This window comes from Phodopus roborovskii, unplaced genomic scaffold (assembly GCF_943737965.1).
Source record: "Phodopus roborovskii unplaced genomic scaffold, PHOROB, whole genome shotgun sequence".
Lineage (NCBI taxonomy): Eukaryota > Metazoa > Chordata > Mammalia > Rodentia > Cricetidae > Phodopus > Phodopus roborovskii.
This window is the reverse complement of record NW_026126416.1, coordinates 16,902,169-16,974,257: the sequence shown is the minus strand read 5'-3', so window position 1 is coordinate 16,974,257 and position 72,089 is coordinate 16,902,169.

Genomic DNA, 72,089 nt, shown 5'->3' with positions numbered 1-72,089 from the left:
GATGTTCCTCCATGTTTCCCATAGATATGTTATCTTTGTACATTGTCTTCTTCCTACGTTATTCATCTCTGCTTATCATGCATATGTTCACCTTTCAGCCACCAGCTCATGGTGCTCCTTTCTTATGATTAGGAAAACATTTATGCTCTGATTTTGGTAACATCAGTCTCCTTTGCCTCTTACTGTGTCAATCCCCCCTCCCTGCAACCCCAGACATTGACTAGGTTCAACCCTTCTCCATCCCAGTTAGCCCAACCTAGAATAGACTAAATACATTACAAATATTTTTCAAATCATTAGAAAGAGGATGGAATAAGAGAGAGAAAATACTTAGTTTTGTCGAGATTGTATGGATGTAAAATTATTGATTCATTTATTGAACAAATATGTATGGAGTGCTTCTAGTCTTGGTAAAGTTCCAGATGCTTCAGCTGTGGTTGAAATGAAAAGAGTTTGTTTCATAAAGTATACATTCTTAGTAACAACCCATTAATAAAGAAGGAAGGCCATCTCATATTGTCCAGAAAGCATTAAAAAAGTAAAAAAAAAAAAAAAAAATAGGGTATAAAGAGATCAGAGTTATATTTGTTTGGAAGTTTCTGTCCCACCAAATTCACATTCTGAAACATAATCCTTATTGTGGCACTAAAAAGTTGAGTCTTTTGGAGAGGTAATCATGGATTATTGTTTAACAGATCTGCAGGGAACTTGCCTAGGCATTTGCTATGAGCTCTTCTACCCCTTCCAGCTTGTGCATTCACTGTCCACACTGAGTTCCCCTTCTGGATGGTAAAGATTAGGAGCTCTGTTGGAAGCAGAGCCCTGTAGGTGGAAGTTTCTGTCCTGTCCCATCCTGCAGCTGTTCAGTCCCAAATAAACACACAGAGACATATAGTAATTATAAACAGTTTAGCATATTACTCAGGCTTATTACTCACAAATTCTTACAACTTAAATTAACCCATAATTCTTATCTACATTTAGCCATATTACTTGGTACAATTTCTCAGTATGCCATTCTCATCTTGCTTCACTGGTGACTGTCTCTGTCTTCCTTTTCCCAGAATTCTCCTAGTTTGCTAGCTTCACCTATACTTCCTGTCTGGCTCAACTGGCCAATCAGTGTCTTATTAAAGTGTCTTATTAAACCAATATGAATGACAAATATTTACAATATACAAGAGCATTATCCTACATCAAAGCCCTCACCAGAGACTCAACATGATGACACATTGATCTTAGGACTCTCCCCATCCCCACCCCCCTACTCTCTAGAAGTGAGATGAAGCACATCTCAGATCAGCACAAACGGCCTAATACAGCACACGAGTAGTTTCTCCTGGGTGAAGTTTGTGATGAAGCAGAATAAAATGGCTGGAAGAGTAAAGAAAAATTTCCCAAGAACACCAGGTAGAAGGAAATCTTGTGCTGGATATGTTATCTAGAAAGGCTTATGTTGTTGGGGAATAGACCAGAAAATGTAGTGGAGGCTCCTTCCTATAGGTCTTTTAAGTGATGGCAAGACATTTGTATTTATGGAACATGTAACATACTTCTGACTTTTAAAGATCCAGGGAGTTCCTTTTATGTTGTTTGTCCTTTCTTTCCCAAAGACTACTCTTTTGGATCTAGTGAAAGTAGACTAAAGAAAGATAAAGCTAAAGGTTGGGGACAATGACACCATCCAGGCAAGTGCTGCACACAGAGGGAAGAGATGTGTTCTAGCAATGTTTCTCAGACTTTAACAGGCAGGCGGGTCACAGGAAGTTTACTGCAAAGCAACTCTAATGCTTCAGTCTGAATTTCAAATAAGTTTTTCAGTGACACTACCATTGCTGCCCTGAAAACTACAACAGAGAAAAACAACAACAACAAAATAAAACAAAAGTGCTGATAGTTGGCTGTTGTTTTATTGAAAGAATTGTTGATTCTTCTCTGTATTTAGAAAAGTACATAGCGCAATGATTGAAATAGAAGTTTCATTTCTCCCCCTGCTTTATAAACCATCTTACTCCCTTCTGGTGGGACGAGAAACCTTTTCAGGATGAATGAACATTGATACACTCTGTGAAAATGATGAAACATGATGGCATGCATTATGATAACACAGCACATTCATGGTCCAAAAGGAGTAAGATACACACAAGCTATGGTGATTTCTAGCTCTTGCTCTTAGTGGTCATTTTCTGGTAGCTATCTATACATTGCTCATTTCATTGTTTTAAAATTTATATTTTATGATTTGTAGATTATTCTTTCCCAGAGATATCAAGTGCCCTTACAGAGTGGTGAAAGTATGATGGCTTGGGGAAAGGGAACAAATGAGAGCGAAGTGAAGTAGCTATATGTATGATGATTTTGTAGGGAAACCCACCTTTTTATATACTAAGCTGAAAAAAAAAATCAAAATACAACGTTTGTTAAAATTTCAAGACAATAAAGGTGGGAGGACTAAGGAGATAGTTCAGTCAGTGAAATGTTTGTCTCACACATATAAAGGCCTGATTTCACACCCCTAGTACCCAAATTAAAAGGTGGGTAGGGCAGCAAAAGCCTATAATTCCAGTGTCAGGAAGATGGAGACAGGATGATCCCTCAGCCTTACTGGCCAGCCAGTCTACCTTACTTGGTGAGCGCTTGGCCAATGAGAAATTCTGCCCCCACAAAACACACATACATATACATACACAGAGACACATAGGGGCACACAAATACCCACCCCTCATACACACACACACACACACACACACACACAGAGAGAGAGAGAGAGAGAGAGAGAGAGAGAGAGAGAGAGAGAGAGAGAGAGAGAGAGAGAGCCATAGAGGGAAATAATCAATGTCAACCACTGGCCTCCATAAACATATGCATTCAAGCATACATTCGCCCGAACATACCTAGGATAAATGTGTCTCAGCATATATGGGACAAAGATTACTATTCTTATATTTTGACAGATATTGCAGCACAGTTGTCCACTTGTCCCTAACAAGCCCCAAATCCATCTTTTGCATAACTCCAAAACTGGCAGTTCTTTTGCTTTCCAGAAACTGAAGCTCAGCAACTGAGCTGTGAAGTTGCTCATAAATGAAGACTTTTTCTTTTTAGGAATCTGAAAGCTTTCCTGGAAGTCCCTGCTTTGCTCAAAGGTGGATAATGCCAGCTAGAAACCATCTGGCCCAGCTGCACATCATAAAGTGAATCTGACTTTATAGACCAGATAGGGAGGGCTTCAGTGATTGCTCCTAGAAATGGAAAAACATGGCAAGGCCAAGCCTTCCTGTAGCGTCATCTCTTTTTTGCCCCTCTATGGATCAACAGCTATTCATCTGATATCTTAGCACAGTTCATACCTGGTGCTAAGAGTGCAAACAAATCTGCCCTCTCAAGATTTTCTGATTTTGGATGCCATTATAAGCTGGAAAATATGATTTTCTGACTAAAACACATTCCCATAAGACTCTTTGGACAACAACAAGCTCTTACCCAAGAACACCACACGGATGAATCTGAAACCTGTGAGTTAATTTCTTCCTCAGTTAACTATGGGCTTTCACAGTGGGCAAGGGCAAGAGTGGATACAGGCAACAGTGTGTTGAAATGGTTTGGAAATTTGTTAAATCAAAACCATATGAAAAATCCATTTTTAGAAAGAATTTTAACACTACTTAGATTTCAGTGTATTCTCATTTGAAATGTTAAATTTATTATAGTTTAGACAGTTGTTCTCCAGTCTTGATTTTTGACAGTGACCTAATACACCAGACAGAAAATCCAATTTTTCTGCATTTTTCAAAACTGATCCGTTGGATTCCATTCACCAATTTGTGGGAGGAGCAGTGATCTGTAGGCATTATCTCTTCTGAGAATGAAGGGAAGAAAACATTGTTGATGCTAAGCAAGGCATTTTCTCCAGTGCCATATTAAGAAGAAGCAGGAAAGTCACCATTTGGGTAACAGTTGGGGAAGCGATTGACATCAAAGACCTATGCTCAGGACCCAGGACAGGATGCAGTTCAAGAAAATCATTTACTTCTTGACTCACTTTAATACCAATTACAGTAAAACAAACTAACAAAAATGTGACCTTGATAACTCTCCCTTAGGCAGAGTGAAGGTCTATTCCAACTTGCATTCTTTTCTAAAAATGCTGTTTTATCACATTGCCAAGGACAAAGGAAGGTTGAGTCCAACTGTGTATCTTTTAAAACCTTGGTAACATTTTAACAAAAGTTTAACAAAGCAAGGAGAATTTCTCATAATTACCATAAGAGATGTCTTAGTTTAAATACCTGATTGCTTCTGGAGTTTGAAAAGCTGGGCTGTCTTTTAATCTCAAAAATTCCCTTGCTTTTTCCATGTTTCATCCAATGGACAGTGTTAGACAAACCCAAGGCAATGCCTGACAGTTTGCCATTGTACCCACAGATTAGGGAATTTCTTCCACAACTGCATTGTAAATGTTCCAAATCTTTTATAAGGTGGGATCCCTATGTACCACACCTCACTTTCTACCCATTGCTTTTAACTCTTAAGTTGACTACAAGTACTTGGATGTTGTTCTTACATTCTTGGGCAGCCTGCTCCTTCATGACATCTTAGTCTCTGTTTAAGTGCCTGTCTCTGACAACCACTGAGCCCACCCTCGCCTCATTCTACAACCTAGTTTTTTCTCTATAAATTGTCAGTCTCACAAGTTATTTTGTTGCTACAGTTAACTATTATTTCGTTTTTGTCTTTACCTAATATAGGTAAAACCTTATCTGGTTTGTTCATTGCCCCTTTTGAAGAACTTACAAAGACTGAAACCTCAATAAATATGTTTTAAATGGACGGTCAGTTGAATTAGTGCATGATGCCATGTGATTATTGCTTGCTGCCAGATCTATCCACCATCCCTGTTCATCTCTAGCAACTGTGTAGTTCATGCAGCAGTCTCAGAAAAATCTTCTTAGACAAGCAACCCATGAAACTAAAGGGATGTCGACTTTGATTGACAAGTGATATAATCATCATTTAAATTGGAGAGTGGGATTCATCTTAATCCCTAGATATACATACAAATAGGTACTAGAAAAATCACCCTTATGCCTAGGATAAAAAGTTGAAATATTTCAATGAATTATGTGGTATTGAAATAAAACCTTTTATTTAATCTTAAAGATACATTTTTTCCCTTGATACAAAAAGCCTCCAAATTTTTGTTAGTAAGAAACAATACCAATAAATAATTATAGTGTTAATATTGTGCAAAATAAACTCTTTGAAGATGTTCCATCTTTGTACATGGCTGCCCATCCTTACTACGATAGATGTGCTAAGTGTTCCATGTAGTTCTGTTTCATTGTTCTGGGCTATTCAAGCAGAGGCTGCTAACAGCACTTAGCCATATCTTCCTTTAATAAGGGGGACTTACACATTCTCCAGAGATACCTGGGGTCAGGATGAAAACACACCTCCACCTGATTCTCTCCTGTTCCATCTTATTGCCCTTGATTCTTTGCGGGTATCTCCACTGAGCTGTCCCTCAGCATAACACTTGTATCGGAATCCCCATCTGGGTTCTGCTTCCCAAGAACTGACCTCATACAACCACAGACACATTTCTGTGAAGTTCAAGGGCATTCAGCCATTCTTGTTTAAGATCTTTGAGAAGTTTGGGGAGTGCCAATTGCTTTCGAGGAATGGAAGCTGAAAGGAAGGATGGGAAGGCAAAGATGGATTTAAACAGCCCCACTGCTCTGCTGTGGGCTTGCCCTGTTTGTTTTCTCTGAAGTCCTAACTGCCTGCTTGAAATTCCATGGCTTATGCTTTGCTGAAAACAAATATCCATTGCTATATTATATTTTGGAACTGTCTTGGGAAAATCAAGGCCTTTTATTTGCAGTTTTTGTAACTCATGTAACCCTGCCCCCTGGAGCCTTGGGACACAGAGGAGGAAAAGAACATGCCTTTTCTTTACAGTTTCCCTTAAATTGAAAAAAAAAGTATCTTAAAATCAGACAATCTTAATATGGTGCATGTGGTTATGTTTTAGCTCAAACCAAAACCAGCCATGCAAATGCCAATGATATTCAGATTCTACATTTTATTTCAAAATATATTTCTATTGCAGAAATTAATTGGTTGTACTCATTTATCTGGTTTGCAAGTAATTGTGAGTTTTGTAATGGTTGCTTTTGGAGTCTCTCTGAATGACAGGTTTTAAATCACAGTACAGCTGGACAAGTTATTATATTAAGTAGCAAATGATAAACAGCAAGACCTTGCTATGTTTCCCAAAGCTCATGAGCTAAGGACTTGTTTTTACAGGCACTGTTTGCATTTAGACTCTTCTGATTTGGCCTCAGAATTCTCTCTTTCCCTATATAAGGGGCATGATGGAGAGGAAGTTGAATGAAGAGGGTTGTCCATGCTACTTCTGACCTTTGTCTGGAACCTCAGGGAAGTTTTACCGTCTGGCACTCTGTTTCCTTATCAAAATAATTACCAAAATGGAGTTTAGTCTGCTTTAATTTCCACTGCAGGGCAGGGATTTGGAACTGGGAAATATCTGGAACTGGAAATAGCTTCCAGCAAAGTTATGTTCACCGCAGAATGCTTGTGAATCCAGAAAACCCCCCAAAGACATGCTTCTTAGCCAGGTACTGGGGTGATTATGAAGAAGGGTGTGAATCATGGGAGGAATTCCTTGAGTCTTATGTAACAATGAGATCTATGTATCATCAAATCTGCTAATAAAGGCTTTGCTGTATTTCTGGGCCACACCTAACTTTGTCCATCTGCCATTTGTGGTTACACCCTCATGCAATTTTCCTAGTGCCCTTTCCCTTGGAGTACCACATTTTAAAAATTCTTTTGAAAGTTTTTTTTTTTAATCTTTGAAATTTTATTTTTTCTACCCATGCCAAAGTTGGACTTCGGATGTCCTAGGAGTTTATGCTGATTCCAATTTGAAACACCATGCTTGTTTCTTCCTTTTGCAGTACTCATCTTTCATGGAGACTTTTCCAGAAGCACAAAGGGAACTGAAGCAAATGTGCAGCCATGTTGTTTTGACAGAGAACTTGAAGGTAGATTGATACCTACACACACACACACACACACACACACACACACACACACACACGAGAGAGAGAGAGAGAGAGAGAGAGAGAGAGAGAGAGAGAGAGAGAGAGAGAAAGAGTGGGGACATCTATAGATTTTAATGTTGTGCTAATTTCCTGAGTTTGGCATGCAAACAATCCAGTTATCCAGTTTATCTTCTTCCCTGAGTGGAAGTGATGATGGTAAGAGGTGGGCAAGTAGAGCATATGCTTTTACAACAATAACCCAAGAATTATTTTAAAGACTTGGAAGATAAATTGCACAGAGGAAAAAAAATGTAATGAAGAATTTAGCTTAGCAAAGAAAAGAATGGTTTTCCACTTATTAGGATGAGGACTCTAAAAATAGAGTATATGTGGTAGAAAAATACAATAATAGAGAATGTGAAAAAAAATTGAATTTAGCAAGATTGCCCTGTTGGCTTTTTATTGCTGTCATAAACATCATGACCAAAAGCAACTTGGGAAGGGAAAAGGTTTATTTGGCTTACATATTTACATCCCAGTTCATTACTGAGGGAAGCCAAGGCAGGATCTCATGGCAGGAGCTTGAAGCAGAAACCAATGATGGGATGCTACCTACTTGCTTGCTTTCAGGCTCACTTTCAGCTACTTGTCATATACTCCCAACATCATTTGCTGGGGAGTGGTGCTACCCATGGCAGACTGCACCCTCCCATACCAATCTCATGTGACTCTAATTCGTTTCAAATTGACAAAAACTAGCCATCATATAAGGTTTACCTAGAGATGAACACAAAGTGGAGAAAGTTTATGCAAAAATGAATGCAACATTAGAACTGCATATGAGTATGCTAATAGGTGGCCCTACTTTATAGATCTATGTAGCATCAGAACAAGGAACTTGTCAGTCTTCACACCCAGCCTTGTGCGACTGCCGTCATTGTGACATGCAATCCTATTTCTTAATAACTTCAGGAAAGTGCTCCCCCTATTCTTACTTTATTTTTTTTTTCAATTAGGACAGTGCCAGTCAAATAACTATTTTGAATTCCTTGTTAAAAATGCATCTCTGAACTGAGATACATTTATATTTTAGAGGTACATAAAATTTTAGGTTTTCTTTTACTTTAAGGTTCTGTTTGACATTGAAATAGAATTCTCCGAAGATATTGAAAAGCTGGTGAATGATGTCATCTTGACCACTCTCACAGACAACTTCTTTTGGCTCATGCTGAGCACTAAGTCCAACTAAATGAATAGCCACATATTACCTAGGAATATGAGTATGGAAGTGCATGGCCAGATATCCTCCCAAGGTACTCGGCACATTTTATTGATAGTGTTAGTGGACTAAGCCAAGGAAACATTCTGGAGACTTTACATAGGGGTTCACTTAGCTATCACAGGGAGAGAAAGGAGACTGGAAAGTGGGAAGTGATGCACAGATGCATTGCAGGGACCTGAACTGTGGGGCAAGTCATTTAGCAAACCCAACACTTTTCCTGTTTCTATGTTTACCTACATTCATGTTCCCCAACAAGTGATTTTATTAATTAGTTTAAAGTTGGAATACAAAGTAACCAGTTTCATTGTGGCATTTCTTGTATACATGTGATTATGCTTTGTCCAAAATTCATCCTTTACTCTTGCTATTCAGGTCATACCTATTACCCACCTGGTAGGTCCCTAAACCCAGATTGTCCCTTTTCCTTTCTTGGTTCCCCCCTCCTTTAAGAACTTTCTATCTGTTTAAGACATCCTAGAAAGTGTTACATACATATATATTATATACATATACTCATAATATGTCACACATATATATGGTTTTAAAATTAGTGCCACACATAGGAAAAAACATGCACTGTTTGTCTTCCTGAGTCTGGCTCATTTTGGCTTGGTAATTATCCATTTCTATTAGTTTTCCTACAATGCCATGACTTCACTCTTTCTTTATGGTCAGGTAGTAGTTCATTGTTGTATGCATATAACACCTTTATCCATTTATCTGTTAATAGATATCTAGGCTGATTTCATTTTCCAGCTATTGTGAATACGCAGGAAAAAACATAATGTCTCAGTATGTCTGTGTATGTTAACTTAGAGTCTTTTAGTGTATACTGAAGAATAATATACCTATGTCGTATGGCAGTTTTTGTTTTAGCCTTTTGTGGAAACTCTATACTGATTACAATAGTGGCTGACCAATTAAGATTTCCACCAGCAGTGTGCAAGGGTTCTTTTCCCCTACATATCCACCAGCATTGATTGTTCTGTTTTCTTGATGATGGCCTTTTAGACCAGGATGGGGTGGAATCTCAAAATAGTTTTAATGCACATTTTCCTGTGGCTAAAGATATTGAACATTTTTCTAAGTATTTATGGCCCATTTGCATTTCTTCTAATACATCACCAAAATCCATAAAATAGAAAGTGACAAAACTATTGTAGAATGTATTTTATAAACTTAAAAATTGCTTAGAGTTAGGTGTTGAGTTGCTAAGTGAATGAGAGGAAGAAAGCAGGGAAAGGAGAGAAATAGATGAAAAACAAAGTTGAATAAAAAAGAGAGGAAAGGAAGAAGAATAGAAAAGAATATGATGGAGGAGAAAGAAATAAGCAAGAAATTAAAAAATATATGAAATGCACAAAACAAAATTGGATAAATATAAGAAGGAAAATTTTAAGAAAGACAATAGATCAAATCAAAATACTACTAACAGTATAGGAGGAAGGAATAAAATGTGTAGATTTGGGGTATGGGTGATCACGGGGTGAAAAGAAAAAGAAAATAAGGCAAGGAATAAAGATTGATAGATAGCAGGAAACAAATATACAATATTAGATAAGTGTCTATAAGGAAAAAAACAAAAACATTAAAAAGTAGATTAAAAAGTTACAGAGAGATGGCTAAATGGTTAAGGCATTTGTTGTTCTTATAGAGTACATTGGTTTGGTACCCAGAATCCATATGGCAGCTCACAATTGCCCGTAACTCCAGTTCCAGAGGATCTGACACCCTTTTTTGGCCTCTGGGAGCATTTCACACATGTGTTGCATAGACATATATTCAGGCAAACCAGCCATATGCATACAATAAAATAAAATTTATATATAAATACAAAAATTTAAAAATATACTGTCAGAATGATAAGAAAGTAGTACAGGGGTCAAAAAACAAAAGGATGACATGATGGAGTGGCCACCTTTTGAGTGACAGAGAATTGAGACTGAAGCTAGATTTACAGGTGGGAGGCAGTTGAACATGTGGACTCCTATTTCCCTTTGGTTTATGCTATTACTAAGGCTGTTAGACAAGTCTGATACAGACCATATCCCTCTTCCTGTTGGTGGAATCCCTTCTTCACATACCAAGGGGTCCTGTGTTTTAACTTAACTTTGCTGGGCTAAGTCTCCCATGCTCTGCAGATTTCCCTAGGTCTTGCTCTTTGGGATAAGTAGTATTTGAGGCAGGTGAGCACTTCTCTCAAGTTCTTTGACTGTGTCAGAGCAATAACAGCACTGATGTCTATCCTGTAGAGATCCTTCAAGACCTTCTAGTTGTCATTCAACCTTGTGGAAGCATGCAGCTATTGTTGTCCCTTGGCTTGCTAGATCTTTAGTGTTCTCAGTATCTGTACTAGTGAAGGGCAGATAGGAGGCTCTAGAATTAATTCATTCACTGACCTCAAGCTCAGAGCTATCAAACTCGAGGGTTAGTTTCAGTTGATAAGCTTTACTCCCAGACACCATGGCCAGGCCAATCATCCCTGTTCACTTCCCAGCCTGATCCAAGCTTTTTGCTGCTTACCACTTGTGGGTTGCCAACAGCTTCCCTTCTGACATCCAAACCTGACTCCCTGGTTCATCCCTCACTCTTGGACTGTGGTAGGTCATACCAGATTTCCTGGCCTGTTGTGATGTCCTGCTCTTAGTCCCCTGGAGGATATGTCAGTTTTGACTCTCCAGATTGTGCCCAGCTGATTTCTCACACTCATAAAGCTTGAACAAATGAGACTTCTCTGCATTGCCGATCATTTTGGGGAAGAAATTACTGTCTCAGCAAGTCCCACAACTGGATTCGAGGTTCGTGGGCTTGTGCTATAAGTTGTCTTTTGCTTGCGTGCTTTTGGGATGAGGTGCTTCTCTTCTCCTCATCAGGAAGAAGCTGGAGCTGTTATGGCCTGTCTTTTCCTGGATCCCTTCATGATTCTTATAACTCTCCTTTACTTTCTCCCAATAGAATAAAGTCAATATTTTTCTTTTTCTCATCTGGGCTCCTGTCTCCAGGTTCTGGCCCTGTTTGAGTTCCTGTCCTGAATTCCTTCAATGATAAACAATGATGTGTAAATGTAATCCAAATAAGTAATTTCTTCCTCAAGTTGATTTGGTCATGGTGTTTCATCATAGGAATAGTAACCATAATTAAAACAAGACCCTGTGACAAGCCATCCTTGCCTCATCTCCTAAGATGCTACTTAGAAAATGCAAGTGCCTACTAAAATTCTCATGTATCTTGCAGTTTTCAGAAGGCAAAATGAACATATATTTACATGAAGTTTACAAGTATCTCAATTTCTGACTCATAATATTAGTTATCTTTCCTCCCTTATAGACTAGTCTGGCCTGCTTTATGACTATCCTAATTCTGGACAAATACGTAGAACATAAGAAAGAAAATGAGGATGATAGATAATTAATATTCAGTTAGATACTGCTTTTGTGACTAATTTACACAATGTGGCTCAAGATTTAGAGGGGTTAATGGCTTTGCCATGTTAAATTTGATTCCTCTCCCCACCCTTTCTTTTGTGCTAGACATTGAATCCAGAGCCTTAGACATGTTGGGGAAGTTCTCTACATTTGTGCTATATCCTTAACCCTAAACTTCTCTGTTCTTTAACATTGTCCACAAAATGAGCATGATTTAGCTTGCCTTTTCTACCTGACCTCTGACTACTCTGAATATGGAGAAGGACATACATGTTCATGGAGACTGTTTGGAAGTTTTGTCTGAGAGGAGCATAAGCTCATCAGATCACTGAGGCTCACATGGTAAAAAGAAATTCACACAAAGGTAGCATTTATAGAGTAAGTTGCTTCTGCAATTGCGATGCTTTGATTTGTTGAGGTACTAGGTTATTTGCTAAAAAGCTCTATAACAAGCATTTTTGTTTTGTTTGTTTGTTTTTTGCTTTTTTCCCCCAAGTGTATATTGGATAACATAGCACCAACAACTTCAATTGGAAATTAAAGTAACAGGAGCAACAGACATAGTTGAGAGTTGGAGACTAACTGGGAACTTCTTATGTAAACTGGAATATGTTTAAAAGTGAAAGCAGGTGTTACTAATGATCAAGAAACCTTAGCAAGTTTAAACCTGAGTACCTGATAGCTCTGAGTAATAGGAAAAGATAATGGATACTTCTGTATTCCAATGGCCCATATCAGTTAGGATAGGACTAATGTGTTCACGTACACATGCACGCACTCTCTCTCTCTCTCTCTCTCTCACACACACACACACACACACACACACACACACACACACACACACACTTTAGTATTCAAGAAGTAACCGGGTATTTACAATAGTTAAGGTAGAGAATCAGCCTGAGTATCTGTGGGCAGATGAACGGGTAAAGAAAATGCACCACAGTGGGAATAATATGAGCAGTGTACAATGTTATACATGTAGGAAAACAACAAATTACGTTGTTGGAATATTATTTAACATATATACATATATGTATATGAGATTATAATATTTTAATTACATTTTTCTTCCATTTCTTCTTTCTCAATATATCCCTACCTGATGTTTTTTTAAAAAGATGGTTTCTTTCATTTATTGTTATTGCATGCATATATATATATATATATATATACATATATATATGTATATATATATTTCTTGCTATATCTAGCTCAGTCTATATAATGTTACACGTACATATATTTTCAGGGCTGACCATTTGGCACTGAGTAGTCAGTGGGTGTATTCTGTGGAAGTTACTGTTCCTGTTCCCAACTTTCTTCAGTTGCCTATAGTTCTTTGTATAGGGTTAGGCCTCATGGGCTTTTCCTGTCTACTTTGGCATGTCCGTTAGTGTCATCCTCATTCAGTTCGTGTTTTGGCAATTATATTGGTTCAACTTTATGAGTGTAGCTTTTAGTATTACTAGGAGACACTGTAAGGAGTAAGGTTTTCGCCCACCGCTAGTCTTGTCCTGCTGCCGCGCCAGCCCCAAATAAAGCACTGAGACTCTGTATTTGATATAATGCTGTTGGCCAGGTACTAGTTTCCCATTGGCTAGCTCTGTCTTACTTATTAACCCATTTCTATGTATTTCCACGTGGTCTTATCTTACCAGGGAGAGGCGGCTGGTGGTTCTGCTCTCTCCAGACTCTCCATGTTCACTCCTCCTTACTACTTTCTCTTTCCCCCTTGTTTCCTAGTCCCTCCTACCTTCCTTTCCTATTGGCCAACAGTACTTTATTCATTAGCCAGTATGAGAAACATATTTACAGAATGACATCTCCCATCAAGACACAATTAATTTTAAGAATAAAGAAGTTGGTCATTTATGACAACATACATTGTCTAGGAAGGCATCATGCTATGTGATAGGAAGTCAATTTCAGAAAGAAAAATACTACACTATCTTCCTTATACGTGGAATCCAAATAAGTTCACCTTATGGAAGCAGAGAGGAGAGGGTTAGTTACCATGCTTTGGGATTAGGGGAAGAGGGAGAAGTTGACCAAATAATCAGCTATGTAGGAAACATGAATTCTATAATATGGTGACCCTAGTTAATAACCCTGCATTTTACAGAAGAAATTTGATAAGATAATAGATGGTAAATGTTCTCTTCATACATATAAAACCATATAACTGTGTGAAATAGTAGATATGATAATTAGCTTGAAGGTGGAAACCATTTCACACGTAAATACATAAAACATGATATTATACTCCATAAACATATACAAATTTTGTCAATTATCCTTCAATAAAACTAAAATCAGAAATAGGCTCTTTATTTACATTTCTTAAGTACTGTGAAGAATATGAACATATATCCTAAGAACATAAGTTCAAATTTCCTTTTAACAATTTTAACATGTTCCCTGGCATACCAAAAGTACCTTTCTTCTCAGGGGCCATTATTTAAAGGTTCTGAACTTGGATAGACTTGGATTTTCTTCCCTCCCACCATGTCAATTCTGTAGCATGTAAGCCCCAAATATTTTTTTGGTAAGCCCATATTCTTCTGGGAGAAAGGGGAGAAGCAGAACTCAACCTGATCCAGGCTAATACTTATTACTAGTCAGGGAGTATGCAGGGAGGTTACTATTCATCTGGTAATTGTCCTGGTCCTGTACCAATACCTTGCTGAAATCAGAGTTTCTCCATGCACCTGGTGCTATGATGAAGACTTCAGACCTCATTTGTATTTTATGATGACCTTGGGTATAAATGCTTTTGATATACCAGTCTTTCAGGAAAAAATACTGAGCTGGTCAAGGCTTAGAACTTGTTGAATTGTAGACTGCAGATCTTTACCTGGTAGACAAAGAGTAGATGTTCCGCCATGCATATGAAACAACTTCAACTTAGTTATTGGAATTGCTTAGCAGTCATAAACCCCCTCTTTAGATGTGTGTTTAGCTGTAAGTTCATAATCATGTTAGCAAATGTCCTTCCCTCCTTTGCAAATCACTAGTATGAATGGGCTGTCTATAAATCCCTCTGAAAAATGAAGCCAATCCAAAAATAAGTACATATGAGTATAGGCTCTTTGGCATCTGCACAACAGTGAGCAGAACACACAGCAAGATTGGGCTGTTTCTCATCCAGTTGGAAAGGCCTGTCATTGGCTGAGCATAGGTGCTATTGCCAGAAAGACATCAACCATTTCTAATACACAGACTACATTTTTATGGCTGCCTGAGAGATATCAGATGAACTGTCTGTTGTAAATCAATAATGATTTGCTTTAGAATAACGAGGAACTAAAACGGTTTCTAATTACTCTCCAAATGCTTAGCATACTTCGAAAACCAATTATTTAAAAAATTTAGGTTTCTTCTCTGTCTTTAGAAAAACTGGGGGTGGAGGATGGAAGAAAAGTAGTGAAATATTTTGGAATAACAAAGACACGTGAAAGCAGGCAAAGAGTATAGGCATTCCAGGCTTTGTTTTGTAATTTGAGAAGCAGTGGTTCTGAATACCTCACCTTATAGCCAGGAGGATGCTTGTTTTCTCTCAGGGTCCTTTCAGCCTATTGGCTGCATAGTGTTTGGCTAGTCTTCATTATTAACTAAGGATTATGACTGAAATATATTGAAAATCTCTGCTTTTGAGTCCAAAGCATGGTCTTTGCATGCTGGCAATGCTTTGTAGTGATTGGGTAACTGGAGCGTGTCTTGGAATGTGGATGGATGGGTCCTGCTTTCTGTCTAGTCTTTTTTCAGTATTTAGACTGCATCATGGGAAAAGAAAAATGTAGGCTCAATTCATCCATTAATTTGATACTGTTATAATGTCTTTTTTTCCCGAGGACTTTCTTATGAAATTGGAAGGGAAAAAAAGTACTGGGGTGGAGAGAAATAAAGAATGTTTCCCCCCTTAAATGTATCTGAATAAATCCGAAGTTAAGCCAGCACTTTAAGAGTAAACTAGTGGTTAATAAGCTATTATAGTTTCTATCTGTTAAAAGAAAGAAAGAACGAAAAAGTAAGTAAGCAAGAAAGAATGAAGCTGGTTTTACTCTCTGTCCTCTAATGCCAGGCTTATTTCAGGCAGGAATGAAAATCCTGCAGAATATTACAGCAAAACAATAGTGCATTCTGAGCTGGGTTTTCTGCCCTAAGAGAACTTTTCTTTAGTAAGTTGCCATGAATGTGGGAATTTCAGCTTCTGGGTGTTCTAATGTGTGCATAGCATTTTTAATTATCTTTTATTCAGTAATGAATGCAATATGGGTGTATTCTTGTGTTGGTCACTTTTTGAAATGCAGTGGGATTTTTTTCCCCCCAGAAAGTGCTTAATCCCCACAATTTGATTCTGTAAAAAAATCTGATGAGAGTCTGTGGCTAAGATTTCTTCCTATTTCTGCTATGGGGGTATAGTTATATGGTCTCCCCTTTAGAGCTTGATGTGGTTATGTTCCTATGCTCTGTTCAATGGGATGTAGGCAAATATGATAGCTGTGCTCCTAGGCCTGGCTCATAAAACCCTTTTGTTCACATCTCTTTCTGCTTCCTCCTTGTCTGTGTGTAGGCTGAATGATGAGGGCTCCTAGGACCTAGAAAAGAGTACATTCATGACTTGGAAGGAGCCAGAGTTACCGAATAGCCACTTTGAAGACCACTCCACTAGAACAACAACAACAAAAAACCCAAAAAACAAACACCGCCCCCCCCCATGCTGGCTAGTGAGCAGCATGAGAATAAAAACTCTAGTGTTAGCCACTGCTATGTGGAAGAGGCTTTTTTACAAGCACCTGGCTTCCCTTCCTTTGCTAATGCTGGGGTGCTTTCTGTAATGACTATGGTGATGACATCATACATTGAGATGATTCTCTTCTCTACCAGTCTGTTCAGATTCCTCTCTTTGCCTCTGCCTCTTAGTATGAGGCAACTCTAAGAGATAACGAGCGTTCCTATCTGGCTGCATGTTTTCATTAGAAAATGTAATTTGGACCAAAGTCTTCACGACAACTTACAGTTACACAGTAAGTCAGAACAACTTATGTCAAAAAAAAAAAAAAAAAAACAAACCCCAAAACTGATGGGAGATGCCAATAGATGATGGAATATTTTCTTCAAATCTTGCTAAATGTTAATGGACTAAATAGTGTTAACTGTGATTCTTATTTGATAACTGTTGTGTGATATATTTTGCTATGCTAAGGTTAAAACCCTTCTTTATACTTAGACAGAAAAGAGGAGATGATGGGAGATGTCATTCTGTATATGTTTCTCATACTGGTTAATGAATAAAGCACTGTTGGCCAATAGGAAAGGAAGTTAGGAGGGACTAGGAGACAAGGAGGAAAGAGGAAGTAGTAAGGAGGAGTCAGCATGGAGAGACCGGGAGACCAGATGCCTGCTGCACTCCCTGGTAAGGAGACCACGTGGAAATACATAGAAATGGGTTAATAATTAAGACAGAGCTAGCCGATAAGAAACAAGTAACTGGCCAACAAAATATCTAATACAGAGTCTCGGTGTGTTAATTGGGGCTGGCGCTGCGGCAGGACAAGACCAGTAGCCAGAGGAAAACCGTACTTGTTACAAAAAACTTTTTATGAGAATGTACATGGCTAGTAGCATCAAAGGTACTGTTCGGGAGCCATGCTCAGAGAGGGCAAGAATCAGTCAGCTCCAGGGATCCGGGCATCAAAAATATTGTCATAGGTACCAAGTATCAGTTAGACCAGAAGAATAATTTTTAGTAAGCTATTCCCTGTCATGGTAATCACAGTTCATGATAATATATTTTATGTTACAAAATAGCTAAAATAATAGAGTTTTAATACATTCATCACAAAATATGGTAATTGTTGAGCTAGTAGACATATAGAATAAAGTCAGCTTTCTTCAATATCTTTTTAGATCAAAATATAACTATTAGTTTATTAAAAATAAATTAAATCCTGTAATGGGCCTTCTCAGAGTTTTATCATGTTTGTTTCATCTGTATCTACATGTTGGAGTTTTTAAAACTGATACAAAATTTTAATAACTTTGATGTCAAATATTTTAATTTCAAAACATTTAAAATTTATAAAACAGTATAATATATACTTATGAAATATAGTTTTTTTAAAATGGGAGGCCAAACAAGTATCAACCATACTAAGCATGGCACTAAGAGTCTGTAGTTCAACAGAACATTTGGGTAGGTCACTCTTTTATAAGTTAGAAATTTAGACAGGGATTGACTGAACTTCTCTGTAGATCAGGGCCAGGAAGAGATCTTTATGCAGCAATTATCAGATGCCATGTTAGCTATTCAGTTGTAAATGGCCTGTTGGGATGATGTATTTCACTACCATATGGTCTCTCAACCTCTGTTGGGTAATTTTGCTTTATGTCAGCTAATCAGGATGATCAGATCTGACCGTCCCACTAGGATGATGTATTTGCATTTCTGTGCCCTGCACTCTCTCTCCTTCCATCCAGTGAATGAGAGCTTGTTCACATTGTGGTTGAACAGGGATCTAAGACCATTATGCATATGTGCAAGGTTGCTTGAGGTCCAGGCTCAGAAAGTTGTTTTTCTCGTGTTCTATTAGGCTAAGAAAGTTAACTCACAAATCCAGCCCAGATTCAAGAGACAAGGAAATGGACTCCACTTTTTCATGAAAAAAGTTTCATATATCATATTAAAGAGTGGTATAGTTGAAGAATGGGAGTGGTGGAAAGATCCTTGGCCTTGTTGCAGTTCACCAACTCTATCACAGATGGAATGTCTCCTCCTTGATATGGGACAGCTGATTGATTTCAAGCTCTTAAGAAAGCTGGAGAAGGTATTTCTCCAAAGCATCTAGAAGGAGAGGCATTGTCTGAGCCACAAAGTTCTGACTTTGAAATATATCATCTTAATTATGTGACCTCAGAAAAACACAGCAAAGTTTTGAAACTATGTTGCCACCTACTAAGTGGCTCAAGTTATTCTTACAAGGTTGTGGGACAGATTATGAAAGTGAGACCTACTAACTTTTTACCTAAGTTTGTAGTGGGATGAGAGATGTATATATTACAATGAATATTTCCTTTTGGTTCCTCAAAAAGAACAATGCACTAAAGCTCAAAATCGGTTTATTCTTCCTATAACACTTAGAAGCATTGAGGATGTCTTTCCCATCAACCAAAGATTAGCTTTAAGCTCAGGTGAACTCTCCCTACATACAGTATCAAGGCAGTGCAGTGGGAATAATCCATTTTCTTGGAATCCCTTGAAGTCAGAGGCAACAGATAACTGGAGTTCAGCCAATAGAATGTTAGCAGAGGCAATGTGTTTTACATCTGGGAAAAGCCCTGAAATGTTTTACAGTATCTTCCAGTGATCTTGGTTTCCTTCCTACCAGCTTCTCAGAAACGGATTTCTATTCAAAGTGTGTTTTAGAATAGACTAAGTGGGTCCTGATCAGTGTCTTCCCTACGGAGTTCCTTTGAATGCTCATGGATGTGAATAGGATGTAGATATAACCATGTCTAGTGTTAATCCATTATGATGTAAGTGCTGCTAACTACAATTAGGACTGTCTGTCTTAACTGTAGTATTATCCTGCTGTCTCCTAGGAAAATGAATCTCAGGATTTTTCTTTGCCTCATTAGATCTCCTTTTTATTTTCTATGTGATTTAACACTGGTTTGAGAGATTTCCAAGGAATAAGGAACACTAAACCAACTGATTATGCAAATAATTTGTGTCTTTATGGTACATGGATAAATATGAATACATTTATTCTTTGGGCCTATTTGAATTATGTTCTTGCAACAAAGTATATTAAAGAAACAATTTATATTAAACATGATAGCCATATACTGGTATAAATACATGAACTGCTATGCATAACACTTGTGTCAAGTACCTGCATAAACACAATCCTCACAGTGAGTTTTGACCTGGAGGATTTATTAGCTTCCATTTTATAAATTGGGACACTGAGGCTTCCAGAGGAGAGAAAACATGCCAAAGTTCACACAAGTGAAAACAGTAGAATAAGGATTTGCACACATACATATTTGCCTCTAAAAACTTGGTCACTGTATTAGTCACATTCATCATTAGTCCCTGGACAGGAACTTGTTGTGTTTCCCAGATTGGCTTGGAACTCATGATTCTCTGCATTCATCTCCCTAGTGCTAGAATTACAGGTGTGAGCTGCCACACCCAGACCAAGACCTCTGAAATCTTACTATGATTCATAACTCATGATGATGATGACTGACATTTCTGCATACTCACTCCTGAGCTCTGGGCTTCTCATGGGATAGTTTAAGTCCTCACAGCTATCATTTAAAATGGACATTATTATTGTCTGTTGTGTATACAGCCTGTTTCCAGCGCTACCAAAAACACTCATAAATGTAAATCAGTTTCTAGCTTACAGCAGAGAAAGTTGAAGTGGAGCATGAGTCACTGGCCATACAACCTTGTGAAAGCTTTCAAAGAAAGTGCCTTAGGCTTCTGAAGTCTGTCTGCCTGGTTTGAAGCCTTGCTTCTCCTCAAGGAAGAAAATGGGAAGTGGGGAAAGTACTGTGGATCCCGAAGCTGGCTAACGCATCCCCTAAGTGAAGAGGGGTGTGGAAATTCATATTTCCTCACCCGAGTTTTCCTATTGCATGAACACACACACATACACACACACACACACACACACACACACACACGTACACACACACTTTCCTTAATGTCTCTGTTAGTCACAGTGAATCTGCATTTGCTGAAATCAAGGAGGTAGCAGTATGCTTCTTGGGACCAGCCAGTGACCTCCCAGGAGCTTTGAATAAGAGGGAAAAAGCAGCAGACACTAGACCAGGAGAAAGCACCCTCCCTGTCTGGCTCAGTTTTCATGATGATCAAAAGTAAGAAGAAGAAGAAGAAGAGGAGGAGGAGAAGGAGAATGAGGAGGAGGAGAAGGAGGAGAAGGAGAAGGAGGAGAAGGAGAAGGAGAAGGAGAAGGAGAAGGAGAAGGAGAAGGAGAAGGAGAAGGAGAAGAAGAAGAAGAAGAAGAAGAAGAAGAAGAAGAAGAAGAAGAAGAAGAAGAAGAAGAAGAAGAAGAAGATAGGAAAACAAAACTGAGATCGAAGGTAGGAGGAGACAGGGCAGCTCCAGCTCCAGCCAGCCGGCTTGGTTCCACTTCCTTTTGATTGTCCAGGAAAGCTAAGAAAACTAAAAACAAGGCTGCAAGTTGGTGGAAAGAGCCTGTGGAAGCCTTATGTTAAACAATCAGACTGTGGGTCAATTGTGCAGGGCGTTAATGTGTGAGACCCCGATAAAGAGATTTGCACGAATGGTCACAAAGCATTTTGTATTTAAATATGGGCTTCAGGTTGTTCTGCTCAACAGTATAAATACAACTAGGTGGGGTGGGGAAGGGATTTGGAAATTAGCCGATTTTAAGGAAGCCAACACAAACACTCTAACAAATGCAGCACTTCGCCCAGCCTTTGTGCTCATTTCTACTTGTTGGCATGAACCCATAGAAACAAAAAGGGGCCATGAGCAGAGTGGTAGAGACTGGTATGCCCTGGTGGTAATAAAGCATCTGGTTTATCGGCAAACAACCTTCTTGTCACGTATGTTGCATTTGCTGAAGGTAGCGGAATCTTTTGTTTTGTTTCCTGGTGGCTGTAAAAGCTTAGAAAAGAATTCAATAACTTCAGCAGTATCCATCTAGTTGTGTGGTAGCTCAGAGAGGCCAAAGAAGGCTTTTAAAAATCGGTGTTTAATATAAAAGCATATATTTCAGCCTTTCTAGCAAATCCATTCTTTATAAATGAGTACTTCAGAGTAGCCCAGCCAGGCCATCTAAAATTAGGCAAAGCTGGATGTGGTGCCTCCAAATATTTGGCAGACTTCCCTACAAAGCCACATTTGAACATTTTTAATATATATTATGAGATTGAAAAGAATAATTATTTTCTACTGAAGTCCTTAAGTGAGAGAAGTGTATTTGTATAACCCTTTCAAGGAAAACTGTTGTATTGTGAAACCGTTATGTTTGGGATGGTGTCCGTCTACCTGTGGTTTGTGGCTTTTCCTAAGAAAAGCAAGCATGGCCTAGCCATTATCCCATTCTTTCAGGAGATTTCATGCTACCTTGAGCAAGGTGTTTACAGCAACGGTCTTGAACTCTTGGCTGAGAAATTTCCTGGATAAATGATTTTGGACACCTTGAGTGTCATACGGTGGAGGACTTGGGAGCAATGTGTACTTTGAGTGACACTCTACTTTATTTCAGCTTAGCTTAAAGAACATTGCATTTCTTTCCCTCTGCTTTCTTTCTCTGAAGAGGGTAATCTTTCACTGTGACTAGTCTTTAGTTACTGTGGTATGCCTCAGAGATCCCCAGATAAGAATTTGGGTGTCAGCAGATTATTTGGGAATAGATCTGGGGAAACACACTGAGAGAGTTGGGAGAGTGAGAGGGGAGAGGGGGAAGGAAAGCTAAACCAATAAAGTGTTTTGTTTTTCAAGACAGGTTTTTTTTTTGTGTGTTGCTTTGGAGCCTGTCCTGGCACTCTGTAGACCAGGCTGGCTTCAAACTCACACAGATTTGCCTGCCTCAGCCTCCCAAGTGCTGGGCTTAAAGGCACTACCACCGCCAGACTTCAATAAAATGTTTTAAAGACATAAATGACCTCTATGGGGCTTAATCGTGCCAGGGACTGTCTGGGTCACCTGCCATAAAATACAGTTGATAATTTTCCCCCATAGGTTAAGGAAGCTCAGGCATTTCTTCTGTAACTTAGATTCCACTGTGTAAGTGACTCATGAGCTGCTTTCTTTTTATTTGAAGCTGTTCAGCATGCTTAAGGTTGACAGAGCTTTCTTCAAAGCCAGGAGGTGGCTTTAGACTGCGACATACAGAACTGGTTGTATCTGAGTAGGACTCTGCAGCTTCCCTTGAGTATACCTCAAAGGATTTTGGTTATAACTTGGGAGCATTAGCAATAGCTGCTGTTTTCCTTTCCTTTCTTATTGCTATGACAAAAATACTCTAACGGTGGGGGAACATAAAGGGGGGATGGTTTGTTTGCTTTACCATTCCATTTGTGGTCCATCCTTGCAGAGATGTCAAGGAGGCAGGCACTTTAAGCCTACAATAACATCACATTTATAGTCAAGACCAGATAGCAATGAATTAGGGTACACATGTTTGCCGCTTGGCTCCCTCTTTCATCTAGTCTAGGACCCAGCCCATGAAATGGTGCTGCCCTCATTTGGGGTAGATCTTCTCACGTCTATTAACCAAATTAAGAAAGTCTCCCATAAGATTTATTATAGGCCTGTCTAGATTTGGTGGGGTTGACAGTTAACACTATCCACCATAGCTACCATCGCTGGGGAAAGGGAAAGTCCTTATTTTTCATGGCTCTCCAATCTGACTGTATCCTCTAATACAAACACTTCCGTTCTTTTGGAGTAATTAAAAAACTATAACCTTTAGCAGCATTAAGTACAAAAAGAAGTAGTAATTATTTTATTTATCATTTACTGAGTGCCAAGTCTATGTAAAATCCATGAATTTACTTAATTATCACAGTAGCATTATGATACAGGCATTATTATCATCTTAGTTTTGCCAGTAGAGAAGTCTCAGAGAGTGGTTCCCATAGGATAGAGTAAGGATTTAAACTCAGGTTCTACCCAAATCCAAAGTTCAAGACTTTGCCATTAAAATTCTATGTCATCATGACCAAACTGAGAAACAAGGTCTCTCTAGGTGGTTAGGTGTAGGGTCTTTTTGGAGGGCGGAATGACTACATGTAAAGCCATCTCCAGGACGAGTTCTATTGGTGGCAGTTACCAGGTGTCCCACTCCTGTGAGAGAACTTCAACACTGAATCAAGATTTCCCTGCAAAGTAAACAAACAGCAGCTAATGAGGACAGAACCTGGGATTCAGAAGAAACACTGAAGCCTCTTGGTATGTTTGAGCAGGAGAATGAAACTCACATGTGAAGAGGACTCTGAAGGTGCCTTGTAGAAATACTGTGTAGTAAGCAGCCAAAGGCTTCTGCCAGCCACTGCACCAGCATGCCAACCTGAAGTGAGCTACCTTGGAAATGCATTCTCTAGTTCCTGCCTGGGATATTTTGTTGACAACATCCCTAGGCAACATGTAGAAAATATGGCTAAAAGGGAGAAAAAAAAAGAAGTATCTAAATATTAGTGACTAGTGAAATAATAATGTTAAGTAAGATACCTGTAGTCTCAAAATTGATTTCTTCACTTAAAATTGAAAAACTAAAGTCTATATGGAAAAACAAATGACATGGAAAAATCAGGTATCTTGAAAAAGAACAAAGTTGGAGAGCTTAACATATTTGATTTTAATACATCTAAAGGCACAGAAATTTACAGTGCAATATTACTGTTTCAGCAGCCATATTAATTAATCGAACATATTATCAAGGGCAGGAATGGGGATACAGATCAGTAGTAGAACACTTGTTAGACATGTGTGAGCCCATGGGTTGTCATCTCTAGCATAGAAAGGAGACAGAGAGAAAATAAATTAAAAAAAGAAATAAAAGAAGCTCAGAAATACCAACTGAGTGTTGACAGAGGGGCTACCACTTAATTCAAAAAGAAAAAGAGACTTGTCAACCCTTCCTTCAAGGACAACTAGATATCTGGACAGAGAGCAAAATGACCTTCAGATCTCCTCACATATACATAAACAGTAACATTTGGACCTAAATATATAAAAGCTAAAATGATAAAACACAGTGCCCCCAAGCATAAAATGCTGGGAGGGATCCTTCAATAGGCAATAAAAATGTGACTTAAAAAACACTCTTTTTAAAAGAAAAAAAGGATCACATATATGCCATCAAATCTGAAACCTCTCCTTTTCAAAAGATACTATGAAGAATAGGGAGAAGGAACTGGGATAGATACGTTAAAAAAAATATGTGCAGCTTACAAGCCCTGACTGGATAAAATATCTTCTTAATAAATGCCTCATGATATACTTGGATCAAAAATATATAAATGGTGCAATTCAATGAGAAGCTAGACAATCCAATACAAAATAGGAAAAAACCCACCATGAATACATATTTCAAACATAGACTAAATATTTGTATATGTCAAAAGTTTCTAAATTGAATCTCTAATCTTAATGCAGCTATAATTTGACAATGTGAACTTAAGGAGGTAAAGTTAGAGGAGACCATGAGTGTGAAGCCTTGGTCTGGTTAATTTAGCATCTTTACAAATTCTTTCTATTTCTTTTCTGCTTTTCTTTCTCTTTCTCTCTTGTGAGGATATAGCATAGAGGTCATCATCTGCAAACTAGGGATAATTCCCTTCTGGAGTTGAACATGCTTGGTTTCTGATCTTGAACTTATAGCTTCCCATTTGTGAAAAAAATACACATCATTGTTTAAGACCTGACTTTATAGCATTTTGTTATGGTAGCCCATGCTGACCGATACTGCCAGTAAGCCTCTTGAAAGATGGATAATGCTATTAATCATAAGGGAAAAGCAAATGAGGGAAAAACTTAATGAGATTTCACTATATACATACTAGAATGATTAATTACAAAATACCGAGGTTATCAAGTTTTGGCAAAGACATGAACGAACTGCATTTCTCATACATGGCTGGTAAGAGTATAACATTTTGTGATTATTTGGAAAAATAGTTTATTTTTTAAGAAGTAAAACATCCGCCTATAATACAACCAGAGATGCTTCATTTGGCTTTCTTCCCAACAGAAATAAAACTTTAGGTTTGTACATGTTTACAGCAACTTTATTTGTAGTGTCAAAGGCCAATCATAAGCCAATAGAATGGAGTTTATGGTACGTCTGTCTGAAGAAACGTAAGCCAGCAATAAAAAGAACAAACTCTTGATACTTGCAGTAGTATAAATAAACCTTGCAGACATTTCACTAAGCAGGGAATCCAGACAGAATACAGTGCATTCTTTAGACTCCGCTGAATTAGATTTCTAGAACACATAAAATTAATCTGTGTGGTTGAACTAGATCAACATTTCTATAGTGAGAGGACCAGCTGAGTAAATGGGAGCATGGGAGAATTCCCTAGAGTGATGTGGCATTTTATATTTGATTGAGGTGAGTATTACACAGGTGTATACATTCACCAAAATGTAAATTTATATGTTTTATTTTCAATACCCTATTCCCTGCATTGGGGAGAGAAGACTAGTCTAACCTAGGTGCAGAGAGCTCAGAGCAGGGAGGCACCTGCCTAGGGGAATAAGCTTTGGTCCTTTCCTAGGACAGATGGAGGCCTGACAGGTACCCATAAGGGTTACCCAGCGTGCTTTCACCCTGTGGGAGTGCGCATTGTCTATGAATTTCTGAGTAGATGCCAGAACTTTTCCAGTGTATTCTGTTGCTGTCTAGTTCTCTTGAGACTTACTCAGAGGCTTAGTCAGAGGATTTTACATGTTGTTCCTTTCTGGGTATGAAACACTCACCTTCTAGCTGAATTCACTTTCTCTAGCTGAAAGAAATTGGCTTTTTTCTCCATCATCTGGTTTGTTCACAAGTCACTGCTATAAGATGTGTGATGCTTTGTCATGCCTTCCACTCCCTCACCGTTCCTCTGTCCTCACTAGAATGTGTCAGAGTGCAGTTGGAGGAAATTTCTAGAGCCATTGTTTCATTCTGTTCTCTATGCAGTTTCACACATGGAGAAGATCAGAATGTTTGGGCCTTTCTTCTTGCCTTTCTTCCCTAGTTACCTCCTTGGTGGCTCCCAGTGTTAGTAGGTCAGAGAACAAAAATTCCTCAAGGGATTTTCACATGCTAATACCTGGGTGCCCTCCCTTGTTTTAATAGGTTAGATAGGCTATACATTTTGATAGTGTGTGTGTGAAAGAGAGAGAGAGAGAGAGAGAGAGAGAGAGAGAGAGAGAGAGAGAGAGAGATGGGGGTACTTGAAATAGTTCAGGATTGAAAACCAGTACAGAAGGAAATATAAACTAGATGAAAACATGCTATAATGCAAGTGAAAAATAAAACTTTATCAGTTAACTGATGATTGAAAATTAGGACCAGATGAGATTGTGAGGCTTGGGGCATTTAATTTATGGGAGGAAGTGCCTGTTTGGTTTAAAAAAAAATACCAAGCTTACCCTGTGTTGGCTACCATGACCAACAAACATGGTTTTTGTCTATGCCTTTCCTCAGTGTGTAGATCAAAATAATCAGCTCATTTGAAGTTCTCATTGCCTTTCTATATCATGGCACGTTTAACTTCATTATTTTATCTGGGTGAGAAGGCAAGGCCAATCAATGAGCAATGTGGAAGCTAAACTTTGCCTTCATGAAGGCACTAAGAGCCATTGATTGGGAAGTGAACTATCAGGAGGCAGGCAGGAGGCTCAGTGGAAGAAAGGAGGAGTCAGGCTGCTTCATTGAGCTCAGCAAATTATTCAACCTTTCAACAGTCATTCAAGGGAATGGGAAAGCCGTATGGCCTAGGAGTGCTGTTCCTAATGTGGTCCATGTACAATAGCCATCAAGCATCACTGGGAGCTTGTTAGAAAATGCTTATTCCTTGTTTACAGTTCTTGAAACAGAATTCCTATGATTTGCTTCCTCAGAGTTTTCCTACTGGCAGCCAAAGGCCACTTTAGTTGTTTTGTTCAGGCAGAGAGGATATTGACTTGCAAAATATTATTAGAAATTAAATTTGCTGCCAAGAGTTACAAACATAGATTTTAAAAAAAAATCTTTGTTACTGTCTCATCATGGCAAAACTGAATGAAGGTCTGACGTTACTTAATCCAGCCTACTGTTTGGCCAAGTCTCTCCCAGTCAGGTAGAACTTGCTCTTTCAGTTTTACATGGACTTCTCATACCTATAGCTTCTTCCCAGTTCCAGGATCAAATGTCTGTTGTGGTTTAGCACTGACCTTGGCAGTTTGCTCAGTGGTTGATGCAGAAAAGGGTGTGCAATCCAGCCCACTGGCCAAAAAATTCCAAAAGAAATCAACTGGAAGTCTTTCTGAGAAAAGATTTTTTTCTTTTCTTGGGAGCTTTCTCTTCTTCCCCTTGACACCATGTGTTGATGTGACACTTGTTTTCATGTCACAACCAGTCTGTGAGTAAAACCAGACCAAGCCAGGGTAATGTAAACTTGAAGGAAACTTAGACCTTGAGAACCCCAAGGAGCTGTTGAATCTCCCACTCTGAATCCCACCATACCCTGCACTTCTTGCCATGGATCACTGCACAGTTCCTTATTGTTTCAGAGTCTATTATTGGCAACCAGAAACATCTTAATTGATTCAGAGGAAAAGCAACGCATCAGCTGGAGTCTGTGTGCTTTTTTCCAACTGCCATTGTTGCTGACACCCAATGCCTCATCTGGGAGAGAATTTCCAATGTTGAGTCTCAGTGTAATAAACCTTGTTGACTTTGCTCATTTGGTAGAAGTACCTCATACCCCATGGAAGAGGATCTCAGATACCACTGTGTATTTAGAACAATAGATTATGGCTTTACTATTGTTACTTTTATAATCATGAGGATATCTTAATGTTGCTCAATTTGCATTTCCTTTTCTGTGAACTCCTAATCTACCTTAGTGGACTGCCACACAGTTTAAATGAAATGATTGCAATAGTATGATTCCAGTTTGGGATGTTTTACTGCTGATTGCTTTGCCATTGAGCCGCTCCCTATTTTCTTTGTGTCTCACATCTGGAAAAGCTGATAAGAAAGTACAGTGTTCCTTCTTAAGCTGTTGATAAGGAGGCTGTACAGGGCCATGTCTACATATGGAAACTCTGACCCTGCCTGTTGCCATCACTATAAGACCTCTGCACCAGTGCCTTCTTCTTGTTCTTTCCAGGCATCTTCAGATCTCCTTTGTGTGTACGCTGGGTCTGTCCTACTCTGAATCATGTTGTGAATTACACATTGGTATGTGGGACACAATTATTCTGGATATCAAACCAATGTTTGGGTGATGATGTACCCTCTTCCTTTAGCAAAGTCATAGTAATGACATGTGCAGGGTGACTACTGCTATTTTAAAAGGCTATATGTTAGCACCTGTTTAGAGAGGTCAGAGGTCAACCCCATATGGTGTTTCTCAGGAGCCATTGACCTTGTTTTTGAGGAAGGGTCTCTTGATGACCTTGAACTCAACAAGTGAACTAGGCAGGCTGATCAGTGAGTTAAACAGATTTGACTGTTGCCTCTTTTCCAGTGTTTGGATTACAACCATACTCCACTGGGTAATTACATGGGTGCTTGAGACTGAACTGTGGCCCTCATGCTTGCATAGCAAGTCCCTTACCACCTGAACCATCTTTCAGGTCCCATTATATTAAATGTTAAGGTTGCTCTCCAATAGTCATCAACACGGGAAACAACAAGATGAGTTCTTTGTCTTCATCCCACCACTAACAACTGTCTTTCTACCATTCATGGTTAATCTATCTTTTTCAATAAAAAGCAAATTCTAGCACACTCACCTAGAAGCACTTTAGCACGTTTCTAATAGAATTTTCGTAGCTTGTTTTAGATTTTATTTTATGATATATCTGATACATTCACACATATATAATATAAACACATAGTGGAATGATGACTACAACCAAACAAATTTACATATCCATCACCTCATAATTTTAATTTTTGTAGTAAGAACACATAAAATCTTTTTTCCAGGACAGAATACATACTTTATACATATTATATAAAAATGTAATATATTTGTAATAAATTATGTATATGTCTGTTAAAGGCTATTATTTAGCTGTTAAGAAGATATCCTATTTATGATATCATATATGAAATTAGAGCACATTACTCTCCTCATTTTCATCAAGCCATGATCACACACCAAAATTTATATAATTCTTTCACAACAATTATTCAGCAATGTCAATATTTCTTCAGTTTTGTTAAAATCATCTTTTATGTTCAGATTTCCAATTAGAATTCAGTTAAAATCTGTACATCCTCAGCCTTCTACATAGTTACTTACCATTTTTCTTAGTAACTGGTTATTGTATTTTTGGCTTTTTGGCTTGGTACCATCACTACTAACTTGAAGATCTATATAATGGATGGACTCTGTCAAATGCATACTCTGCAGTTTCTGCTGCACCTAGTGTAGTGTGTATAGAAGCTTGAAAATGAGCAGCAGCTGAAAGAGTGAGTTAATGCATGTGTGTGCCAGTTTCCCTGTTCCCATATCATTGGTGTGCATCTATAACTTCCCCTTTGGGTCTTCAAATCCACGGGACTCATGAATTGATTTTCTTTTGCTCTTTTTTTTCTTTTTAAAGATTTATTTATTTTTGTGTTATGTGTTTGATTGTTTTGACTGCATGTATGTAAGTACACCAGGTATGTGCCCTATGCTTGTGCTAATCAGGGGAGGGCATCTTACCCCCAGAACTGGAATTACTGATGATTGGGAACCCACATATGGGTGTTGGGAACCTGAATGTGGGTCCTTTGCAAGATCAGCACGTGCTTTTAACTGCTGAGTCATGTCTCTAGTCCCTGCCTTTTGCTTTTTCTTAAAAAGAAAAATAAAAACTGAGTTGAAAGTCCTTAGAATTTTGTGATTTCTCTGAAGATTATATTGAGTAGGAACATGTACTGAGAAGACTAAATGATAACTCAGTAGAGATGGCCTTAAGACGAAAAGAAGATGAATTAACCAAGCTGAATCATCTTTATCCAGAGGATTTACACAGTAACTGGAGACATAAGATGCTTATATCTTTATTTTTATCAGTATTTATGAAAAGGATTCTTTAGACTCTTAAGCCAGTCTTCAATGTAATTTAAAGAAAATTACATGAATCTTTTTTATTTTTTTGGTCATTACAAATTCCATATGATTTATGATTCAATCCTTAAACAAATTATTTCTTTGAAACAACATACGGTTTTAATGCTAATCTGTGGGGAGATGGAATATGTATCCATGAGCTTTCCAGGCTGTGCATTTTTGCTATCGTGGCAGAAATGGTATACAGTTGGCCATGTGTATCTATGAGCTCTGCATCAGCAGAGTTAAAGCTCCAATTGGGTATGGGAATAAAATTGCATCTGTACTGAACACAACCAGACTGAATGTTGTCATTAGTCCTTAACAATATAATATAGAATCTATGCATATTATACTGTCAATATTTTAGGCATTTTTAGTAATATAGAAACACTTACATATAAAAAGGGAGCACAATGATCACACCATTTTTCTCTAAAGGAACTTAGCATCTATCTGTCTCTTAATCTCACGTGTTTCAGAACCAATCTCATGGTACTGAAGCATGCCTGTACTTGCATTTTATTTTATTTTATTTTTAGACAGGTTCTCATGCATCTCAAGATGTTACCTATCTTGCCTCCGCCTGCCAAATACTGAGATTATAAGTGGACACCACTGTTTGACTATTTATTTATTTATTTATTTATTTATTTATTTATTTATTTATTTTTAATTCAGGAGAATGTCAAAGAATCCTTGTGAAATTGACTGACTGAAAATTGTCTTTCCTTTAGTTGTCTGTAGAGCTGCTATTGCTCTGAAAGCTGCGTACTTTGGTCTTAAGGGCAAATGGCACACGCTGATCTTGTAATTGGCTGAGAACCAGCATGGGTATTACACTACTAAGGATAGGGGGAAAAGGGAGAATGGAAAAGCAAAAGACAATTTATTTGGAGTTTAGGACAAAACTTGGGAAAAAATTCAGTTTTTGTTCTCTCACAAGGAGTCATTGAAAACCTGATGACTTAGTATAACATGAAAACGTGTATGCACAAAACACATACATATTTCCCCGTTACTCCCCTACATGATGCATGTGGCTGCTGAGCATATAAGAGGGCCGAGGATGCCAGATTTACCAGGATCACACAGAGGCTGCTCTTTCAGATGATCTGAACATTTTCAGTGATCACACACATAGATCTGAAAGACCCAAAGACACACAGCTGTGGCTTTAGAACCCAGCTCTACTTACCATCTGTCTGTTAGCACCATGAATCTTGGCCGAGAAGGCTGCCTTCAGATCTGGGAATTCCATCTTTTCCAAGCACCCTGGGCTGGGACTTTCCAGAGGATTAATGGAACCTAGGATACATAATGTTTTTCCCCTCTCATATTTGGGGCAACATGAAGGGAGGTTTTTACCCTAATGTTAGTTGTGGGGTCTTTTGTTTGCCTATAACTGCATGGTAGAGACACACACCTTCCATTATGACAATTCATGTAGATGCTCAAGAAATTCCACATTCAAATAGGGTTGCTATTGAAGCCAATGGTGGTAGGTGGGGGGGAGGATAAATCTGTGTATTTTTTCTGGCTAATACAGCATTTCTAGATGCTCATCAAGCTGTTAAAAAATGTGAAATGATGACTCATTTGGGAGCCCCTCCCAACCCCTCTCCCTGTCCCAATTTGCCTGCGGGTTGAAGGAATGTATACTGAGTTGAGCTAAAGAAGAAACTTGTGGTTTCCATTATAGTCTGTAAACACCGATTTCTGAAAGCCTCAAGCGTGCTATCATCTCCCACCCCACACATGCTTTATATACAATCCATCTTGGAAAAGAGCTTGGGAGAGCACTGTGTTTACTACTCCAGAGCAACCCAACAAATGGGGGACTGATCTGCCCTGCGGGTTGATTCACAGCAGAGTGGAGGGCCTTTCTGATGTCTTTTAAGCCAAAGCATCAAGAGAGAAACCAAGGCCAGGTCTTTGGAAAGAAAAATCCTTTCTGGGGCCTGCAGTAGCTCCTGGCCACCCTTCATCAATAACACAGCCCCCTAGAAACACCTTGTCTCAGGCCCACCAGAATGCTTTTAGTTTCCCACTTAAATTTTATACTTAAGTTTTATCCTTAAAGTTATTACAAAATGGGAGGAGTATGATGTCATTTTGATTTAAGATAGTTTCAATGGTGCGGGGATGGGGCAGAATACAAGTGATCCTGGAGAGTCTTCTGGTAGTACACAACACATTGAAAGATCACTTGGAGCTGGAGTGTGGAGATCATCCTGGGTTTGCTTGGTCCTCAGATCATTACTGATAAGAAGAACTAAGCACACTCCATTTTGCTCAGGAAGCAAGAATTGTGCCTGTAGAATGGGTAGAGAAGTTTAGGATGCAAACTCATTCTGTTTGAATTTGTTTTCTTGCTTTGACATTTCTTGGTACCCTGACCTGGGGCACTATGATTTCAATTTATGATTTAACATGGATGAAAATTACTTGGGGATTTTCTTTGGATTTGTGACTCAACAGGTATGAGTAGAGGGAGAAACTCTGCCCAAGAAGTTCACCCTCAAACCTCACTGAATAGCCAACTTTTGTGGGTCTTCTCACCAAGGATAGCCCCAGCTTCCTCTTCAGGTAGAATATGTTTAGCATGATGACAAACTCCTGGGACTATCTGGGGGACTCCTGGAACTGGTAAGCATGTTGGTGTGGGCCCTGGCCCAGAGAAGGTAATGTTAGAAGTGGGCATGAGATCCCTGGAATAACAGCAACAGAAGTCATTTGAGGAGGACCTGTTTTTAATTCCTGGTTTTGCAGGAAAAGTGACCAAAGTGTGTGTGTGTGTTGCTGAGGAAGCTACTGTGAGCCATCTGCTGTTCTTAATGGCGGTGCAGTGGACAAAGGCATGGGTCATACTTTGGGTAGGTATGCCCTAACTAGCACCATCTGATCTCTGTTTTGATTTGAGTCACTGGCAGAAATATTTCATTTTGCAATTCTTCCCCTATAGTATAATGCTATTATTTACTTTCATTTTTTAAAATAGGTTAAGAATGTCCTATTGCTGGCCATATTAGCTTCTTTCATTCCAAGGACACTGGAACAAGGTGTCTGATTTCTTTCATGTCTAGCATTTGCTTTTCCTAATGTCCATCCTCCTGCCCCTCCTAATGACTAGCCTAGTTCTAACTCTTTTCACCTTTGAGGACTATTCACAGGGGTCATTGTCATGATCAGTCAAATAAAATGAACAGTAAAGGCTTCTAAAGTGTACCTTTCTGTTCTCCCTGTGCTGCAGTACTAGGGGTTGCACTAATGATGTAATGAAAAGCATAATGAAAAACACGACTCTCATAGTATTGGGGTTTAGTGAGTGGCCCATGAGAAAGGCTTGAGGCCACAGCTTGCTTACTAACAACCCAGCATTCTTTGTTAGGAAGCAGTTTTCACTGTCTGCTTCTCTTTGCCGAGACTGGTGACATAAGGTTGTTGAAAGGGCCTCCGCATGGCTCAGCTTTGAAGAGGTCAAAGCTTATGAGGCCTCCCATTTTCAAGTGTTGGCTTTGCTCTCACCCGGCTTCAGCTGTCGGAGATGGTTGTCTATGAGTGTGATGCTAATGTTGCTGGAGCCTTCACCTCAGGCATGTTTGTACAACTCAGCACAAAGAGACAGCTTATTCTCTGACCCAAGACTATATTGTACATGTCTGCCTGTTTTCTCTAAACATGAGAGGAGACAACAGATGGCCGACTTGAACAGATCCTGAGACTTCTGGAGTAAAAAAGTCTTAGCTCTGGGAAAAAAATGGGTCAGTTGCCTCTTCTTTGCATACAAAAGGCATCCCTCCCCAAGAAGTAGATGATGAGAGAAGGAAGAGGTGTTCTCTAGAATCACCAGGACAGGATTTATAAAACATATATATTCAGAGAAAGCCATAGAATGGAACGGCAAAGATGCCAGGGACAGCATGACCTCCAGAACTGAGTGTGAACAGAGGTACCTTCACTTTCTAATTCTTAGCTTTTCGTCAGGATAACTAGCTTCCCCTGACTCAATAAATGGTATATCTTTCTTGTTATCACTGAGACGTGGTCTAAGACCCATAGTGCATGCATGGCTGAACCTGTAGGTAATACTAAGCTTTGGTAGTACTGTTTCCTTTTCTGTGCACACAGACATATGATGAATCCAGTTTAAAAATTAGGCACAGTAGAAGATTAACAATAATAAATTAGCATATTATAACCTATAGTAGATAATCAAAATTTGTGAATTATTTATTTCTGGAATTTCCCATTTAATATTTCATACTATAGTCACCACAGATAACAAATCATGGAAAACAAAAACTCTTGCCCTGGATTCCTGTAAAATCACATAAGAACTCTCCATTATTCTATAGGAGGGTGAGACACAGAAGCAAGCCGTCATAGGCACTACCATGGAACAGTTTTCTGTGGAGCCACCATGTAGTATGACAAACTGATTTAAGAAATATGGGAATACCTGTATTTTAATTTATACTTGATTTTACTTTCAACATTTTAAATGAAAATTTTCTAACAACAAAACTGATTTTTTTTCAGTGCACAGTCATATATGATTACTTAGTATTTTGCTATATTTTCATCTCCAGGTATTATCCATGTACTCATTTGTCTATTGATCCATCCAGACAGCCACATCTTTCTGCAATTACTGCATTAACCCATTATGTTTTGGAATCATTTACTATGTAAGAGCTCCTTGTTATAGTATGTAACTGATCCAGGGAACTCAGAAAAGATTAGTTAGGGTACCAAGGGAAATATTTTGAGAAAAATATGACTAATTTCAAATTCATTGCTTGGTGTTATTTTATAACACTGGTAAGATCTACTTTTCTGATTAGGTATGGCTTGGGGTTTACAGAAACCTGGGGATAGCAAAGATGCCAGGGATAACATGACTACCAGAACTGAGTGTGAACAGGGGTACTTTCATTTTATAATTCTTAACTTTTCATGATAATGTCATTTTATTGTGCCCTGTGACCAATTCTCTAGCAACTAGAAACACTTAGAATTGTTTACTGGAGGAAAAGATAGGAAGCAGGTGCCCATGGACTGTGGGAAGAGGAAGGCTTCTTATACAGTCTGCCACTTCTGTGATCTCACACACAGCATGCTCATCTTTATGTCACTGTCATTTGCAAAGAAACTTCCATGTTTTGATATTAAAGCTCAGAGGAGGTCGGACCTATGACCCAATGTCTGTTTAAAGTCAGTTCCAGAACTTTCCGGTGTAAGTTTCAATAGTTTTTGTATCACAGACAAACTGTTTCTTTGTGTGTGTGTGTGTGTGTGTGTATATATATATACACACACACACACACACACACACACACACACACACACATGTATATAAATAGAATGTTGTGAAAAACAGAAAGTAAGGGACACAATTATAAACTATTACTTGACTCAGCCAGAAGGATTGAGAGTCTACGGTCATCCTGAGATTGAGAAAGAGACACTGTTCTCCAATAGATACATTAAAAATAAAACAAGAAAGATAGAAGATAATGAAGGATAAAAGAAGAGAAAAGAGGCAGGATATTGATTGTGTGATAAATGATCGATTTATTCTGACTGTATGGTTTCTACCCCCCAAAAAATTATTTCACCTCCCTCCAAATATCTGATGCTGTGCTGGATACATTGAGTGACTCCCATCTCAGAATAAAGTCTCTGAGAAACTTACAGTCATTGCTATCATCAGCATTGCTATCACCAACTCACCACCCACACGTGGCAGGTAGTTCCATTAACTGAAGCTTTTCTAACTGCCAGCGTCTTGCTTTAAGGGTATGCTGTATGCCATTCTCTGGCAACCCACAGAGCTTATTTGATTTATAAGTGCCTCTTAGAGGACCGGAGGAGGTTCAATATCTCAAGGCATGCTCAGTGGGTGAGAGATGCAATGTAGTGAATAGGTGCAGCAGCCTTAAAGTCTGACAGTATTAGGAGCCTTTCTGGCTTCTTTTGTTTGTTGTTTGAGATAAGGTCTGTATTGTAGCCTAGCCTTGGAACTCAACATGTAGCCAAGGCAAATATGTAGCTTCATATTTGCCATCTCCTGCTTCAATCTCCAAGTATTTGGATTTTAGACATATAACATCATGTCTACTTTTCTCCTTCCTCACAGTGTGTCCTGTTGATCCAATATCTTCTCTAGCAACCCTAATAGTGTTGTATTCATTTGCACTAGCTCTTTATCTTTCCCCATTCCATTATGCCCGTTCTCTCATTCCTAGTTCCAAGGCTACTTCCTCTAACATGCTACCCAAGTCCACATGTAGTCTAAGGCCTTGTATTTCCAGGGCTCATGTGAGTATGAGTTACATTCACTTAAAGTATAGTAACATACTATAATGCTGTCAAGCAGCATGATGTAGGAGAACCCCATTGTATGTACACAAGCACACATAGTTATGAAATAAACAGATCATACATGGTACAGGGACTTAGGGGGAGGATAGCATTGAACACTTAGATTTCTGGAATTGAGCCTTAACATGAGATTATGATTTCAATACATGGTCAAATGGAATCCTGGGCATGGAATCTAATGGGAGGTAAATTTTTATGGAATTCTTATAAACTTCTGTGTTTTTATTCTCCCCTTCTATACTAACTGCCAGCTATTAGCAGTGCTTAAGTATCCAGTGGAAACTTTAATCACTAAGTCCCTACTGTGAAATAATGACTTGTTGATGGCTAATGCTATTTGAAACCCAAGTTGTCATTTTTTTCCCCTCAGTCTTTGGTTGTAGCATCATTTTATTAAGGTTGGCCTTTTATATTTTCAGTACGATCATGTAGCTCTGTTCCCTGGTAGGGTGCTTATAAACATTTCTAATGCCAAATTCTATAAAAGTCCTGGGGACAAGTAGAATAGGAGATCCAGGGTTGGTTTGTAAGTGAACTTGTCAGTCAAAGAGAAGTGCAAATGCCATGTGGTTGGCATTTAAATCAAGAACAGATGATCAACAGTATTTGGTGGGTCTTGGTTATTCTCCAGTTGTCTAATGCTCTGCAGTCTGACGAAAAGGAGAGATATTTTTGCTACATTCAAATCCTGGCACTTTAGCCACTTGCCTTGATTTCCATGGATAGAAAGCCAGTTCAGAGGCACATCTCTCTGAGGGGATGCTGGGGAAGGGCTTGAAAGAATGACGGTGGTCCCTTTGGATTGCTGATTAGATTTGAAAAAGGGCAGGTGTGTGTATGTGTGTCTTGGGGCTGTGTTGGATCAGGCTGCAATTTACAATACTGGGCACTGGGCATGGTTTTGCTTTAAGCAGGTAGCTTTGTTTCTGGGACTGAATTCTTTCTCATTCTCGAACAGCACTGTACCATAAAGGCAAGGAAGTGATGGAGGAAAAAGGGGTGGGGAGGAAATTCATAAAAAAAAAGGCAATTAGCCGCACACCACAGTCAAGATAAACAAAATGTAAACCCTGAGTACCAGGCAGCCATAGACAGGTGAAGGCAGACATGGTGAGACTGCTCCTCCATCTGCCAGTGACATAAGCCTCTGTTACTATGTTCGAGAAGCTTCACATATTAGCTCTTCTGCTCTTTTCAAAGTTTACAACCTTTTCCCTTTTTGTTCAGCTGTGTTCTAATGATATTTTTTTCTGTTAAAGAGGGTAAGTTTATGAGAACAGGATGTTTGTATTAAATATTAAATCATTAGGACTTCTTCCTGAAGGTCTCAGCTTGGCTGCAGTTTTGATGGAAATAGACAAACGTACATTCCTGTAGCACTACAGAGAGTACAAAGAGTTTGTCAAATCTTGATAGTGTAACTCGGCATTTGGCCAAGAACAGAATAATTGGTTAATGTCCACAAAGTGCTTTGAAGATGCAAAGTCCTGTGTAAGTTCTAAGTGATGCTGTGAGGCAATCTAGCCTTGAAGGTCTGATCCTAGGGATCAGGAGACTGACTGTTCTCCCAACTGGCTTGCATTGATGAACTGATATTCTGTGGAAACTCTAGGAATTCTCAAAGCTGGAGCCCCCTCTTGGAGCTTAATGATATACTCAGCTGCATATGGAAGAAAATCAACGTCATCTTTGGCCTCCAGAGGCCAGGCAGTATCCTTGAAGATGTCCTTCATTTCATGTGCAAACATTCTGGGTTTAGTAGGTGGATGCTTGAGAAAACAGACAAATATATGATGATAGGGTTTTCCAACTCTTTTGAAGAAAGTCAATAATAGTGTTTAACGGGTAAAACACATGTGATAGAGAAAGAGAGGGTGGGATACTAGGGGTAGAAAGGAAGATTTAGAATGGAATCCGAGGAGTGAGATATATAAAAATGCCATATAGTATTGTGGGATATTTGTCTACTATGTGGAGATGTATTGTTGACATGGGTGTAATAAAGAGCTGAGTGGTCAATAGCTAGTCAGGAAAGGATAGGAAGGATTTCTGGGGAGAGAGAGGAAAAAGAGAAGGAATTTAGGCATGTGACTTTTGCCAGCACTCAGAGCAAATCAGATATGTAGTATTGAGGAAAGGTATCCTACCCATATGGCAGAATGTGGAATAAAAATATGGGTTAATTAAGTAATAAGAGCTAGTTGGAAAAAAGCCTAAGCTAAGGCCAAACTTTCATAATTAATAATAAGTCTCTGAGTAATTATTTGGGAGATAATCCAAAGATATATTACAACATAGGCATCTCCTTATTTGTAATGAAAAGAATATATTCTTGCTTTTGTTGTTGTTATTATGTGTTCTTCCTTTCTTTTTTCTTTTCCTTTCTTTTCTCTCTCTTTTTTTTTAGTTTAATAAAGCTATCCTTCATGAATCAGTAACACTGCTCCCAGAAGTCACACTTTAAAATGCAAAACAAAACAAAAAAATATTTATTTGTGGATTTCACATCATGCATTCCTCTTGCAATTATCTTCCAGTCCTCTCACATCTGCCCCCTGACCTTCCAGCCTCTAAAACCAAATTTAAAAGCAAAAACAAAAACCAAACAAAACAAAAACAAACAGCAAAACAAAACACATCACCAAACCAAAACAAAAGGTGGAGAATCTTGTGGAAGTAGTGTGGCCTGTTGAGTCAGCTACCTTAAACGACTTGAAAGCCAGCACCTTTTCTATACTCTGAGACTCGTCTCTTGATGATTTGTCCTTCCTTGTATTATTGCCATTTCCTCTGGATGATGACAAAGCCTTCTCCTCATGTATCTCAAGTGTTTAACAGAAGCAAACATGTGCTAACAATATGCTGCTAATAATTCAGACACACATGCATGCATTTTTGACATGTTGTGCGCTCCTTACATATCCTTTCTAGTGTCTATATAAACATGTGCATTGTCTGTGCACATTTGCTTATATTATACTAGATGTGGGATTACTACCAAGCACAACATGGGTCCTTGGGAAGAAATTTATCTCAAACTTTTCCTGCCATATATCTCTTAGAAAAGGATATTTTAGAATGTGTTTTCTTGAGTCTGGCCTAGAAACTAGGCATCAATGGTAGTGTACCACGCCAAGGGGCCCTTTAGAAAGTAGACATTAAGGAATTGCTTTGCCTGGAAGGGAGCTATTAGCTCTTTAGCCCCAAATTTAGGACATAGACACAGATGCATTTTGCTCAGAAACCTGGTACATAGTGCTCTGGCTGCTGTTGTTCAATCTTGATTAGTAGTATCAGAAGAACACACCTAAGCATCCACAGAGAGATTCCAATAGTTATATCTTTTTAATCCCTGGGCTCTGTCTTTGTCAGAGAATCCACACATTCAACTAGGCTAGTTTCTGAAAATGGAACACTAAACATCTTACCAAGTTTGACAATCAGTGTGGGTAATTTAGAAATATTTTGTAATGTGTGGGATTATGTGCGGCGTTGTTCTTCTCTGAAGATGACTTTTCTAATTTCCCCTCATTTGGTCTGGATACACCTCCACTATTTGAATAAGCTCTTCCATTTAGTGGTTAGTCTGACTGCCTGAAAAGATATAACTCTGTAGTCTAAATCTTAAACTTCTTCATTAACTCTAATCTGCATTTCTTCCATTTGGCTCAGATCTTTCTCTATCCAGTCTTTTTTCTGCTTCTCCTCAGTTGACATGAGCCAAGAAGCTGCAACTCCACTCAGCATGATTTGCCAAACGCAAATCCAACAACTCATTGCATACAATGATGGATGGCTTCTCTGGACCAGTCAGCTAATTTGTTAAGTTTCTCCCAAATTCTAATCTCTGGATTTACAATTCAATTCAGTATTACATAATCAAATATATTATAAGGTGATAAGGAAAGTGAAGGAATTAATAATTATGATTTTACATTGAATTAAAAAGCAAAATACCCCAGAAAATGAAAGCTGTCTGGAAGTGACATGAACAAAGTATCCATGTTTGTTTTGAACTTCCTGTCTTGAGCCTGCTGCTCTGGCCTTCTACTTTGAATCACTCTAGCTGGAATAGTTTTTGGAAATACTACAAATGATGACAAAGGGCTATTCTTGAGATATTGTCAGCAAGTCTAGAATTGGGAAATCCCAGGGGTCTTACAATAAATGTGGAGATTTCCAGCCTAATTTCACTGTCTTGGAAGTTTGATTAGAGCTTAGACTGGGCTCTAGATCTGGGGTGTACCTTTCAACAGACTTCTGGACTCATGGTCACCTACCCTACATCAGAGGAGTTGCCTGTAAAGTCTAGTCTTGGTTATCTAAGTTTTTTAAAGAGCAAATCATGGTTCTCTTCAGCTTGTTGAATGGACCATGGCTGGAAGGCAGGCTCTGGCTCTGTTGGACAATGGGAAGGAGAAAGTATCACCTTGGTAAATCTCCAAACCAAGTTGGGAAACCTTTCACTGTAGTTGAAATCTTTACTGGAACACAGGGAAAATCCTGCTACTTGGTATTTCCTTCAGCAACCTGAAATGTTGGTGGTGGTGTTACCAGCAACTCAAGCCACACACACTTAAAGAGTCTCTGTAACCAAAGTAGCTCCAGGGATCAGTAAATTGTAGAAAACACAGACCTGGAAAACTCCCAGGAGTCCTATGAGAATTTTGTGATTTCTCTTTGGCTGGTGAATGATGAATTGCTTAAGTAGACAGTGATCTACTTAACAATACTTACAGCGTAGACTGTATCATTTCTGTAGTATTCCAGTTAATGTCCCCAAATCTGTCATGTTAAGTCCTCATGTTCTCAAATTGTTCTGCTCAGAACCTCAGACCAGAGAGAGATGAAATTAGTCAGTGAGGACAACAGATTCATCTGAAACTCAGTACTCCACAAACTGTTTGGCAACATTCATGTTCTGTGGTTGTGTGGTTTAGATCTATGTTTGCTTCACTGTGGACCATGTTTAGCTGCTCATGCATCTGCATCCTGCAGTTCCCTCTCTTCTTTGAGTTATAGCTCTTTGTTCACACTGGACAACCAGAAAGCATGCGACTGCTGCTGCTGTTAGGCTTGTATTTGATCACCTAAGTTAGATCAGGTTTGTACACCCAGGGTAATCACACTTTTTATTGGTTCAGCTCAGCTGCTAGAGATCTCCTATCTGCAAAATTATTTTTGCTTTATAATGTAACACAACCATGGGGTTGATAGCCTGTGATATTGCTGAGGCTGCATTAAAGGAGAACAATATAGAACATGCACACCAGGATTAATCAGGCACAGTGGAATTCTAACTAACACTGAGAAACACACACACGAATATGAGTCACCTCTAATTTATGTTTGGATAAATTATAGGATCATAGGTAAGAACTCTTCAGTGTAAAGTAGTGTTTTCCTAGTTTTATTTTGTTACTTTTACACATTATTGGTTACAGATATTTTAAATTTTGAACTTAAAAGTATTCTCAAAAAGAAAATTTAATGCCATGAATATCCATCACAATATGGAAGGTAAGAAACAGTATAAACTCAAGAGCCATAGAACGTTATCAAATTGAATCTATTGTCTGAATTTGAAGTCCATGTCTGATGTGTGCTTTTATTTGTTAAAATGGGAATGTAACTGGTGTTTAGAGAAGGTGTAAGATATCCTAACTTCAAATCAAGTCTCTCTCTTTATATAATTAGTGTCTGAGAAAAATATAGTCACTATTACTTTCTTACCATGTTATTTTTGTTCTTAATGCTGTGTAATTGCCACATAACTAAGACCTACACTTTAAAATATATCATGTTTCAAGATGATCTTTAAATTAATGTGTTTTAGCCATAGCAGGAGAGTAAGTGGGTCTATGCATTACCTTATGGTAATTAACTCTTTTTTATTTACCTTCTTTTTTGATATAAAGCTGCTGGACTGTTACTAACATTCTTATTGGCTTGTTCTGTCTTAAATATTAACCCATTTCTATTAAACTAAGTGTTTTCACATGGTCTTATCTTACTGGAGAGAGGGTCTGGACCTCTGCTCTCTTGGCCCTACATGCTGACTCTCTTCCTATCTCTCCCCAAATCCTCCTTGTCTCCTGGTCCTCCCTATCTTGCTTTCCTATTGGCCAATAGGGCTTTATTCATTAACCAATAAGAGAAACATATTTACAGAATGACATCTCTCATCATCTCCTCATTTCTGTCTAAGTAAAAAGAAGGGTTTTAACTTTAACATAGTAAAATATATTGCACAAAAATTATCAAAAAAGAATCATCTTGTATCAGCAGTCACTTTTCCGTGGGTCCTGCATGTCCAGTTTATAACTCATAAAATCAAATAATTCAGACAAGAGCAGTATCTTGTCCAAATGGCTAGTTTTGCCATATTGAAATCAAACTCCATAACATGTTTCTTTAATGTCCATCTTCCTTTCCAATGCAGGTGGTGTTGCCAGGAGCAATTGTACCTCACTGTTAAGAAAAACCCTACAGCATTCTAAATGCCATATTCTGTAGGTCTTTGAAAGGTTTGAAGAATGCCTATTCATCTTAAATACATCTCTACATATCTAGAAAACCTAACTCACCTAGCTATAAGTTTTGACTATCTAACTATCTAAACTATCTAAAATCTGTATTAAATTATACATTACATTTTAAATGAGCTATATAAACACAATACCTAAACAAGAGGAGAAATATACATATCACAAAATTGACCTTAAATTTGTATCAATAAATGAAAATCCATTCCAAAACAAAGTATTCATATCTATATCATAATCCCCCTTTTACCTTTAAAAAGATTGGTTGTGGTCATTAACCATTTATAACCAACCCCATATAAATGAAAACAACATTAAACAGTATTTGGGAATTTGGGCATTGTTCTTTTCCAACTGCTTCCTGCTGGTAGTGGGCACTGTCATGGGGTTCCTAAGAAGATGCAGAAATCCTGGCTGTAGTGGTGTGCAAGGTTGCATTTTCCCATGAACATTGCTTCAGGGGGTCTTGCTTGATCTAACATGTTAGTCTGGAAGGAATCCACAGCTTTTCATTTTCTGTGGAAACAAAAATAGAAATCCTTTTCCCTAGTAAACTGTCCTTGAACTAAAATTTTGGAGTCAAAGCATTTTTAAAATATATAAATTGAAGTAATCCAGCAGCATTTCTTTTAACGGTTGTTATTTTCTCAGAAGTCAAAGACAATATGATACCATACAGTATCCAGATTCTCTCTGTGCTTTCCATCTTTACATGGCTTTTTTTATTACTCTATTTCTTCTACTTCTAGTTTTTTCATTTTTTGAAACAGGATTTCTCTGTGTAACTTTTATCTGTCCTGGAATTAACTCTGTATACCAGGTTTACTTTGAAATCACAGACATCCGCTTGCCTGTCTCTGGAGTGCTAGGATTAAAGGCGTGTGCCACCACACCCAGTTACTCTACTTCTTTTTTTTTTTTCTTTTTTAACCCATTTTATCCTGTTTCTCTTTCTCTCCCAAGCCTATGTATATTTAAAACACACTGTAATCCTTTAGAGGTTTTTCTTAATGTGAATCTGTCTTTACTGTAAATCTTTTATCTTTTTCTTGCCACGAGTCTGTTGTCTGGTAGACAACAGCATTGCTAAAATGAATGCCATAGCTGTGTTAGCGGCAGTCTGCCCAAGATGGCAGCGGGTGCTTTTACCGCCAGCACTGAGAGCTGTGCTCACCGCCTTGGTCTTCGCTGCCACCCAGCAGCATGTTGCTGGCTTGGAGGTATGGTCACTGCTATTGCCAACTCTCATACACACCGTTCAGATGTTAGCAGAGCTCTTTAAAAGCCTTGCCAGTTTTTTTTTTTTTTGTTTGTTTGTTTTGTTTTGTTTTTGTTTGTTTGTTTTTTGGCCACTTATGCTGAGTCAGGAAATCTCCCTTAAAGGAACCGCGCACATTTCTGTTTGTCTCTAGCAAAACAAAATCCAACTGAGAAAAATGCTGCTACCAAGAAGTCTTGCTTGTCTCTGTTCTTTTATTTCTAAATGCTTTTTAAGCTTTTCTTAAGTTTTAAGAGGAAGTTCTTCGGTCCGCGTTGGACAGCATATTGTTATGAGTAAGGATTTTTTTTCCCCCACTGGTCAGGACCCAGTGCTGTACCAGCCACAAATAATACACAGGTCTGGGCCTCTACTCTCTTGATCCTACATGTTGACTCTTCCTCCCTCTCCCTGAATCTCTTTTTTTAACCTTCTATGTAAAGTATCCATGCTATTATTTAAATATTCTGACACCAGAAATAATTTTTAATCACTTTTCTAATATCTTCAGGATCTTTGATTAAATGAAATTAGAAAAATAGTTTGACTGCCCCAACCTGATAATTGAAAATTAAAAGCCTATAAAATTGAAAAAAAAATTGAAATTCAGCCTTTCACTTCACAAATGGACAGTTCTAAACCAGGCCTCCTGTGATGAGTTAAATCCAAATGCACCAAAATCTTTATGTATAAGATTATCTTAAAGTGTTTTATACAGTGGATAGAAAACACAAATGTATTTTGTGATCACAACCAAGTCTCATAACCAAGATATCTTATCAAGTATATGCAAATATTTTTAAATATAAGACCTGAAACATTCTTCTCCTAGGTATTTTGGATAAGGGATATTAAACCCAAATTAAATATTCTCAAAGTATTTATTAGATTGGGGATTTGGTTACCTAATAAGTAGCTTCTTTTGAGGGATTATGATAATAGGAGGAAGCAAAGAGAATTGAACAGAATAAGATCTCAAGGAAGACAAGCCTTAGAAGAAGGGCCACAGGCAGTCTGGGTAACACAGCATAGGGAACTGTTGGTGGTGTAGTAAATTCTTCACACATTTGGATGGCATGCCTACAAACAGATTTAGGAAGCACAGGAAACCATTTCACTTGTCTTTGGATAGGGCAGAATTTAGCATTCCATAGCATAGACAGTGTCTTTCTTCATCTATTTTAGGTCCATAGTGACCACCACTCACTTGGTCTGAACCATAAAGATCTTCCCTGACTTAATTCTGGCCATGATGAGATGGCAACATGGGAAGACCAGAGGAAAATGATGTCAGGGCACTTGTTCCTTGGCATATTTTTGATCACGGATTGGCTGATATGGACAGTGAATACCATAGCTCTTTTGGGGTCATCTTCTCTTTTCTCTGTCATTCAGTTTATTAACAACCTCCCCCTACAACTTTATTTTCTGTTTAGAGTTAAAAAAAATAAGCTCTTGCTGTTTTGTATTGATATCTTAAGAGCTCCCTTACATAAGATCTCATCACTATACTCTGTGCTACCTTTGTCCTGATGGGATCCACACTCACCATAAACAGATTTAAAGAAGATGGACTTGGCATACTTCAAATCTGTACTTAAAGGAGGCCTCTGGTTAAACCATAATTTTTTTTTCTACCTTGATTGTCAAGTAAGTTGTAAACCACAGTTTGTTGAACTCCCCACTTCAATTAATTTAATCTATATATTCTAGATTACAGAGCTGAGAAGTATATAGGAAAAGGCAGCTGGAAATAGTAACATTATTTTTTTGTTATTTAGTAAAAATTATCTGAAGGTATAAATTGGAGGTTTATTGTACTAAATTACTGCTGTTCAATTTCTGCTTTAAATTTGGTCTCAAATGACAGAAATGTTTTTGAACTTGGTACTCTAATACAATGACTTCTTCCTTTTAGTATCTTACAGACTTGAGCTGAGGCATATAAGTCCACTGAAACTTCTCATTTTTGCCTGTGAAAAGGATCAAAGTAGTGGTTATGAGCCTGAGACAGAATGCTGAGTACCCCATAAAGGAAAGAGGAATGAAGCTGGATTCCAATTATCCCAGCATTCGATGGTTTTGATTTCAAACAGGATAGGGATTAAAAGATCTTTTTAAATTGAGCAATTATCATATTCCAAAAGAAGATTAGGTAGGATGAACCCCAATCTGAAGACCTAAAGACATAGGGATTTCTTCAAAAGAACACTAAGCTTGTACTGTGTCTTTGCTACTGTGGACAGACTTGTTGTGTTTCTTGGTGATTCAAACTGCCTTTGGTTGGAATAGGCTTAAGGGCTGTCAACAGGGACATTTCAGCTAGAAAACTCTGACAGTTCTCCAACAATTCTAATAGTTTAGACTTTTAGCTACAGCTTCTCTTTGAAGAATTTTTTTTCTTCGTGAGAACAATATTTTGCATTGCATGAAAGAGTATGATCCATAGATGACCCAATTACTTTTTCCTTTTAAGTAATCTTTCAGGTTAGCAGTTCATACTAAGGAGTCTGTCTCAGTTTGTTGGTACCATGTTTCACAAGTTCTAAGATGCACATAAATTTGAATGTTAACAGCATTTAAATTGAAATAGGTCTTGTAATTTGATCCAGTTCAGCATGTTAGTCACATGACAGTAAGGTGTAATTGATAGTCATTGTGTTCAGTTTGTTTTTTATTCATACTGTTGTCACTTCTACATTTAAGTAAGTGGGAAAAATGCTTTAATAAGAACAAAACTTAGATTTTTATATGGCATGAAAGCATTGCATTGTTTAAATGGCAGTAGATTTCTTGCCTTTGCACAATATTATATAATGGTGTGCCTTGTCTTCAATGGCATCAGAAAGTCCAGTAAGGCACAACCTGAGACTTGGTGACTCACAGAATAGTCTTGCTAAGCTAGAGGGCTCAAGTAATTTTGTATTGATTATGATTGCATCTACACTGAGGCAAGAGGTTTGGGGATGATTTGACTTTGCCCAATTGGTTCATCTCCCTAAGCCACTGTGATATTTTCATTAAAAGAAATAATGTTGTATTAAGATAGAAGAAGTGAACTTGTTTTTAAGGATATTTTTTTATAAACAATATGACTAGAAAGATCCTTTACAATATACTATTCATTAGGAATTCACCTTGATGCTCAACAATGGATTCATGAATTGTTATATCTCCACCTAATAAATCTTCATATAGTGCTGAAACATCATTTTTAAAAGGACTTTCAACAGATAGATGTAAAAAATGAAAACCTTCAAAAGAAGGATTCAAAAGTTGATTTATTAAAATTTAATTAATTGCAGCTATCCTTTGGTATCCATTGGGAATTGGTTCCAAATTCTCTTCATATACTCAAATCCACAGACTCACTAACCCTATGCAACCCTCCTATATATTTTAATCATCTCTATGTTACTCATGATACTCAAGCAATAGAAATGCCATTTAAATGATTCTCATACTGTATTTTTTAGGGAATAATTGGAAGGAAAATTCTGTATGTGATCAGTACAGAGCACATGTTTCCAGTGTTTTCTATGTGTATTCAGTTTAATCTGTAGTGTGATGTACTCAAGTACAGAAGACTGGCTGCAATTTCAGTGTTTTTCAACTTATATGAATAAGATATCACTTTAAAACTTAAAATCAATAAGCATATTTTCATTGTTTATACAAACATTTTATTTCCATTTTCCATTTAATTTCTTTGGTCAAAACGTTGCAAAGTTGTGGATATGGTCCAAGAAATGACATTAACCCCAGAGAGCTGATAGGTGTTCAAATAGTCACTGAGCTGCCTTTTTGCCCACAATGATGCATGAGTTAACAGTCTGGTGTATGGTGAGGCAAAACTCTTCTGCAGCAGTGCAGTGCTCTAACACATATTATCTTAAGGTATGGACAAATTATTGTAAGTATGAAGTACATAGATAGACACTGTGGTGGCTAGAATGAGAAAGACATCCATAGGCTCACATGTTTGAAGGCTTGGTCCACAGTTGGTGGAACTGTTTAGGAATAGGAGGTGTGACCTTGTTGGAGGAGGTGTGTCACTGGGTGTGACCTTTGAGGCTTCAAAAGACCATGCCATTCCCAGCTCTCTTCCTCTCAGCTTTGTGATTGTGTCTCAGGACTTAAGCTCTCAGCTATTGCTCCAGTGCCCTTCTTGCCTCTCTGCTGCCCTGCTTCTCAACATGGTTATCATGGAGTCCAACTTTCTGAAACTTCAGCCACCATTAAAAGCTTTCTTCTAAAAGTTGCCTTGATCGTTGTGTTTAGTAGAGGTAATAGAAAAGTAACTAACACACACTGGAATTAGAAATAGAAGCATCATAGCCTTATTCAAAGTGGACCTGGCGCTATTTAACTTGCATATCTAAAAACTTTGTACCTTAGCACAAAATTTTATATTACTATTGAACTCTTCCCCCTGTTTCATCTTTCACATCTATCTTGGTTAGCCTTCATTGTTGACTTGCTATAGCCTAGAGTGATCTGAGAGGAGAACCCTCAGTTTAGCAGCTGTCTAGATCAGGTTGGTCTGTGGACATGTCTGTGAAGTAATGTCTTGATTATTAACTGATGTAGAAATGACCTTGCCTATCATAGATAGCACTATTTCTTGGGAAGGTGATCTTGGGCTGTTTAAGGAAATTAGTTGAATGTGAGCCTGTGGGTTAGCCAGTGATGGAGTCAGCTAGCAAGCAGCATTTTCCATGGTTATTGCTGCCCTTCTTCATTTGTGAATTCCTTGTTGCAAGTAACATGGCATGGGGTAGTAAGCAATCCTGTATTAAGGTTCCTTTATTGAATTCATGCTTTGACTTGCAAGATGAAATTATTCCTTTATTTTCAAAGTTGTTTTCTTTTTTTTAATTGTCATTTTTTTCTTATTTTATATATCGATCCCAGTTCCCTCTCCCTTCTTTTCTCACTCCCTTCCTTCCTCCCTCCCTCTTTTCCTCCTTCCCATGTCCCCTTGACCATCCTCCCCTCCCACCCCCCCTCATTCCACAGGGAGGGTGATACCTTCCAGGAGGGATCAACAAAATCTGTCAAGTCATCTGGAGTAGGGTCTAGGCCCTCCCTCCTGCCTCTAGGCTAAGGGAGTATCCTTCCATAGGAATGTGCTCCCAAAGTCCTTTTGTGTATCAAGGATACATCCTGGTTCCACTGTTAGAGGTCCCTTAGACTGCCCAGGCCTTCTAACTGAGACCCATGTTCAGGCGGTCTGAGTTGGCTAAATGCTGGTTTCCCAGCTATCAGTCTGGGGGTCAATTAGCTCCCTCTTGTCAGGTCAGCTGTCTCTGTGAGTTTCTGTAGCTTTGTCTTGTCCTCCCTATCTGTAACTGGATTCCAGTTCAGCTCAGTCTTTAACTGTGGGTGTCTGCTTCTGTTTCCATCCATTGTTTTCGTTGGTTATTTCATCACAACAGAGAAATAAACTAAAACAACATCCTTCTGCTTCCTTTCAGAAAGTAATATACCTTCTGAATGTATATCTTCCTATGGACATCATACTAGTCATATTGTCATCAATCCACATGTATAAATATATAACTCACATTATCACTGGATTATTGAGTATTTTCATCATTTTTGCATGACATTCTCATCAATTCATTTGATTTTTCCTTGTTTTTCTCAGTTGCTCTGGCTGGCATTTCTGACAAACCCATAGCATTCACTCATTACTCCTGCTCTCTACATCCTTATGGTGCCCATACATTTTCTACCCCAGTGGTTAGCCTATGGCCCTACCTCTTCTGGCCTTTCTAAGAATTTCTCATCTAGTTATTCCCACAGATTTACATCATCCTCATTCTCTAAGACCCACAGCATGCACAAAATCTCTATGTCTCCAGTGTTTAGAACCTTAAACAAAGAATCCAGCTCTTTCCTAGGTGCTGATTGATAATGGGTAATTTGTTTGCTAATTCAGTTCCACCAGAAGCAATCATGATCTCCTTCCTGTCACAAACAAATAATAATATTTCAGTGGTGCTTTTAGAATCAAGCAATAACATGGGAGAGTAAACTTTCTCTAAGACGTGCTCTTTCTCTGTGCTGGTACACAGGATTACCATAATCTTCACATCAGTTGTAAAAGACTTTGCTAAGCATTGAGCAGATGCTCTTTAACCCCTTCCAGTTTCTCTGCCCCTAGTTTCTGTGTGCTTTACCTTTTTTGAGGTTTTCCCTCTACAAGAAGAAGGTTGTATCTGGCAGCGTATTTCCTTTCCAGTTAGCCTGTATCCATACTGATGGGTGAGAGAAGTTCAGCTCCTTATCCTGAGTAGGGTTCAGAGTATGAGCCATATTTAGGATCTGGCTCAGGTTCAGGCATCACCCATATTTTCTCTGATTATGTCCTCTTCCCTGCTGCAATTTTCATTCATGCATCAGTTCCCCTTTGAAGAACTCCCGTAGTAAATTTTTGTTGCATATCATTTCCTCCCATATACACTGGAGAACTCATCCTAATACACCACCCTCTAAGGCATGTTCAGAGGTGTGACTTCCATGTAGCAAGGCATTTCACAACTCCTTTCTTCATGCCCATATTTACATTCACAAACTTTTAATTATCGTATGTAAATCATTGCCTTAAGTTGCAATTGCCAGGACTTGAACTTCTTATTTTACAGATAAAAAGCAGAGCTCTTTCCTCTTCTTTGTATCTATGAATATAAGATAATCTTGGATATTCCCTGATACAATTTGAAAACTTAAGTAATTTTCAATTGAAGGACTTTCCAAAGTAACGGTAAAGCAAAGTTAGTTTTCTTTCATCCCATAAGCAAAACTTCTTTTAAAACATCTTATAGGCATAGTTTGCTTTTCCTTGCTGTTCCAATTTCCTGTGAGAAACAGGGTGAATCTGATCAGTCAATATGTGTGTGGTTCCTGAGTTAATGTGTAGTTAGAAAGGGCATTTAGAAAATGTTGGGCCTCATAGCAGATAACCCATTCTACAGATGGCTGACATACAGACACTGGAAAACCCCATTCATGGGATTTTTGGTAGATCCTTTTATATAAAAAATGATATCTCACACACACACACACAGAGAGAGAGAGAAACAGACAGACAGAGAGAGAGAGACGGGGGGAGAGAGAGAAGATTTGAAAATATTTGAACTACTAAGCCCAAAGCCATGGGTAAAGTTTACTGATATACTGATATTCTAAAGTTCAAGTACAGGGAGGAACTGCAGTTGGCTTGGGATTTTCCCATGACATCAGCCTCCTCACAGGAATAGGCAGGCAGAGCAGACATGCGTGGAGGTTTAGAGGGCTGCGTTGCCAATGGAATCAAGGTTTTCAGTTTCTTTATAGCATATTCATTATAGTAGAAAACAGTACAGACACAAAGTCCTCCACATTGATCTTGAAACACTCATGCCCTGTATAATGTATATTTTCACCAACCAATTTAGCACTCCTCTGGGATAAATCACTTAATTAGAAAGAATTAGAAAAGCTGTTGTTTGATGTATATGTCTTCATTGTTTTCAAGTGGCAGAATTGATTCTTCCATCCCCCTGTTATGAATTTGCCTCCATTTGTGAGACTAATGAAGAACCATTAAAGAGAATGGAAGGTCAGAGGTCAGCCTTTCTTTACATTTAATGTCCTCGAGCTGGTAGATTATTTATGAGGGTTATTATGCCTTGGGTAATGTTCCTGTTTTTTTCAGAAGGGTTCTATGGCTGTGTTGTGATGAGATAGCACACATCTCAGCCTCATGCATTTCATCTCCAGATGTCATCTGGAAAGAAGTTGAGCAGTGATGTGAATAATGGCTGTGAGCATCAGCAGTAGTCAACATGGCCTTCATAATCTCAGATAGAGAGATTTGACCACTGTGGGCTGTAAAGGTTATTATTGCGTAATGTTATAAATGGTACCTTATATTCATAAGAAGAAGATACTATGAGAACTCACACATTCCAAGATGGTTTTTCTTAGGATGTCATGTAAAATATTGACTGAGCAAAAAAGCAAAGCTCTGGATCAAGAATACAGCCTTGCAAGATTTGAGTTTGTTTCTAAAGTAGACTCTTTGGATTCAGATCCAAACCTGCTTCCTACAATTTATGAGGCTCTGGGATGGGTTCTTAATATCTTACACTTCAGTTATTTAATATGTAAAATGAGACTTAGAGACAATGTTGGGAGTTTGACAACCAATTTCATTCACAATGGTGTAAAATTGTTGATATACATTGTGTAGCCTTAGGATTTACTGTTACAGAATTGAAAAATCTACCATGTTGTTCCTTCCCACTCTGTATCATTGCTTCTTTCCAGGGCTGGGCTAGTGGACTGACTGGATTATCTGCTTGCCTTTTCCTCAGCTCTACTCTCTGATGCCTGCTCTCTCTAGGCCCATCTAGGATTCCTACCACCTCTTAGGGGAGTGATTTGTTCTAGGGCAGTTCTTATGAAGATGAGGAGTCCAAAGCTGTGGTATATCTCTGGTATCTATTCATTGTTGAGGAATAGTGGTTAGACTACTGTAGCATGAATAATAAAAACCCAGAGAAAGATATTGGGGTTCAAGTTGAAGATCAGAGGAGCAAAGCAGCCAACCACTAGTGAGTTCTTACCTCTACCAATGCTCAGACCTAAGGGGAGATCCAGTAACCTCAGATTGCATCTCCAGATTGTACTGTTCTTCATCAAGCCTCAGAATCCTAGAGTGCATTGCTCTCTTTAATGTGGCTGGAAACTAACTGCCACATGAGACTCTTTGCTTCTTCCTTATATACCTCTCTAGTGCTGGGATTAAAGGGGTGAGTTTTGTTATTCTTTTAGACTGATTTACTTTTATGTAGCCCTGAGTGGCCTTGGACTCACAGAGATCCATCTGCCTCTGTCTCCTGGGATTAAAGGTGTATGCCACCACTGCCCAGCTTCTATGGATAACTAGTGTGGCTGGCTTTATATTCTGATTCTTCAGGCAATCTTTATTAAATCATACATAATATATCACCACAGACCATGCTTCTGCAGTCAGATTAACCAGGGTTTTAATTCTTATTGGTTATTCTTAGCTATGAGACTTTGGACAAGTTATATCCCACTCAGAACCATGAGTTTCAAGTCTTCACCTACAAAATGAGCATAATTCATAAAGCTATAATGAGAACTAAGCGCAACAAAGTGCTTAGCATAATTCCTGGGATGTGAGAAACTTTTCTTAACTGTCAACTATTCTTTCAGATATACATATACCTGAAGCATACAGTTGCCATCTAATACCAAAGTTCCCACAAGGAAACAGACTGGTAGATAATTAGAAATAAAGGAAATACAGATCCATGAATGGGGATACACATCTGTAATCTCAGCGTTAGGTGAGGTCAGAGAATTGCAAGTTTCTAGCTAGCTTAGATGACAGGGAACCAAAACAAAACAAAGTTGCAAATATGCCACCTTGTCTCTAATCTGCACTTCATGGTCAGAGTCGTTCTTGTCATGTGAGGACCCTCACTGTATTATGCAAAAGCAATTGATTGCTTCTGTCACTGCTAAAGCATAGAGTCTACATAATCCTGCCCTTCATTTGTTTTCCCACTGTTTCAGAAAACCCGTAAGTACATTTTCATTTCTTAGGTTATATGATACTCATCACAATCAATAATGGCCTGGCATATCCCGCAGGCAGATGGCAGGGACTGAGTCCTCACACATTTGTTATTGCTGTAATTGAACGCAAATTTGGGTTTGAGAGAAAAGGTAGGTCTTATCCTTTCAGAAGATGTCTAAGGTGGGTCTTATCCCTTTCAGAAGATGTCTAGAGCTCCATGCTTATGCTTGACCCTGAGTTAGGTGCTGGCTGATTCCTTATAGCTGGGAGAGATAGTATAGGAGAGACACAAACAGACAGACAAACAAACCACCTGAGTGTGCCTAAAGGTACATTTTCCCATTATTCTGTGACCCAGGAGCTGAAGCAGTTTATCTCTGAGGCATACTATTCCTGAGGTCTTGCTGGCCAGTGCTGGAGAGGTGCACATTGAGAACATCTCTGAGCATCCTACCATGTGTTGTGGCAGACTTTGAAGGGCTCATTTTGTGGCTCATGAGTATTAGTCTAAGCCATTTTAAGAGCAAAACATTTGAGGTGTTGAGGGTTCAATCTCAGGATTCAAATTTCCTCCCAGATGACCTATGTGAGTTAGACTAGTTAAAATTAATTGAGTGTTCACTATGCAGCAGAGGAAGCGTTTTGTGGTCACACTTAATTTCACAGCAACCCGAGAGGGTGCTGCTTTTCTTGTTCCTGCTTTACAGATAGGAAGTAATGCTCAAAAGGAGGAAGTCTCACCAAGTGTTATAGCTAAAAATGGGTGGCATCACCCCTAGAGTGACAGTGGTTCTCAACCTTGCTAATGCTGCAACTCTTTAGTACAGTTCCTCATGCTGTGATGACACTAAACCATAATATTATTTTCATTGCTAATTCATAACTGTAGTTTGCTAATGTTATGAATCAAAATGTAAATATCTTTTGGAGGTAGAGGTTTGCCAAGGGGTTCATGACTTACAGGTTGAGAACTGCTGGTTTAAGGCATTTTAATGGATGAAAGGAGGCACTATTCATTACAAAGCCAGGACAAGATTACTACAGGGCTGCCAATGCAAATTATGATGCACCCACTTCCTTGGTTAGCTCCTGTTTAATGGTTAATCTCAATTTTTAACTTGATAGAACCTGGAATTGCTGAGGATACAAGCCTCCACACATACCAGTGAAGGGTTATTTAGCATTTGGACATGCTGGTGAGGAATTGTGCCGATTAAGTTGATCTAAGTAGGAAAAGACACATAGAATGTGGGCAGTAAAATTCCTTAAGTTTGGGTCTGGACTGTATAAAATTAGAGAACTAGCTGAGCACAAACATTCGTCTCTCTCTCTGCTTTCCAGTTATGGCTGGTTCCCACTGTATGGAACTGTACCTTTGAACTGTGAGCTGAAATAAATATCCCCCCCCCCTTGAGTTCCTTTTGCCAGGGTATTTTACCACAGCGAAAGGAAAAGAAATGGAGGCATTCTCTATCAGAGCCTCCTTCTATCCATGTAGCCTGTGTCCACCACCAAAATGTCTTTACTGTCATACACAAAATTTTTTCCTCAAATTAACATTATATTTCAATATACAAGGCAGAACTAGAGGCTTCTCTTTGTACTCAATGCAAATATTTGTCACAAGTGGCCTTGTCATAAAACATGATAGATAAACCTTGAAGTTTCTCTGGTGTACTCAGGGCCAGGGCTACTTCAGATTCAGCTTTAAGGGAAGAAGATGTGGGGAGATTCACCTGAATTTAAAATGGAGAAGCAGAAACCCCAGGCCACAAACGCAACAAAAGTCAGAACAGGAACTGTCTGGTCATCTTCACAGAATTTCTTCCAAAGACACCAGAAGACAGGATTAGACCAGTTATGCCCAATGCTGATAAGCCACTGATCTAAGTTAATTATGAAAAGAATGTTTGGTTTACCCAAGGGCTTGGCCCTTTAGGGAGGTGATACCATTCATACTCTTCTTGAAATAAGTGCAGATAACCCCCAAATAGGTCATCTAGAACTTGCTTACTGATGGTCAGTGTGAGGAAGTTTTGTGTATGGTCCATTTTTTGATGTGTTTTAAAAGTTGGATGACTCCCTAAGGACTGGCCTTAGATATTTTTTTTTTTTTTGACTGTCATCACTTGTAAAGACTAAAAGTCACATCTGATTGCATCTCCCCCCCCCACCCCGCTAAAATTGTGATTTTTGTGCTGTGTTGTTCTTTTATCTAACAGGTACAGCTTCAATTATGTTTTGGTATTGTTTGCATTCAATAATCAGAATATTTTATGGAAAGGCTGAAATTTTGACTACGTTGGAAATCCAGTGCATGTCAGCCTGCCCAGGAGGAGAACCATCTCCTTACTAGCACTTTTGATCCCTATATACTATCTGTCCATTGGTTTCTTAGTAGCCACCTCACTTATTGGATGAACTGATATGGAGTTTTCTGACTTGTGTCCAAATTATGGTGTGTGTGTGTGTGTGTGTGTGTGTGTGTGTGTGTGTGTGTGTGTGTGTGTGAGAGAGAGAGAGAGAGAGAGAGAGAGAGAGAGAAGGAGCAGAGGGCTGTCTCTCACCAGCCTTGGATTTACAAAGTAGTCTAGGCTAGCTGCTCTAGATATCTACCTCTTTCTGTCTTCCCAGTGTGTTGCGATTATAAGCATGCAAGATCATACCTCCATATTATTTTAATGACATAATTCATACTTTATTGATTCTTTGGGAATTTCACATCATGTGCCCTACTCCTGCTCACTTCCCCATCGCTCACTTCCTCATCCCTCCATGCCTACCACCCACCATTTCAGCATGCCTCCCCAAAAAGGAACTCTCTCCCCCAAATTAATTTAAAAAAATAAACAGCAAAGACAAAAAAAAAAAAATCCCACCATGTTCCTTCATCTTTCCCATCTCTCTAACCCATCTTCATTAGTTCCAGTGATATTGAGAGCTGTAATGTGTCCACAAATGTGCATTACAATGAGTCGTTGGTCTGCTTCAAGGCCCCTGGCACATTATTATTACTGGATCCTCTCAATTTACTCCTCCATAACCTTCTGTTACTCCGAGTCATAGAGATCCTGTGGCTGTCATTCTGTATTACCAATCTCTTACTGCATTCCAGCTGGTCATACATGGGGTAGATGTTAGAGTGGGCCAACCCAAGACCCATGATGTGGGTCTCTATGGTAGCTGAGCTGCTCAATTCGGGCTGCTGAGACCACCCCTTTCAGGGTGAGGTGTGGACCATGTCATCAGGGTCAGCTCTCCCACACCTATGGGGAGGAGTGGAGCCAGCTCTCCTGAGTATGGTGGAACAGCTATCCCATGAGAGGCAAGGCCAGCTCTCCTGCTGCAGTATCCAGCAAATGGCAGGGCTAGATATCCCAGGACCAGTGAAGGGTAGGGCTGGCTTAGCATGGCCCTAGAATTTTTACACACATGGTTCCTATGACTCCCCTGTGGTCACACTGGCCATGAAAATTAAGATAGTTCCCCAACTGCAGCAGGACCACAGACCCAGGCAAGGGAAGGCTGCCTCAGACAACAGCTCCGGCCAGAAGTCACCATGACCCCAGTGATAGCTCAAGCCATCTGTATCAATATGTCCCCGGCAACATGATGGCTTTCAGGCACCAACATGGTTTCAGAGCATGCTTCCCTTTTGATGAATGGATTCTAAGGCCTGAACTCAGGTCATTATGCTTGTAAGTCATACTGCCCATGGAGCTATCTCTGCAGTCTCTTCAAGATTATTGTTTTACTGAATAATAGTTCCAGGGCATTGCTACAATATTAACAATTGTATAGCCTATTGTTAGAATTATTTCAGTCTATATAAAAATATTGTTATTATATGTTGTACATAATTCATAAAGTAAACATAATATGTCTATTCGGAGTCTGGGACTTTCTATGGTTTTAAGCATTCACTGTGGGGTCCAGAATGTAGTCCCTGTAGAGAAGTGTGCGTATATGTATATGTGGTACGTGTGTGTGTGTGTGTGTGTGTGTGTGTGTGTGTGTGTATGTGAGACCACAAAATAAATAAAAACAAACTGAGTCCCTAAAAGATGATCTGACTTTGAGATATCTTCCCAGAATATCATTGGGCTAATCAAACTCAATGCCAAATCCTGTTACCTTCAGTCTGGCATTTCCTTCACAGTGCCAAACTTTATTCAGGTTGTTGAGGTTCTTCTAAGCCAAGGAGCCAGTATTTACCAAATCTGCATATGGATCTATCTGCTGGCTTGACAATTACACCTGAGTTTTCTGCTGTCATCTTTGTCTTTGGAGGGCTACAGTCTAGAGAATGAACACATGGTCATGAATGTGTCCCCTTCTCCTTGATGCCCTTATCCTCTTCTCATCCTTATATTCAACCCCTATTACTTCTTCCTCCTTTCTTCTATCTTTTGACTTTTTATTCTCATATCCTCTTCTTTTTCTTCTTCTTCAGCCACTTTTGAATTATATCACATTCAGTCAAAGACCACTGCTTAGATAGTAGGGAAAAAAAAAAAAGAAGCTTTTGGGGAGGGTCACATTCCAGTGTTATCTTTGGTAAGGATTCTCTGGAAGCCTACCCTGAGAATAATTTGAATGACAGTAGTTTTTATTTATGGAACTGAGGTTCTTTTAAGACTTATCAGAAAGAGTATGAACAATCAAGGGAAGGCTGTGTCATCATATGAGTAACTAAAGGCAAGAGGAACTCCATCAGGGCACTGTAAAATATAAGAGTCTGAGTCATCTTCCTCAACAAGTAAGCATCCTAAGGCATTAACTCCTGTTAGTAGTTGAGGTTGCCAGACATTAATTTCATGGGGTTTTTAGTTTAGATTGTACATGTGCAAAATGAACTTTGGCATCCAGGGATAGACAAAACTAACATAAGATTTCAGGAAGAGGACAAGGCTAAACATAATATATGTAGAGTGGGAACAAAATCTGCTTCACAGATCTTTGCAGGGGTTTGGGCACAAAAGTTGGTGAAGACAGGACTTAAATAATTGGGTGAATGGTGAATGGAAGGTGAATCTCTTAAAAATAGTTCTGGATCAAATCTACCTAAAGTCATGAATTCATGGTTTTCTGTTTTTGTTTTTGTTCCCCCCCCCCCACAGCATCTGTTCCCACAATCTTCCACTTAGCCTTGTTTGGCACAAATTATAATGAAGACTATAAAGTACATACACATAGGTGGGCCTGAAATTGAACTTTTTGAAAATTTGAGGTTGAACTTTTTGATACTTCGGAAAACCCTCAAGTGCAAAAATCAGAATTCAAATGCCCATGTTTATTTATACAGTCTTTTTATTCATAGATGGTTTGCAGATAAACAGAGTTATAAACTACTGCTCTGGAATATACTGATCAAATTCAAATGAACTTATTTCATTTTAGCTTTCTTGAAGTTTTTGAGATTATTTACTTTGGTCATTATTTTCATGGATTCTTTTTATTTATATTCCCAATTTTTCTAATTTCTGTATAACCATTTCAACTAGATATATATTAAATATTCTGGGTTTGACATATAAAAATGAAGTGTGATCTTCAACCACTAGAAATTTCTGATCTGAGAATTTGATAATAAATTTATTTTCCTTATTATACATTTAAGCATATTCATCAGTGAAAATTTTATAAGTATCATTAATGTAACTCCAGAACTAAGTAGAAAAATATCTTTCTGTGTGGATGCCCACTCCACTCACATAGCTATTAAATTCCATATAGAACATGCATGGCATATATGGTCATTTATACTTAGATAACTTAAATCATTATAAAGATTTAGGATATGCACATTATAATGGGATAAGATGACAAGTCGTTTGGTACTGGTTTTACTAATAAAGCATATCAAATCTGCTTGATGACTAAGAGAGAATTGCTGGTCTAGGAAAGAAGAGCATTAAGTGTTCAATTCTATTTGAAGGTTTGTATCGTGTAACTCTCTTTCTTTATGGGGCATTTGTTGAGTACTGTGTGTGCATTGAGCTCTACACCTGGTGCCAGCTCTGAGTAGCTAACACACCCTCTTAGTATGCATTAACATGGAGGCCTTGAACCTCTGCTTTCTTCCTCCTCTCTTGGTCTTCAGATGGGTAGGCATGTATAGTCTTGTTAATCATTTGCCTGGGCCTTGAACTATTAGGTGAAGCATTCTAAGTATGGAAGGAATTCTTCCAAGAATTGCCTTGCCTATTGATCATCTACCCCTAAGAACTGTTGAACTGTTAAAGGGCTAGCTTAAATCAGCTGTCCATGCAGTCACAGTTCTCAAAGTTAGTCTTCTCACCTAATGCATGAGAACCATTAAATCCTCTCTTTTAAAAAAAACTGAAGCAAGTTATGAGGTTCCTTGTAATGCAGTCAAATCCTGATTCAACCAGCTCTTGGGCAGAAGTCAACTTCTGATCTCAGACATAGGGAATAGAGGCTCCTGCATTTGGTCCTATGTTTTAACAAGCTATATATTTGTTCTGCTTGATTGTATCTCTTCCCTGATCAAGAAGTCTACAGAGATGGAAGGACCTACTCATGTAGAATTCAATCTCTCCCTCTTATATCATATATCTGGACAATAGAAACTGCTAAAATTTCCCTGAGACATTTGTAGGAGCTGTGGAAATCTTTTTCTGGCTTATCTCCTAAGGGTGACTCTGCTGGTTCATGTACTTTTAGACCAGGGGAATTGCTAAAGGAAAGTTATTTGTAGAATGGCAAGCAGTGAACAAATCTCACACAGGTAGCCTGAAATGTCTGCATTTTGCTCATGGTGATGGAAAATCATTATGGCATAATTAAAAGGTCCTGGGCCCATACACATTGGGAACAGGTCTGTATCTAATAACAGTCGAGTTACATGAATGCTAAGCCTCAGTTCTTCAACTTATTAAGGGAGATGATAATTACAATGTTGCTGTTACAATTAAACATAATGCATGCAAAGAGAATGTTGCCTTGAAACATAGTTAACCCTTTAAAGGGTTGTTGTTGCAGTACTATAATGGGCTTTAAAAGGACAGCCTGACTGTAGTAGTGTAACTTATTATAAATCAAACGTTGTTTCCCATTTTTAAATTTAAATTTGAAACAAGCTTGTTTTACATGTCAATCCCAGAGGGTGAGGCCTTCCATGGGAGATCTTCGAAGTCTGTCATATCATTTGGGGGTAGGGCCCAGGCCCTCCCTCATGTGTCTAGGCTGACAGAGTATCCCTCTATGTGGAGTGGGCTCCTAAAGTCCATTTATATACAAATCGAACTTTTTAAAAAATCCATTTGCTACCAACAATTAAATTAGATGAGAAAAGATAAGCGTGGCAATTGCTTTTATATGGAATCTTATGTTGACTTCATATGAAGTTTTCTCATCTGTAAAAAGGATGTGAAAACATGGCTTGCAGAAGGTGATGGAGTTAAAGCTAGCAAACATTCTTGGAACACAGAGAACATTCTGTGAACATAACCGCTGATAGATAGATATGACTAATGTGGTAAAAATGCACGGACATCCTTCACACCTAATCCCGATTTCTACTTCTGGTGAAGAAAGGGGAAAAGGTTAGCATGAAGCTGAGTCATGGTGTTTGAGTGCTTGCATTGTTTTTTGAGACAGAAGTTCTGCAGAGGGTTTCCACAGCAGCTATGCGACATAGGGGATAGCTTGATTGCCCCTTGTTAAAAAAAAAAAAAAAAAAAATTGATAGGCACATTTATATACTAAGGCAGAAACTGATTTGTGTGAGGCAGGATAAAAGGTGTTGTGTGCTCTAAAAGCATTTAGGGGAAGAGGAAGTGGAGATGGTTGACATTTTGTCCCCATTGAGGCAGCATATTGAACAGTGGGTCGGTTCCCAGTGTTTAATATGCTGCCTGGGTTAAGTTATGGGGCATTTTCCAGGGCCAGACAGCCCTATCACAGAAGTTTGTGGATTTAAAGCTAGAGAAATATTATTGTCTCCAAAGAATCATCTTAAAAGACTTTATTTTTCTGACAGAGGCTGAGTAATTTAATGGGTATATACAAAATGGCAAGTGCTCCTTTGACTCTTTTATCCCAAAGTTCTTGCAATGGAAATCAAGTAAATAAAACACACACACACACACACACACACACACACACACACATAAAATTATATGATAAACTACACATAATAAATTACATATAGCAAGTTGTGTATATGACAAATCATATACAATTAATTATACAATTTCTCTCTCTCTCTCTCTCTCTCTCTCTCGCTCTCTCTCTCTCTCTCTCTCTCTATATATATATATATATATATATATATTTCCACAATTACCCAAATGACAGGCTGATTTAGAACAGGAAGCAGAAACCTCACCAGCAGTGTTCTCAATAGTAAACCTTCTTATATGACACCCTTTAGTAGTGACATTTTAAGTGTAAATTGGAGTTAGACTAAGAGCATCAGACATTCATATCTCAGTTGCTGAAAAGACTGGGATGAAGTGATGCCTTAGGCTGCATTTTCTAGGAGCAGAATCTGAGACAGGATTAGGCACACATGATTTATTGAGGAAGGTCTCTAGGAAAGTTAGTGAAAGAAAAAGGAAGGGTCAGAGGAAGTGCTAAGAAAGTACATGGCCATAGCACCTGGATACTCATCCCAGGATCCCACCTTTAGGCAGTGAAATTGTTACTTCTTTCCTTTTTAAATTTGGTGTCCAACATTTACTGTCTTTTCATACTCACTAGGAGAAGAAAATATAACCTTCCAGGCAAGACTCCTGTAGTTTGGTGAAGGACAATTTTATACATAATGCCTACAAGACCCAAGTGATGGACAAAACAGCATACTACAGAGAACTAGAGTGGGGGACTGAAAATAACCCACAGTAAACATTGTGTTTCCAGATAAATAAATAAATAAATAAATAGCCGTTGTGATAAGTAATCTCCATCTATATGTGAATCCTATATGAAATCTGGGACTATGTTGATATAAGCATGTTCCTGGGCATCACAGGTTGCAAACATAATACATCTGTTTAAATATGAGCATATTTAGTCTAATGATTAGTGTTGCCAAGATTCCAGGTAGAGCAGGGGCCTTTCAAGATTGTCCAATGTCTACTTTGTTAATAACTATGTACCTGGAATGTCACCTGGAATTTTAGTACCAATCCAGAAACATCTTGCTTCACCTCCAAAATGTGGAATATTTTGACTGCTATGCTGTCTTTGAGGTGGAAACGTGGGTGATGATTTGCACTGAAGCTTTGGGGGCAGAGTGTTTTAAGAGAAGCCTTCATTATCTTCGTTAGAATTCAGTGGAAACAGAGGAAATCCATTGTATGGTCTGCTGATGGTGCAGACAGCTCATATCATCTCTCAGCTATCTCTCTCATGATATGAGATTCAGGGGTTCATTCACTTTCAGGAGTCAGAGGAGCCTACCTTTATTTTGTGTAGGTAGAAGAGTCAAGATTTCATATTCAAGCTGGGTGTGGTGGCACATGCCTTTAATCTTAGCACTTGGAAAGCAGAGCATGTGGATCTCTGAGTTTGAAACCAGCCTGGTCTACAAAGTGAGTCCCAGGACAGTCAGAGCTACACAAAGGAACCCTGTTTTGAAAACAAAACAAAACAAACAAACAAACAAACAAATAGATTTCAAACTCTATTGCTTAAAGAACAGAACAGTCCCTGCTTTTAGCAAAAGTTCTAGATGTCTGAAGCTTTTTAATTTGGTAGCCAGCGTGCATTTGTAATCTAGAGCCATATGAATCAGCTGTGGCATTTTCAGTGAATATGACAAGTTTTATGCCACAGATAAAGAAAATTGGTACAGAATCTACCTTGCATTGCATACGTGTTCCTGCAATGCAGCTAAAGTTGAAAAGTCTTTAAGGGGAAATACCAAACCTATTTTTATTTCACTTCAGAAATAGAAATAAATCTAGGAAAAGAAATTAGACATCAGTTTTCTATTTTTTTAAAATACTTTGTATGTATGTGTGTGGGTGACAAAGCTCAGGATCACTGCAAGGCTTCTACATATGTGAAGCCGGTAGTTAAGACTGAATTACATCCCCAGACAGAGTCCTTTTTAAATAATGGCTATTTGAGGCAAAAGTAAAAGTATTATCTGTATAATACTGTTGAAAGTAGCAAAGACTCTTTATGTGGAAATGTTCTCTGTCATAAGCATGTCTGAATGGCAGGCAACATAGAAGCCACAGAACTGGACAGAGCAACACAATTTTGTTGTAGTAACAACCTAATAGTATCCTCATTGACTAATGGTTTAAGTTTTTCTAGTACTTAAAATGTTAGCTTAAGTTTGGATTTTGGTTTACGTTCTATTGTTAGTTCTTTCAGGTCCACAGCATGGGCTTGTGAGAGACTCTTGACAGGTGTTTATGTCTTAAAGTTCAAAGTCATGTACAGTTATCTACTGCTGCTTCCATTCCAGAATACTCTGGCCATCATTATACAATTTTAACTACTTTGTTGAAAATACTGATCAGTCTAGGCTATTCAGTTATCCCATCATTATGAAATAGGAAGATCATGGGGTAGGATTCATAGCCTACAACATTTTCTCAGACTCAAATAGAGTGTGTTTCTCTTGTTGAGGCATTGGTTGGATCACCTACTATGTGAGTATGGCCTTCCATGTTCAACTAACTTCCAACAAATAAGAGCACAGCAATGTTGCCCAAGCTGGCCCTACCCAGGTGATAAATGTTTGAAATGATTGTTATTTTAAATGTAGTAAATGAGTTGGTGTTATAAAACTTGTTATAGCCTTTAAAATTCTTTGATATACATTTCTGAGATAATTTTTTTAACTGACTACTTAAAATGGAAATACTTTTTTCAGGTAGGTTATTTCTTAGTGTTTAGCAAGACTGGTATCTGACTAGGAATGTAAGCTCCCACAAAGTTGGCAACAGTCTATATACTATTTTCCTGGATCTCCATTCCCCGCACTCCAAACGAATCTCAGCCTCCTTGGACAGCAGCATCTATAATCCACCTGTGATTAAAGGTTTCCTAAGAGATCCTGATCATAACCATTATCAAGACTTATCATAGCATGCACAGTGGGGGTATTGGTGGCTAGTAATGTAGCCTCATGAACAGCAAAGATCACTACAAAGCAAGGACATGACTGGTAGAATCCAGGGCTCTAGTGTGAGATTTGGATCTCGTACAAAGGAAACAAATGAGCTAAGGAAAGATTGTGATTGCGTGTCCTTGATCCACCAGAGGTAGGCCTTTACCTACCTGACACTAGTGTTGACTTGTTAAAGGGCACATTCCACTTGCAAGAGTCAGCAGGGAAGTCCCAACACCGGCCTGCTCTGCTCTGACACATACCAACTGCTGAGCTGTGGACAGAAGCTTGCAAGCACAGGGGATATTTTGACTTTTATGTCACTGCTTCCAGGCATTTACTTCTAAGATTTCTTTGCAGATGAAAGTGAGTCTCAGGGTACCAAAAACATGAAGAAGTAGGAATCTGGACTTCTTCTCTCCTAGGTTTTGCCAGCTTCTGGATATATGAATATAGCCACGGTATCATCTTATGGAAGCTATTTTATCATCAGTAAAAATGAGCAGAATCGTAGCTTTTCTTAGGGAATTTGAAACATATGAATCTTATTCAAATACCTGCATGAAGGACTCTCCCTCAGTCCACCACTCTGGTTTCCTGAAGTTCATCAGGGAGTATTGTTAAAATGGAGACTCTCTTAGGAACACTGGGACAGGCTCTGAAAAAAGTATTTCTATTGAGTTCCCTGATAATGCTGTGGGTCCATGGGTCATACTTTCAATAGCAAGACCCCACAGGATGTGTCCTGTATGGTAATTTGTGTTAATTTCATAGAGAAAATAGGAGTGTTTACTGACTAACTTGAGCAGAAACTTGAAAAGCTCAAATCACTTCAGTTTGTTGCTTTTGAGAATTTAGAGTATAGTGTTCCACAATATGCCATTCCTCACAGTTTAGTAAGAGTTAATCTAAAGGCAAGTGTATTTCAGGAGAAATGGAGCTAATGCACTCAGCTTTTAAAGGAGAACATATATAGGCTCAGCAGTCATGTGCATAAATGACATCTCATAAAAGGTTACTGGTTAAAGGCCTACTTTTAGTGATAGTTCTAGTCTTTCATAAGTCACCTTGTACTCTGAGAACCTCTATCTCAATCAACAATTTAAAAATTTAGGTTAATATAAATTAGTTTTCAATGCAGAGAAATAAGATCAGTAAATTATAGTCATCATATCTCACATTGTTGGATTACTATCAAGGTCAGTTTTCTTTAAAACTGACAAAAGAGAAGGCACTCAGTTTGTATCTTCTTTTTAGCGCTCTCTCTCTTGCATACTCTCTTTTAGAACACATTGAGTATAGCTTGTGCCACCCATATGTCTTTGTGTGTTTGATATTCATCCAAAGGAAAGGTGATTAACCCACCAGGACCCCTAAACTTAGGGAAAATCCACTGTTCCTCTTTAAGCAGCTACCAACTGCCAATAGTTAGCTATATCGGGCCTGAGTCTGTACAGGTCTTGTGTGTCTTCTTAATTACTATGAATTAATATTTGCAACTGCCCTGATATGTTGGAATCATCCACTTCTAAATTGAATTTTGAGTAGCTATGCACATAACATTGAAACACATATCACTGTCTAGTTAGCCTCATTATCTTTAAGATGGCAGTTACAATTGTCCCTGTTTTAAAGGGGAATAAAGTTCAGTGGGTTTTGCTTTGAAACAACTGAATTCTTCTTGGCCTGAATGCATAACAATTGTAAAGATTTCCTGTGTCCTTTGCGCATGTTTTCCTCTCCTAAACAAAGAACAGCTCAAGGAAAGTTCAAACTGTTTTATTGTCTACATTTCATTCTACACAAAACTGTTCTTCTGTAGTTTTGACTGGAAGATTTGTGAAAGTAACTGTCAGAGTTTGGGCTTGGTCCACAACCTTAAATCCATGTCTTGCCTTAATTACCCCTGGGACTGCTGTGTTTTCCCTAGCTGAGAGCTATCACCTTGTCCTGAATTGCTTTCCACTGTGAGCAGACCTCACCAAAGTGCTCCGATTACTTGTAGTCTTAGTTATTAATAAACTTCACTTCCAGGCAATATCAATTTAATGTGATTTTTTTGTCTATCCTTTCTTTTCTTAAGGCCCTTTTTGTGTGTTAAAATCTTAGTTATTTCTTAAGGAAAATATCTGCATTTATTTTAATTGTTGAAGTATATCTGTGTAGTATAGCACTAGAAAGTGAACCCTAGAGAAAGGCCTGTCTTCCCCTATGTTAGAGAAATACATATGTAAACTGTAAAGATGACTAAATGCCATGAATTTTGGTTACTGATGATAGTCAACAGCTTTCTTGGCTACACAGTACTGTGTGATTTTGGCACCTTTTATATATGAATCCCATGTTAATTCCTCCGTTTTCAAGACCCATTGTTTTTCATGATCTCCTTGTCATCATGGAAGTACACTGGGAGATTGTCTACCTTCACATTCTTTGTTATGGTGCAATCTGAGATTTATTAGCTATATAATACTTCACACTTTTTTTAAAAAAAAAACTACTTATAAAGCTTTTTAATAGTTCTATATTTCTTCCAGATAAAGGAATATAGAAACCAAATATTTTGTAAGATCATTAAGATGACTTTGGCAATAGTTATCTTCCATGAGAAAAGCTCAATGTTATCTCAAACATCCCCATATAAAATGTATCTAGCTTGTCTGGTGCCCTCATCAGATAACTCACTTGAACATTCTCAACAACCCTGATCCTGGGTACTCTCCCTGGTAGGTCAGCATCATCCTTTCTTCTCCATCATGTGTTTTCATTCTCCATCATCTAAATGGGCTTTCTTCACAAGAGTTTTCTATGGTAACTCCCTCAGTATATCTCAGTATATCCCAAGTAAGCAATAAACCATCATTTATGCCATGCTGCATATGCAATATTTTCAGCCTATTTGCTACCCAAGGCAATCCTAGATTTTTGAACAAACACAAAAAAAATACTCCCTTCCTTATTATGACTTTTATTTTAAAATAACTTCTGACTCATAAATATCTGCAAAACATGACAAAAAACTATCTGTGTCCTTTGCCTAGGTATACCATTCTTTTAACATATACACAAGTGTTATTGTGTGTAGACAGTGTTTCTCACCTATTTGCATATTAATGCCTCTTCTTCTCCTAAACATTTCATGAGGCCAAAGGACTTTCTGTTCTACAACTTTAACAGAACCAATGAAATCAGTGTTCAATGTAATGAAATTTCATTATCTAACCTGTAGACTGTATTCAAAATTTACCTTACTTGTTTTCTGTATAATGAAGAAGAACTGTGGCTCAAATTGTGTCCTGCACATAGTTGTCATTTCCTTCCTATATTTTCTAATCTAGAATGTTTCTCCATCATTTTTGTCTCCAGAGCACCTTGATGTTTTTGGAGAATACAAAAAATTATAAAGAATGCCATCTAATCTGTGTGTGTTTGTCCTTACTTCTCACCATAGGTTGATTTATACTTTCGCTGTCAACAGTGATTGTACTTTTCATTGTGACTGAGGTGTTAGCAATCAGGATTCTTCACTCTGTAGGTGCTGATTTGCCATTTGTAGATGAGTGACTTAGAGAGAGATGCTTGAAACTGTGAGCATGATGGTTTTGGCTTTTGTTTTGGTGGTGATTGTTTGTTTCAGAGACAGGGTCTCATTCTATACCCAGGTTGACTCAAACCCAAGCCTCCCAAGATGATCAGAAATTTAGACTTTCAGAAAAGTTGCAAAATAATCATATTAACCTCCTGTGTGCTCTGTATCTAGAAACTGCTTACAGAACCTGAAATTATCAAAATTAGGAAATTAATATAAGTGCAAGTGGTCTAGAATTTCATTGTTTTCTTTCTAATGATTTTTTTTTTTTAAATTTCAGTAAACCCAGGGTCCCACATGGCTTTTATTTGCTTAATCTCTCCCATTGTATGGTTATTCCTCGTCTTGCCTTTCCCTGTGCACCATGACTTACCAGCCTTAGAGAGCACTAACAGGTGGTTTTAGACTTTCTTTTGATTGGAGGCTATCTGCTCCACTTGCCTGATTAGATTGTGGCTATGCACTTGTGGCATAATCCCACAAAGTCACAGAAGTCACCTTGTGTTTTTTTCAGTGTGCATGATCATATTAGCTTTGTTCTTAAATGTTGTAGTATGCTGGGCTCCTCCACAGTCAAATTATTGCCTTTTCTTTTTGAATGGGTTGATTTTTAGTGGAGGCAATTTAAGACTATGGAGTTGCATTGATTTTCTTCAAATGTTCATCATTGATAGAAGTTATTAGAATTGTATCTGTAGGGTATTGCCATGCTTTGCTTAATGATGCTTTCTCCTCATATGCTGTATCTCTTTGACCTTTTACCACTCATTACAGCATCTATTAGTGATTATTTTTACTGGGATAATTATCTCTAAGATATGAACTACTATGTCTCCAACCTCATTTTTTAATGATAGCATTGAGGTTTTCAGGCCCATAAATTAGACCTGGTCAGTTCCTATCCTCAGCTGTGAACCTGGGAATTATATTTTGTGCAATTTTAATGAAAGACCACCAAAGCTAGGATTGATTTAGAGGGACCTGCATGCTCAAAAGAGTTATTAAAATAATCCCATGGAGCTGGGTGGTGGTGGTACAATCCTTTTATCTCAGCACTTGGGAGGCAGAGGCAGGAGGATCTCTCTGAGTTCAAGGTCAACCTAACAGAGTAACTTAGTTCCAGGTCAGCTAGGGCTGTTACACTGTCTCAAACCCCCCCCCCCAAAAAATAAATAAAAATCCTATGGACTATATCATATCATTGTAACTTAGGAGGTAGTTTGCATTTACTTATGGGGCATACAGATAGTATTGAGAGCTGGATAGATAGCTCAGTAAGTAAAGGTAGTTGCCATCAAGCCTGAAGCTCTGAGTTCAATGCTTGTGACCCACAAAGTAGAAGGAGATAATGGACTGTTACAGGTTGTCCTCTGACTTCTTCATGTGTAGTATGGCACATGCACACACATTATACACCATCTCTCTCTGTCTCTCTCTCTCTCACACACACACACATACACAAGCCCACAATAAGTAAAACAATGCATTAAAAAGAATAGCTTTGATACTTATTTACTGCCTTATAATTTTGCCCAGCTGGGCTAAAATGACATCTGTTGGTTGGTTTTGTTTTAAAAGGCAAGTTGAGCTGTATTGTGATATCTTTGTTTATATATTTTATGAGATATTGAGATATATATACAGTAATACTAACTTTCTCTGTCAAGCAGCACTGGCCCTCTTACTTTCCAAAGCTTAACAAAGTAGGTTTATTTTTCACAGATTGAGAGTATAATGTACAACCCACGGGAGGTCTTCTGGGGACACAGGTGACTGACTTGTTTTCCTTTATAGCCTCTTAATGCTTGGCTAGATTCTTAACATTTAGATATTGCCAGAGAAAAAGGAGAATCTGGACAACTCCCTGGCATGTTCTTATGTCCATGCCACCACTGGCTCATTTTACCAATACTCACACTACATTGGCAGGCATTATTATTGAAGGGGAGTCTGGGAAATATAGTTTACATGTGTGTACAGGAGGAACTATTGTCATGAATTTGTCTGCCAGCTGTGGTCTTGGAAGTTATAACAGCCTCTCAGAAGTAATTAACTTCTGTGCTGTGTTGACTGCATGATGTGTGAGGGGTAAAACTTGGCTGTAGACATAGGACTTTCTGATCCTAACTTTGTGTGCTTTATAGAGATTTTGCTTGTTCCCCTTATATTCCTTCTCCTTTTTGAACATACCGTCTCTGATTTTTATATGCAAATGAATTATAAATCATACCATTTCTCTTTGAATCCTATGGTGTGATGAGTACTAAGCGAATGTTCAGACAGTTCCATTAAAAGCCTTCCTTGCAGTAGTGGTTCTGCCCCCTCCATCAATACCCAGGAAAGAAGTTCATTCTCTTTGAATTAGCGTCTTTAAGTCAAATGGCCACCCCTGCTAACCACACAGTAAAGATAAACCACTCACTTCTGTAAATTAGAGAAAGACCCAGACTCGTAGCAGTTGGGCAATGAGAACCCTCATTCTACTTAGGGAACTCCATTAACTAACCTATTAAGGTACTCTATTATCTAATTTACCATGGCATTCATAAAAGGACATTGAGGAAAACTGTTACTTTTGTTACATTTTTTTTCCCTTTGAGACAGACCCTTGTTGCACAGCCCACACTAGCTTGAAACTTGAGATCTTCCTGTTTCAGCATCCCAAGTACTGGGATTCCATATCACTGCCTCCCTCAGCTTCCTTGTTACTTGTGATACTTTCTTCAGAAGAAATATGATTTCTTTAGAATTATGATTGCACCAAGATTGCAGCTGAAGAAATTTAAGCATTTATTTTAGGAAGAAATATATATCCATATATAATCACAAAGCTATATAATATAAAATACATATTATCACAAAGGAGTCATTTCAAATATGATGTTATTGACACAACTGACCATCAGTGAGTCAGAAGGCTGTTAAGGTGATGGGCTTGTGACAACACATAATTATTTATGAATAATGCTGGCTACAACATTTTCTGACAGTGCAAAGTCATGGCCATGCTGGTACTGCCAC